The sequence below is a fragment of the Pygocentrus nattereri genome, chromosome 17 (assembly GCF_015220715.1).
Source record: "Pygocentrus nattereri isolate fPygNat1 chromosome 17, fPygNat1.pri, whole genome shotgun sequence".
NCBI classification, from domain to species: domain Eukaryota; kingdom Metazoa; phylum Chordata; class Actinopteri; order Characiformes; family Serrasalmidae; genus Pygocentrus; species Pygocentrus nattereri.
Window position 1 is genome coordinate 20,984,000 of NC_051227.1, and position 72,089 is coordinate 21,056,088.

At 38.8% G+C, this 72,089-nt stretch overlaps 2 protein-coding genes across 2 annotated transcripts; one reads left to right on the forward strand and one right to left on the reverse strand.

Moving 5' to 3' along the window:
- Window positions 1–8,327: 8,327 nt before the first annotated feature.
- nufip2 (nuclear FMR1 interacting protein 2) lies at window positions 8,328–19,935 on the reverse strand. Its single transcript, XM_017707202.2, has 4 exons — window positions 19,730–19,935; window positions 15,520–17,241; window positions 12,920–12,952; window positions 8,328–12,088 (listed from the first exon to the last, which is right to left on the reverse strand). Exons 1-4 carry the CDS (start codon window positions 19,875–19,877, stop codon window positions 12,036–12,038), a joined length of 1,956 nt encoding a protein of 651 aa, XP_017562691.2. The 5' UTR covers window positions 19,878–19,935; the 3' UTR covers window positions 8,328–12,035.
- An 18,428-nt stretch (window positions 19,936–38,363) lies between these two features.
- On the forward strand, window positions 38,364–39,140 carry LOC108432981 (class A basic helix-loop-helix protein 9). The gene has a single exon (XM_017707178.1). The coding sequence runs from the start codon at window positions 38,364–38,366 to the stop codon at window positions 39,138–39,140; it is 777 nt and encodes a 258-aa protein (XP_017562667.1).
- Window positions 39,141–72,089: the final 32,949 nt, after the last annotated feature.

Genomic DNA, 72,089 nt, shown 5'->3' on the forward strand with positions numbered 1-72,089 from the left:
GCTATTTGTTCGCTGGAGTTTTGGCCACTGTTTGATCTGTAATTAGACCACCCACACCCACTGCTTTTGTCCTGCAGGCTTGTTTGTGCTGCAGCTCTAATGCACTATTCAGTACAGATTATTCAAACATAACTTATAGGGACAAAAAGGATCAATCAACACTTGGCTTTGTGAGAAATACAGCAGGAAGGAATCTTTCATTAACATACGAACCTCGAGAGAAAACTCTCAGAGGACTAGAACAAACCATTTGGCTGCACATCTTGGCTTTTAATTAATCTTACTAATTGAAATTGATGACAGATTTGTATTACCGACATATACAGTCATCGCAGTGGGCCTGATGGAAGTTTTTATATGCAAAGAAACCAAAAGCTTGTGTTGAACACTGAAATTAAAGGAGAATTCTACTGATTTTTCAAAATGTCTGCTTAATTTGGTTGTTTGATGTGAAATGGTGGACTGCAGAGAAATATATGGAGTCAGATTTCGTTATAATGGTGGTGATAGGAACCAGGGGTCGCAATGCCTTCACAACACACACACTTTTTTAGCCACTTATCCTCCTGGGTCACGGGGGTGTTGGAGCCCATCCCAGCACTCATTGGTGGTAAAGGCAGGAAACACCCTGGACGGGTTGCCAGTTCGTCACAGGGCAAACACACAGCCATACACTTTCACACTTACACCAACACCTAGAGACAAGTTAGCATCTCCAATTGGCCTGACTGCATGTCTTTGGACTATGAGAGGAAACCCACACAGACACAGGAGAACATGCAAAGGACCCTAGTCGCCTGTCCAGGGCATCGAACCCTTGCTGTGAGGCAACTACCCACTCTTCATCACTTACCATACAATAAAGTCTCAGGCTGCGTACTTGTAACCATTGCATGTGATATCTTCCTGTGAGGGAGCTTATAGAGGCGCTAAACACTTTGGAAGGTTCCTATCACCACCACTGTAAATGATTCTGAATCAGTAGGTTTCTCTAGAGGAGTGCATTTCACATCAAACCACATCAAGCCACTCTCAAATCACCCTTCGAAAGATTCAGTGGTCCACCCTCAGATTTTCCTGGTAACCCTTTCGAGTCCATATTTCAAATATCCGTTAAACTTCTTTAGGTCTACATGTATTCTTGAAGATCAAACTATAAAAAGACCTTTAAAGCAATCTTAGAGACATTTGTCATATCACTCTGATGTGCTTAATGTTTTCTGAAATTATAAGCCACTATCTTACAAAAGGACAGTGTACATTTACTGTCTTCTTTCAGAGAACAGCTTAGTGAAGGACAGCTCCTTCCCAGATGTTCTGTAACCGCTGCCAAGGGAACAGCATGTGTGCTGCTAAAAATGAATGCAAAAGGAAGCATAAATGTATGGACGTATAAAGCTATCATTATTCACTTACGCTAAATGTGTGGTATTTTGTTTGGAAATTGCACCCTTTAACTGGCCTAAGCTGACCTTCGCTGCCATTCTAAAATATAATAAGACATCTGTTAATGCACAAAGAAGCATGGGATGAATAATGAAATATACTTAATAGCACTCAAGATGAAAAGTCTCAATTTTATGTATCCCTCAGTACTTCACTCTTATAAATTATCAGGGCCATTTCTGAATATTTGCAGGCCATAAACAACATCTTTCTTATTTTATTGCATGCCCATATCAAGAAAAACAAAATTCCCTGGCTTATTTAGAGAGTTTTGTAATGTCACGATTGGCCCCTCCCAGTCCTGTCCATGTGCTTGTGTTGTGTTTACTTCCCAGTCCTGTCCATTGCTTTGTTTTGGTTTTCAGTCCTGCCCTCTTGTTTCGTGACTCTACCCCTGATTGTCTCCACCTGTGTTTCCACCTGTCCCTCGTTTACCCTCATGTATTAAGCCCTGTGTTTTCCCCTGTCTGGTTGCTGGTCTTTGTTTGAGATGTGTTTGTTTGATGTTTGATGTGCTGTTTGGATTGTTTGAAGATTCTGTGTTTTGTTTCGTTATGTCTGTCCCTCCTGCTCTTCGTATTGGATATATGAACCTGGACTGTCATGACCATGACCCTGGATTTACCCTCAGTAAAAGTTGCTTATCTCAGCATATTGTTTTTGTGATGTCACAAGATTGAACACGTACAACCCCAATTGAATACACTACAAAGACAAGATATTCAATGTTCAAACGGATAAACTTTATTGTTTTTTGCAAATACTCACTCATTTTATATTTGATGCCTGCAACACGTTCCAAAGAAGTTGGGGTGGGGCAACAAAAGACTGGGAAAGTTGAGGAATGCTCAAAAAACACCTGTTTGGAACATTCCACAGGTGAACAGGTTAATTGGAAACAGGTGAGTGTCATGATTGGGTATAAAGGGAGCATCCCTGAAAGGCTCAGTCGTTCACAAGCGAGGATGGAGCGAGGTTCACCACTTTGTAAACAACTGCGTGAGCAAATAGTCCAACAGTTTAAGAACGTTTCTCAACGTGCAACTGCAAGGAATTTAGGGATTTCAGAAATCTCTGCAAGTAAGCGGCAAGGCAGAAAACCAACATTGAATGCCCGTGACCTTTGATCCCTCAGGCGGCACTGCATTAAAAACCGACATCATTCTGTAATGGATATTAACCACATGAGCTCAGGAACACTTCAGAAAACCATTGTCAGTGAACACAGTTCGTCGCTCCATCTACAAGTGCAAGTTAAAACTCTGGCATGCAAAGCGAAAGCCAGATATCAACAACACCCAGAAACACCGCCGGCTTCTCTGGGCCTGAGATGGACTGACACAAAGTGGAAAAGTGTCCTGTGGTCTGACGAGTCCACATTTCAAATTGTTTCTGGAAATCATGGACGTCGTGTCCTACAGGCCAAAGAGGAAAAGGACTGTCCGGATTGTTATCAGGGTGAAGTTCAAAAGCCAGCATCTCTGATGGTGTGGGGGTGTGTTAGTGGGGGGTGTGTTAGTAAATGGGTAACTTGCACATCTGTGAAGGCACCATTAATGCTGAAAGGTACATACAGGTTTTGGAGCAACATATGCTGCCATCCAAGCAGCGTCTTTTTCAGGGACGTCCTGCTTATTTCAGCAAGACAATGCCAAGCCACATTCTGCACGTGTTACAACAGCATGGCTTCGTAGTAAAAGAGTGCGGGTACTAGACTGGCCTGCCTGCAGTCCAGACCTGTCTCCCATTGAAAATGTGTGGCGCGTTATGAAGCGCAAAAAAACAACAACGGAGACCCTGGACTGCTGAGCAACTGTTGTGCATCAAGCAAGAATGGGAAAGAATTCCACCTACAAAGCTTCAACAATTAGTGTCCTCAGTTCCCAAAAGCTTATTGAGTGTTGTTGAAAGGAAAGCTGAAGTAACACAGTGGTAAACATGCCCCTGTCCCAACTTTGGAACGTGTTGGAACGTTTTGCAAATTTGCAAAAAGCAATAAAGTTTATCCATCTGAACATTAAATATCTTGTCTTTGTAGTGTATTCAATTGAATATAGGTTGAAAAGGATTTATAAATCATCGTATTCTGTTTTTATTTATGTTTTACATAACGTCCCAACTTCATTGGAATTAGGGTTGTACATATATTCAGACTAAAGCAGTTAGCTTATTCATGCTGAACTCATAGGGAGTTTTTTTTAGTCTGGACAGCTTTTTGAATGAGGCACAATACCTAGCAGCCAATCAGAACAGAGGTTGTTTACATATAAGTCTTAAAGGCATAGTACCAAAAATAGCCTGTTTATCTCAAAGGGATATAGAGAGGTAAAATGATAGTTATACAAAAATGTTTGTTGTGTAAAGCCACACAAATATCATGAGTGGGCATCAGGTGGAGCAATGAAACATAGGAAAACTGTAGGATATAGTCCTGAAAGAGTTTGATGGAGCATGTAAACGTGAGCCATTTGCTCTCTAGTCAGTGCAGTCCATACATGAAAGCTAAGCTGCAAAAACAGCTTATTTGGAATTCATTATTTTTGTGATGTCACAAGAATATCCACCTCTATTTGAACTAAAGCAGTTTAGCCACACGCTCTCACAATGAGGTTATATGGAATATAACAGATCACTTACATATATCAGTCTTAAATGCACAGTGATAAAATAGCCTGCATGAAATACAAAAAAAATGTAGGGTATGGGCCCTTTAAGGTGGAACCGTGGCCAAATTAACTACATACAGGGGGAAACGAATCTTTAAACTGCTACACTGTCTAAATAATAACAATATAACCAGTAAATACAATTGCATACGTACATGTTCACCAATGATATCTTCATATTTTTCTACCAATATTATACCTGACACAAATGACACTAAAAAAAAAGACTCACAGGACCCCTCCTTTGCTTGATGGGCCTAAACATCTGTTTATACCATTTACAGCAAGAAGTGGCCCTGTAAACTATTATAATACACTATTACAGGTATTATAGACTATTTCAGATTACTACTATTATTACTTTAAGATTGTATCTACAGACATCTTACAGGCATACATTACATAAATGGCTAATCACAAGTGAAAGGTAGTAGGAGCTAATAGCATTAGAAAGCTCTTACTAGCACATTAGTATTTTATGGTACATATGGGTATGACTGCATATGTGAGTCGCTGAGGCAGGACTGAGTGCAGAGAATAAAGCACTATAGTCTATGTAGTCAGTGCCAGAAAGAGTGAGAGAGAGTGAGAGTGAAGCAGAGGCTCTGTTGTGTTTTTGACACAGCTGCACAGTACAGAGGCTACACAGAGGCCCGCTGGTGCTAACCTCTCACTCGGGGAGTCAGCTCTATTTAAAGAGCAGCGAATATTTCTGCCATCTATTTTTAGACTTGTGCTGTGGCCATATTCCCGCCGGAGGGTGTGGGGAAGGCACTGAAATTGCTAGCATAAATGGCAGTATGATCACCGTTTCATCTTCACATGTTCATCCTAAGCTTTTATCCGTCGTGTCAGTCGCTGGTCGCTTAAAACAGTGTTTCCCAATGCTGGTCCTGGAGGACCACTAACCTGCACAAGTGTTAGTGCTAAGTGCTTTAACTCACCCACTTCCACTCAGAAGGGGCTGTTAATGAGCTTATTAGTTGGATCAGGTGCGGTGGGAGCAGAGAAAACAAAGTGGAGAAGTGAACCACCAGGACCAGTGAAGAGACAAACCGTCCTGAAGGCGGTTTGAGTTGCTGCTCCTTTAAGACTGACACGTATAAAGATGTGCCCTTGTTTAAAAAGTAGTCTGGGCTGAAACACTCTTTATAACTTCAGATTGAATATGAGGGGCTAAACTGCTGTAAGCTGAATAGTAGAAATTGCATCACATTGTTACTTAACTGGGAGAGTTGATCCACAAACTTTGGTGTAAACTTCCGTTCATCGCGTTTACCTATAGAACTTTAGTTTCAGAGTAGTTGGTGAATAATTCATGGTACATACGAAATAATTTATTGTAGTGTCGGAGTCATTTATAATAATAAATAATAATGATTCATTATAATTACTGAATAATTTAGTGCTCATAAAAGAATAGTAGTTATTGAAAAATTCAACATTATTTACTGAATAATCTTACAAATATTACAATTGATACACCTAAGATCCTTAAGAATAATTATTACATACTAAATAAATCATAGTAGATGCTGAATAATTCATATTAGGTGCTGAGCAGTTATTAGCAGTTACTCAATAATCTAAAAGCATTAAGATTGAGGGCCAGCAGTTTAAGAGGTTGAAAGAATAATCCATAAAGTTCATCCTAACCTCTGTACTTGGTCAAAGAACTGAAACCCAGTTGACTCTAAACACACAACAGTAAGTATTAGATGTGTGTTCAGTGAGGTTTTGGTTCTTTTCTACATACAGGAAAAAGCCTTGAAATGATCGTCTACGGTAACTAAACAGTACAGACTCGGCGGATAAAGACTACATTGAAAAAGTCGGGAGTATTCTTTTAATGGTCTGATGTAAACATCTAAGCCAAGAGGTGATGAGTAATACCACAAGATTCGTTTGCTGTTCCACTTTTCAGCATTTGCAGATCTTTAGAGGACATGCTTGAGTCGGCCAGGAGCCCAGGGACCACGGTCCATTCATTATTAATGCCTTTTAGAGTGGATCCTCCCAATAGGCAGAAAAAGCAGGAGCAGACTCTCCTTTGCTTTATGAGCATATATGTGTTTCAGGCTAGAGAAACTGTGCATCATAACCATGGTCAAAAGCCCGGCATCTTCAAAATGAATCCCTGGGCAATCAAATAGAACATTTTCTCTGAAAGAAGTGTACATCAAACCAGAATTAATGGTCTGAGCTGCAGATCACTTAGGAAGGTCCAGGGCACATTTAAAACGCTGTATATATCCAGATATTATGTGCTTACTTGACCCTATTTGTTCATTTTCTGCTGCTGAATGCCTAATAAACCTTGGTCGCTGAAAACCATTGAAGAAAAGATTGCTTTAAACTGAGCTTGACTCTCTTAGGGAAAAATGAATTGCATTCATGTCTGCAAGTAGGCTGTGTTTCTTCCCAAGGGAATTATGTGTTAAAATGCTGACAACTGATTTGGCACAAATTATTTTAGACATTGTATTAGACAATAGCACCCTCCAGTGGTGGCCAAATGCACCAGCGAAGAGAAATTTTCATTTTCAATTTTCTCATTTCTATTATGTGCCCTCATTACTTAAAATTGGAGATAGTGAGTCACATTCCTTATAGCTGATTAATCATTTTCTGCACTGCAGTGCACAAAATGAAGTATGCGTCATGATGCACTGAGCCAAAGGTGGGGATAAAACTACATTGACTTTTTAATAAGACAATAGATTATTATTTAAGTACATATATATATATATATATATATATATATATATATATATATATATATATATATATATATATATATATATATATATATATATTTATTCAAGTACAATGCTGTGCTGAAGTAAGAGACCTCCCTTTTCACCACATTTAATTTCCAGTTAAAACAGCCTGGCGTGTCCACTCTTTGTCTTTGCTATGAATGGAAGCTGTAATAAAGTACTTGCTTTAAGTTTTGCAAAGAATTCTGTAAGGATATTTTTCAAAATCTCCAAAATTCAGTCTTTGAAGCTGCTACAGCTCCTTTAAGACCTACAGTGTTGTCTTCTCACAGTAGAAAGATGGACAGAAAACACCTGTGGATTCTTTCTAAAGAAGCAGTGGAGCTTGATTGTCTCCTTTCTTTCAAAGACGAAAGTTTTAAATACCGTTTATCTGAGGGTGACCCCTTTGGTGGTCTGCCAGGTCTTGCATGGTTATTAGGGGTCCCATTTTTTTCCCATCTTTTAACCAAATTTTGAGCTCTAGTTTTGGAAACTTGTTTTGTTCCCCATTTATTTTGCTTTGCCTTGTCCTTCCTTATGCAAGTGGATTATCTTTTACTTAATCTGCTTGGAATTATTACCTGAAAAATGAATAACTAGTATTTAGCAGCTGTTTTTATTGGAAATCAAATTAACGAAAGGTAGTTTGAACTGCCTGTGCCCATTTTTTTTTAACTGAAATTAGTTTGAAAAGAATCCAAAAAAGTATGTTTTGATTGCCAACACTGCCGTGGTGCACGAGAGCTCCACTCAACTGCCCCATAAAGGTCAAATCAGACTCAACTGTGGTGAAATTTGAGACCTTATCGGTTTCCTAATGAACAGAAGTAGAATGGAATTGTTGTGAAGTCGCACACACACACCCATGTACCTCCTATGTGCTATTTTTCCCCCACACCAATTTGGATCACGTCTGGTGGCCACATCCGCATCCCACTGTCAAATCGTGACCACCTCGAGAACAGTAGCACCTCCTGCATTCCTTTCCCCATGAGTCACCCTTTAGGAGCAGAGCCAGCTGACAGCTGCCAGAGGAGGCTGGGACTTTCCCTGGGGAAACACACAGCCATTCTGTCCTTTTTTAAATAATGTAATTAGCCGAAACGCAATAAAAGCTGAGAAGAAAGCAGAACGGAAAGGAGGAGGGCACAAAGTCTTCCGCAAAAACAAGACACTGTAATACCAATGGGGAAAAAATAAATAAATAAATACATACACACACTATATATATATATATATATATATATATATATATATATATATATATATATATATATATATATATATATATATATATATATATATATATATATAAAAATTGCTTCATTTGCACAATTCAAAACAAATCTTCATAAAGGTTGATGTGTAAAAATAGTAATTACATTTGTTGGGGGCCTGCCGATGTTTAAGTCGCCGTGAAAGACAAGGAGGTACACGCAAGAGTAAACATGACTCATTTTTCAACAAGTTTATTAGCAGTGACAAAGATTCTTGAAACGACTTGTTGCCCCATCTTCATTACCACGAGAGGAAATGTAGACGGCGCAACATACAAATGAAATATTAATTTCAACTTTTAACAGTCAAAACATGGCACAAATTAAAATCATTTCGGGGAGGGCCGGGAGTTGGGAAGCAAGAGAGATTTTCATCCATTTTCTGATGTGATCCATTTAATATTTCTTACAGCACAGGCACCCTGAACTCAGTACTAAAGTTCTCAATATTGACTTTGCATATCATAGAGCGGTTAGATGAAGACACATACACATGCCCAAACGCGCACACAGACAGACAGACAGACAGACAGACAGACAGACAGACAGACAGACAGACAGACAGACAGACAGACAGACAGACAGACAGACACCCACGCACCAGCTGACCTGTCAGAACACCACAATGAACCTAACACATATATTAGGAAATGTATATGCCAACGTAGAAGCATTTTCATAGTACAGAACAGAGAAACAGTCTAGTTTAATTATATCTGTACGACTATCTCTGCCTGCTCTCTTGGCTTTAGGTACTAATTAAGGGAGATTAAAGAAGCGACATTAACGGTTTTAGTTTAGTGTGCATAATTATACATATATTAGCTATAAACTCTAAAATTTGTGGGGAATAAGTGCTTCTTATTGATCAAATAAAGAAATACGCGTTTGATGTGCATCCCCTAAAATATAAACTCGGTTACTGTTGCTTTCTGTGCATCAATATTCCGCATGTGCATCCGCTGACCTTTTGAACTTTAAAATAGGCGCAGGGTACAATTGGTTTAGCTAACAGTGTCTTCATAAAAAGGTCGAAGAGTATGCAGTACCCCTACATGATTAAAGGGATAGTTTGCTGAAAAGTCTAGTTTACACAGTTTCCCTTAGAACAAATACAGTAAACTGGCAAAGGCATGTTTGGTGTCTTTAGTTTTGCACTGGAGCTATGAGGCTAACAATTCATAAGGAACCTTTTCAGCCGACACAGACTTATACTTGCCTTGCAGGTTCACTACAAAACTAAAGAAGCAAACTTCTGATTCCAGCCATGCCTTGACCAAGCAAGTGGGGAAACTGTAAATGAAATATGGAAGTGGGGCAAAATTAATATCCTACATGAGTTGCTTTTAAGTAAACACCATAGGTTTGACTTTTACAATCAGAGTCAACTTACCGAAGCTGATTGCTAAGCCAACTGTTAGCATGTCATGATAAAACTTTTAACATGCATTATATTTAAATAAAAAAAAAAAAAAAGAAAAAGAAAAAAAAAAAGGGTCATCACACAGCTGCTTTGGACTGGCATTGAGACTCAACAGAGGAAAAAATAAGCAGCATAAAAAAAAAATAAAAATGGCCTATATCTCATTGATACAATATTGTTTCACAACATACACATTAATTATCTGGCCAATGCAGCATGATAGGGTGAAGCTTAGAAATGTCTCTCCATAAAGTTAGATCTAGTTCTAGTGATGAGCCCACTTCAGATTCCTCGAGAAGAGAAGGGTCAATAAAGTTGATTAAAAGCTACAGCAACAAACTCCAGGTTAGGTCAACAGAAACTTAACCCACCCGAACATTTAAAGGGCGAGAGGGGGAGATGAATTAAATGGCATTAGAGAGGATAAAAATATTCTTCTCTTCGTCTTTCTTAGTTTTGCATCTCTGGACCTGGCAGTGTTTCATGGCCATGTATAGGAGAAGGGAAAAGAGGATAAGGAGTGCCAAACAGCCCCCTTCAATGTGTCCATTTGGCTTTTTCGCTAAAAACGGAAATCACGTCCCTCAGACGAAGGTTCGTATGAAATGGGGACACCCTTTTTCATTTTTTTGGCAATAACACTGTTGGTATTTTTATTTATTTATTTATTTTTTACACAAACACTGCCCTAATTCTACCTGAGTGACTTTTCAGTGATTATTTTTCCTCTCTTTTCAGTTTTTTTTCCCCCAGTGGACTGCCAGTCCAATGTTAGAAGTTAAAGTTAGTAGCCTATTCATAATTACTATAATTCATTTACGCACTGATATGTCAACCAACGATCAAGATAACACAATTTAAAATAATACATAAAGTGCTACTCATCTTTTTCATATATATATGAATCAATCAACTTGTGACGAGGAAAAAAAACAAAAAAAACAGAAGAAGTTCATTTTTAGTATTTGTTTCCTGGAAAGAAAAAAAAAATCTTCAGGCTACATAAGGGCAGAATGCCTGACAACACCTGTGTCAACTTTAAGAAGTTCAAAACCAACAAGCTGGAAACCAAGGAAATAAAGGAACCAAGCCCCATTACGTATGAATGAGTCAACAGTTACAATAACAAAAAACTAATGTTCTTGTTTATGTGCGTAAAATATAAAGGCCAGATCTTCTTTCAAACAACTGTTCTCACGTCATGCTAAACCGTGGTCTAGCCCTATTAAACGCCTCGGCACCACAACAGCAGATTCTGTTTCCCTGTGCAAAAATACATCAAGAAGGGAGAGAGAGAGAGAAAGCAGAGCTCTAAAGAACAAACGAAGCTGAAGACCGAAACGCTGCACAGAACTAACATATTAGCGGCGTGCCAGTCAGCACAGCAGCTGAAGCGATTATAACGTGAGGTGCGTCTTACTTACTAGTCCTCTGGGATCTAACAGGTAATATAAAATCGCAAACATAAAATGATAAAAGATAAAAGATCAGGCTATAACTTTTGTCTCTCTGCCATGTATGCACGCAGGCCGAGAAAGGGACGCAAACAGTTGTCCGATGGCAGAAGAGTGAAAAAGACAACAGTAAGACTACCGAACAATAGCACTTCGTAATCTTCCAGAGGACGCACGCACACAGCGGTTTGCACACTCAAATGAGCACAGATTCCCAGTTAAGTGTAACCTCTAACCCGTCTTAGGATTTCATTTCTATCTTACGTATTTCACTGAAAAGAAATACAGAACAGGAGAAAAAGAAAAAAAAAAAAAAAAAAAAAAAAAAGGAGTCACTAACATAACTCATTCAAAAATTAAGACAATTAACCCAAGGCTTTAGCTATCTGCCCCCTCAGCGATTTGAGTCCCCTGAAACTTATATTGCCGTTTGTTTCCTCTGGCCACCCAATCGTTTGAGAGCAACACTTTTCCGAGCCCATGCCTTGGTTGTAGAGTCCACATGAATTCAGCACGTACAAACACAAGACCACACTTTGTCCACGTGATCTGTCAAATTCACCATGGAGGCATCGCAAGGCGCTTCCTCTTCTCTGGCAGCCAGCAGGATGAAGTCAGCCATCTCTACGTCCTTGAGCACTTTAAAGGAAGCCGTTGCCCATTTGTGGGACAAGGCTTACTGTGAGTGTTTGACATTGTGAATTGAAGATCCCTATAGTCACTTGAATTGTCTTCAGCAAAACATGTCCACTAGACTTCTTTACAGTAGAGCATTTGGCTCCAGTTCCTCACCTCCCATTCTAATTCAGCTAACCCGTTTTATCAAGTGTGCTCCTTTCCTTGTCCTGCGTTCAGCCTCAGCCGCCGCCCATTTAAGTCCTTTTAAAACTCCATCTTGAGGATCGATTTGTTCTGAGTCAGGATGTTTATCAGAGGCTGCGACCGTGTTCCTTGAAGCACATCTTTCTTAGAGTCCAGCTGAGTGGATAGAGCGTCCAGGCTCAGCCTCACTGATCAGGACCATTGTTAGATTCACTGTAGAGCACTACACGATTTGGATCTGGGGAGAAGGCAGTGAAGGAAAACATTGTAAACATAATATGAATTAAGTCCACGCCAAGATATCTGTCTCTATATAAGGCCACCTTTACATGATGGCTACTAAGGGTGGGCAATGCTACATGAGTGCTACTCGGGGTGGGCAATACGTTTATTTAAAAAATAAAAAGCATCACAATAATCCAAGACATTTTAACAAGACACACCACAATATTTTAGTTTTTCTGTGGTTTAACCGTCTATTGCAAAATGCTGCAACAAACTCATTTTCCTCACTTTACAATAACATTATACACATTTATAGATAACAATTGTTAACAATAAAGAGTTTGAGTTTGAACCGCTTTAAATGCTGAGTATCCATTTTTTTGTTATGAGACTTTGCAGAAATATGTTTGTTGCCTATAAGCAACATTGTGTGACAGAGAAATGGATTTAGCCATTCACCAGCCAGGTCTCACCACTTCAGGGAACACTGCTCTAGATCATTTCTTCCCATTGTTGCACAATGTTGTCATGACAACATACTCCAAAAGAACCGCTGCTCGTATTTTTATAAATGTTTAATATAATAATCGGGTCTGAAAAAAATAAATCAAGGACTAATTTATACAAGAGAAATGAATAGATTTTTTAAATTCCTCTCACACTGCGTGCAGTAGAGGGTTAATAAGTTATCATTTAAAAACGTTGCAACAACAGCATCACATAAAAAATATGATCAAAAACTGATTAACTGTAATCTTGATTTCAACAGAGGAGAGCCTGCCCTGCACACGTGCTGTCTACTGAACATCAGAGAAAAAAAAAGGTAGGCCAAGCTGAAGCTTACCTTGTTTTTGCAAATTCAAAATATATTCCATTTCTGTAAAAGAAGAAAAAGGATATTAATTATAAAAACACACAAGGTATGAAGTAATGTCTGTGTACTGGTCCATTTGACTTGAAAAGTTTGTACTTGTTAAAATAAATACATTTTCAAACATGCAGAACAAACGGTGTCAAAACATTTCATAGGAAAAATGTGTTTCAAAGGGAACTTAACAAGCAAGGCTTGAAGAAACATCCATTTCCAAGCTGAATGGTAGTAGTGAGTGGTATTTATTTTTTTAAGATTAAGTCACCCTTATTAGTCCCACAATGGGGAAATTTCTCACACACACACACACACACACACACACACACACACACACACACACACACACACACACACACAGGGCAGTGAGAACACTTGCCCAGAGCGATGGGCAGCCCTATCTGCAGCACCCTGGGAGCAGTTGGGTATGTAGTAGTGTTGGCTCAGGGGATACATTTTTAAATTTTATTTGACGGGGAAATAATAATAATTAAAAAAAATACAACAACAACAACGACGAGTAAGTTAATCTATTTTTAATCCTTTATATTTCAATCAAACCAATTCTCAAATATTTGTACCGTGTAGAGCTGGGCAATATGGCCAAAAATATGATCACGATAAAATTCATATCACTCGATATCGATACATATCGTGATAAATGTCAAATCATCATTTCTTTCAAGTTTCAGGGTTGATTTTTGTTCCTGATTGGTTAATTGCTGTTTTAAACTATCCTTTAAAGGTCAGAACATGAAAAACACCAAACAGTGGAAAATCTCACAAATCTTTCATGGGACACTGGGAGAAAGCTTCTGGTGAGCTGTTTTTACCAGCTGGAAAAGCACAGTGCTAAACTGTTTAGTTTCTCAACAATGTCAACTTAGTACGAACAGCAAACATTAACTGGCTCAGTACGTCAGTGATGGATCACACAGCCACCTAACCAGACTCACTCCTACCGCATCCATGCCAGAGCATAGTATTCAAACACCAGCTAGAAGGTGAGCGGATTTCTGTTTTATCGTAGTGGTTTGAGGGGTGAACCACAATACATCTGATGCTTGCTGTGTAAAAGCATTAACTCACTGCAATGTGAATCTCTCACACCAGACAAACAGAGTCCTCTTTTTACGCATGTTCAAATTGAATGCAGTGCTTTTGTGTCTTGTTTGATCTACAGTATCATCAACGCGCCGTGTTGTGCGAGTGTCGCAGTGCTGCTTCAAGCTAGCCAGCAGCTAAAAACAACTAGCAGTTACGCAACTTCTCCTCACTCACAGTTGGTCACAGGAGAACAGATCGCTGGTCGCTCCACTCAAACAGGGAATGTATAGCTCCACGTTTCAGATGTTGCTAAAGTATATTTGGTGACATCTTTCACTCGTTGCCCGTCCCTCTCTATTCATGTTGAAAAACTCAGAAGTGCGCCCTCTCCTGGTGACAGCAGAGTAGTGACGCTTTCCTTGCAGTAGAAAACATCATTAGGGCTGTCGCTGAACATGGAAGTGTGAGAGTGGCGTATTATATCGAACATTTATCGAACCTTTATTATCACTCGAGTTAAAGGTATATCGCGATACTTATCGTTTTATCACCCAGCCCTAGTACCGTGCAAAACAGCAAAAACAAAACTGAACGCCGCATAGAGAAATCTGTCAACACTGCTTCCTAACACTAGTACAGCAGGCCTGGGAAAAGCAGTGGTAAACAGTTTTAGGATTTTTTTCATTCTGATTTGTACAAGGTTGAAATTAGCTTCTCATTTAATAGATTTTTGTTTGAATTTTCTGTTCTACCTTAAATTGAGCCACAGTCATATACTGGCATAGGCAGTTGCATACAGACTCCTGAACATAGTCGCTGCACCATTTAAGGTGGAACTGGGAATCTGAATAAAAAGCTAACTTTTAAGCTAACTTGTTTATCTTTTCTGCGCATACAAACCCTTGTGCCTTTGACTGCCAGCCACTGCCGCAATTCAGAAAATATTAGTTATTCAAGTTTCAATTACAGCAGTTCCATGGTTTGCCAAATGGACAAGGCCCTGACTGAAGTAGCGTATGATGTAGTCGACTGTGTAGCAGGCTTCTCAGGCTGTATGAAAGGAAACGGTACCACAGCAAATCACTCTGATGTCTATGTTAGGTTAGGGCTAACCCTAAAAGACTGGATATTCCATTATGTCCACAGTCTTGGAAACAAAGTGGACTACTACAAATGGACCAGACAAAGGGAGGTGATCAAGAGACTGCATCGTTTTCATTTGAAACATGACAAACATCCCCAGCAAAACCACTTAAACAACTTACGTTAGCAAGGTTTGCACCATTTGTATGTCGCATTGTCTGCACTTGTGTATGTCATATCGTTATAACTGTTAAGGCAAAAAAATCCTGACATTTTTCAACCGGTATACCACCCACTACCAGTCAAAATCCTTGTAGGAAAATTGATATTAAAATTATTATTATTTTTAAAGTTATTTAACAGATGAACAGACTGCTTATCAGTCTAAGCTAACTATGAGTCATCAAAAACAAATTTGCCCAATTGATCAAAGTGATGGTGGTCACCTTTAGTGTGATATACTACAGCAGCTTTCAGATCAAATAACCCCCAGCTGGACCTCCTGTCGAAGCCCTTAGTGTGGCCCTGCTCTCTGGCCAAAGACAACTTGGGTGCAGCTGGAGAGGTGCGTGTCAGCTCAGCACCAATGTCCTTAGAGGAAGAGCAAAACACTATTGCACCAGGAACCGCTGCCTCATCCTTTTGTGAATCCAGTCCGAGGCTGGAGGCCTGAGGCAAACCTTCAAGTGCAGACCCACTGGCCGCAGGGAGGACAAGGTTTACACCTTTGCTCAGGGTCTCAGCACTAGTCCGTTTGTCCAGCTCGTAAGCCTTGGGAAAAGGTGGCTGGTCCAGTCTCTGTGATGTGCTGGATGTCTGCGTCACCACAGTGGAAGGGCAGCCTCCCTGAAAGCTCACCTCCACAGGTTTGTCCTTTGCAGCGGAGTGGGAAACCAAGCTCTCAGGGCCAGCACTGGGCTCGTTGATGAAAGACAAACCCCACTGGTTCTGAAAAATGTCCCCCAGAGACTTCTGATTTGTCGTGGTAGCAGGAGGGTCTGCCTGTCGGCCGCTGGGCAAAGACAGTTGCATACTGGTTTGGGTGAGGGGGTAAACAAACAAGTTAGGCTTTCTGGGCTCAGCCGAAGGGGTGGTGGAGGTGGTACTGCTGCCAGAGGGTGATGCTACATTATCAGCACCGGCAGCGGAGGAGGCCAGCACGGGGGCTGAACCGGCCACTGAGCTAAAGTGTGTACCAGGTAGCGGGCAGCCGTTGCCTTCCCCCGCTAGAGGGCCGTTGGTAAAGCTAGCCGAGGTGATGGTCTTCACCGCAGACATGGGGACCTGTGAGAGTCTCCCAGGCACCTGGGGAGCAGAGAGAGCCTCTCCACCAGCTTGGGCTGTCTTATTGAGGTTCTCCTTCACTTTGCTTGCATAACTGATCTTAGGCACTATTTTAGCGCTACTATTGTCCACAGGAAAGACAGGCGGAGGCTTGAACAAAGTCCATGAGTCCTCTTTGGTGGATGCAGCCACCTTTACTTTGCTGGACTTGTCCTCAAATTTTTTACCCGACGTTTTGACGTCCGAGTTTTTACGTGGAACCTCAGACGTGAGTGGGGTAGCGGTGCCAGATGCGGGCACCTCTCTGGCTTTCGTAGAGCCACCAGGATGGATGTCTGCCTTTGAGGCAGCTCGGCCAAGGTCCACCTGTGGTCCTGATGTTCTGTCAGTTGGTTCTTGAGCCGTGGGGCCTGGATCTTGTTTGTTGGCAGGCTGCATGGCCTTCCCATGGGCAGAAGCAGTCACATTTTCCACTGTCTTACCATTCCGCTGGGCCCGGCGCTTTTTTGGCGTGGTGTAACCGCTTTCTGACCCGCTACCATCGTTGTCAGTGCCAGGTTTGCCAGGATAACCGTTGGTAAGCAGACCACAGTTGAGTGTCACCATGCCATTCAGAGACGCCAAGGCCTCCTTTTTGCCCTCATGTGTAATCACCTCTGAGGGCTTGTCATTTTTGTAGTCCATGCTGTTTCTACTAGTGTTATTTCCTTTCCCTTCCCCCTTCAGGGCAGTGTTCAAGGCCTGTCCAGAAGGCTTTCGTTTCAAGTTGGTTCCTAGTAGGACTTTGTCACCATTGTGGCTCACAGAGTGCAGATAGCCGTGTGAGTCAAGGGAAGTGGGAATCTCCTCTCCCTCAACTATAGATCCATTTATTTTTCCATTTTCTGTGAGTAAAAGAGGAGACACAGGCAATTAAAATACAATCAACCAAGTCAAATAATTAACAGAAAGACCAAGCAGCGTCAGAACAAATCTAAATGAGCTTTCAAGCTGCAACAAGGGAGCAGGCCGAGTCTGGTCAATGTTTGTGAGAGGAGCCTGAATATTTGGACTAGATATGTTTGATGGCAGAGGGCCAGGGTCATCTGGATTATTGGGTTACTTCTGTGACACATAGATTGAGAAACACCCCGTCATATAAGACAGTTGGAAAAGGGATCTGTGATCAGCTTGACACTTGAAATTAATAAACATTTACGTGTGAAGATTTCTGCACAAACAAAAAACATTTTGGTAATATGCAGTGTATGAACCAAAATATTGCCATTTAAACATCCAATGGGGGACCTGAGAGAGGCACCTGCATGCTTCATTTTTGACGTGCTATTAGGATTTCCATACAGCGAATATGGAAATTTCAACAAGCTGTAGGTTACATCATTAAAGCTGACAAATGCCCAGCTTATAAAAGCTGAAGACTGTAAATGAAAATCTCACACTACACCAGAGCTACATAGCTTTCTGGAGTCTGTTTACACTGTTTTCTTCAACAACTAGCTATAAGGGACTTTGACTGATGCAACATAACAACTGTCATGAACCAGCACAAGACTCTTCCCTACTTCTGTCATCTGAAACTGAAAACACTGAGGCCAAACGGCAACGTAGCCCTCCTGTGAGTCTCCTTCCACTGCCCCATGATATCCTAACTTCACCCTATTTTTAAACTGGAGGTATGACGTGTCATCATGGAGCTCAGTCATATTTGGGTTGTTCTTTGACCGGAGACTGATCACCACAAGGAACAACACCAGGATACCCAAACTCTCACACAGAACTTAACAACACATCGACCCAGTTGTGATCGTCTCAGTTACAAGCAGCTACACAAAGCAAGAATTTGTAAACCGGCTAACGTTAGATGCTAACCGACTTCGCTAGCTATCAGAATCTGTATGACTTGCACAACTTGTCTGAACTAAAACAAACATCATTGCACTGAAGCCACTTCTGTGCGATTTACTGTTAAACCTGGTCATGGCTGGTAGGATACATCAAAATGAGCATTTATTGTAAGTTAACGACACTGTCCATCACTCGCAAGCAGTGCGTTTTCGACGACGGGCGGCAAATGAGCCAGGTTAGCCAGCTGCCCCGTTTTCGAAACGTTTGTTTCATTGAAAGATAATAGTTTAGTTCGTTTAGTATTGGCATAGCTACTTAGCCAACTAGCTAGCTAGACAAGTGAAGTTTGTCGTCTCTAGCTTTGGGTCAACTCAGCTAGCTAGCTAACGTTATCAGTGTCAAAGACAGCAAAGTTGGCTGCCAGCTAACCTAGTTAGCAGCAGTCTGATTGGACATATTTCTTTGGCTAACTGATACAATTGAAGCAGTAATATGTCATTTTACTGCGGAAATGCGCTGGTTTAGAGCGAATGGCTGCGTGCCTTTCAGTAAAAACAGCTAAGAAACCCATAATTAGTTCGTTTGCATTTGCAGTAACGTTATGACTGTCAGGCCCACTCACATGACTGCTCCAGCAACAGGCCCCGCTGGACGAAGCTGAAGTCAGGTTGTTGTTCGAATTTTCCCGTTCTACCTTAAATGGTGCTGCACTTACATTATGGCTCCGGTGGCTACAGGATGTAACTGTTGCACCATTTAAGGTGGAACGGTAAGATTCGAAGAAGAAGCTGGCGAATGGGAATCCAACTTCAGCCTGGTCCCTGCATGTTCGCTATCATGCTAACGTATTCTAGGTTTGGCCTCAAATGTCCGCCAGTTGTCTGCACTGCCATTTATTCGTGGACACTGCTTACACATTTTGGGCATTTGTGCATCAAGACGAGCAGAATGCGCGAATATGAATAACGTTTTGTGAGCTTGTCCACTCAGCAGGTACCGTTAGCCAGGTGTCTAAAGCTACAGTTAGATTAGTCGGAGCCGGGTTTAGCGTTGCTGTGGAAACGAAGCTAAGAAGCTAAGGCGGCGAGCTCATTCATCTGTCTAAATCAAACTCTCTCCGGGCGAAAAACGCCACCTTTTCATATCGAAGGTCCTCTTTGTCGCATGGCAAACATACAGACGTAGATCTGACGCTGATCGAAAAAGAAATCGCTGTGTTTTGGGCTGAAGCCGGCGCACAAGGTCAATGTCCACACTCCGCTAGCCAGCCAGCTAATAACACAACCGGCTATTATAACTGCAGAAATGTCGACGACAGGCATCAGTCAAAGCCCAAAACACAGCTGATCGGCAAGTCAAGACACGCCATGAGCTTACAGTCCCTAATCGAACTGACTACGCGTCAATTTCTGAAGTTTAGTTAAGGTGAGAGGACTTGGGATCCAGTGAGCCAGCTAAGTTAACCTAGCTTGGTAGGTTAGCTAGATTAGCATTGCCTTGCATTGCATTGCATTGCATTCCACCAACCTGTTTTCTTCGTCTGCGTTTCCTCGTCCTGGAGCTGACAGCAGCTTTGATCATTGTTCACCGATAATTTCGACCGATCTGACCCATTCCCTGCTCCGACACTGAGATATATCGCGATCGTCGCCCCCACGGAGGGCCGCTCCTCCATTTAAGAGCACAGGGAGTGAATAAACGTGCCCGGCCGGAGGGGGGTTGTAGTGCAGCAGGGCAGAAGTGGAGACATTGGTGAAGCCCAATCCAGCGCTGCCTGGGCGGCGTTTAGTGCCTCTTCTGTGTAAAAAAATGCATGCAAATGCAAATTCAAATGTGTAAGCTCGGCTCAGACTGTAATGGGACGCACATTCAGCAAACCCAGGGAGTATATTTACGGCATACTCTCTGAGCTTTTGTTCCGAGTGTTTCCCATTACAGCCTGAAAAAATATAGAGAATGTTTTCTCAGTTAAACTGGGTAAATGAAAGTCATGGGTCATCAAAAAAATCCAGTTTACACAGTCTTTCTCTTGCCACTAATGTAGTCGGTTGACCATGTTTTCATCTTAAGTTCTGCACTGCGAATGAAATGTAGCTTTGCAGTTCTGCACCAAAATTAAAGAATCAAACTTCAGACATCAAACATGTCTTGGCCAAGCGACTACATATGGGCTCAGAGGAAAATTGTGCAAACATGATTTTTCAGTAAACCATTCCTTTAAACCAAATGTGAGGTTTGCCCAATCAGTACGCCCATACATTTTGAATTATGATTTAGCTGAGAAATTCTGCTTTGTGAAGCACTTCCAGCAAGTAAACAAGAAAACATAGTTTGAAGTGACGTCCATCAGATAAATGCGGATACATTTTTGGGAATATGCCTTGATTAGGGGAAAAAAACAGCCTTATGTTTTATACAATGTTCAGCTTCAGTACAGGGAATTCTCACTGCACCTATTCATGTTTTGGATTTTTATGATGAACCTACATATCTGTATGTAACCACGAACCAGAAAGAGTTGTGATTAAGGCCAAGGCCCATAAACAGGCCCAAAGAACTGACAGGCATTAAGCTCTCTGACCTGTGGTTAGCCTGTATATCCTATAATCACTCAGTTGTTAGGTTCCAGTAGAGTGGAAGGGTCACACTCAAAAATACTGGTTCTTCAAGGCTTCTTTAGTAAAGAAAATGGTTCTATATAGAACCATGAACACTCAAAGAGTCATTTGCATGATTCAAGATTTCTTTGCATAGTGAAAGGGTTCTTTATATTGATGGAAAATGTGCTGTATATGATTGTATACAAAACATTTTAGAACCCTTTTGATGCTATTTTGAACCACAGAACCATCCACAGCACAATCTCCATCAATCCGAAGAACCTTTCACAGTGCAACAAGCCCTTTAAATATGCTATTTTCTTTGCTAAAGAACCTTTGAAGAACCATCATTTTTAAGACTGGTTACCTTGATTTCCACCCTTGAATATTTGTGTTAGTACTGCAATAAGCAAATGACCATCATACCAGTTTAGTTTACTTTGCTTCATGCACAAATCCTGCTCCAATTTATATCCAACTTAATGATTTATGTACAAAACCTATGCAAAGCAATTCGGCCCCTTCCTTATATTGTTGCTACACACCAGCATCCTAGTGTTGTGCTGATTCTGATCTGTATTGTTGCTAGTTTGCCAGAGGAGGGCAGTCAATGCTCTTACAGTTACAGATAAGAGAGGTTAGTGCTGTGAATAGTCATGCCAACATGCTGAGAACACTGACATGGATTTATGCACTACTCTAAAGAGTATCACATGTCTGATTTTATAACAGTAATTATAACGACTGTGGTATATCTGACACACTGTGAACCAGTTTATTAGTAAAACCCTCCTACACACATTGTTACAGGGTACAAGAATGTAGTTAATGTAGTTAGAGAAGGTAATGCTTACTCGTTTAATACTCTCTGAAGCTAAAGCAATTATGGATTGTATGAGGCAGTCAGGTGTTTGTTTCCAAGGAAATATTGAGTCTTTTTTCTTAGTCATGGATAAACACCTTGAACTGCAAAAAACCATTGGTGGTTATAGGACTAGTTTCCTTGCTCCTATAACTACATAACTTGCAAATTAGCTTTAACATAGTGAATGAATGATACGCCTAAGCTTAGTCTCCCAGACATGGATTAAATTTGGACTGCATTTTCCTTTCAACAAAGAATCACTGTTCAGAATGCTTCATAGTCTAAGACTAGGCTTAATGCTTGTCTGGGAAATCAACACCTAGAGTTTAAGGGGTTAAGTCTATCCTGGGACTAAAGTGAAAGACTAATCATATCAATCATTTACCACTGTAAATTCCCTTTTAGTCTGATTTTAAACTTGACCTCTACATGTTAAACTGAAATTTAAGGCAAGTTACCATATTTAATATGCATGAAGTTCATATTACGGTAAACGGCCTTATCTTCCTAACACAAAAGTAATACTTCTTTTGACTAACACTGACCAAAAATCGTTTCCTGCTGACCATTTGACATAAGCAAATTCCTTGTAACAGGACAGGAACTTCTCAAACTATCTTTAGGATCCACTGCCAAGTCAGAAGGGTTCAGATTTCTGAGGATATCATGATGGACACTGGCTTCTGTGAACTCCTCTTGGAAGTACACAAGAACTTGCCTCCTGAAACACGAGTAATTTTAGACATTAAGTGTAACAAGACCTTTGAGCAACACTGTTCAAAGCATTTAACTCTGCATCTGTGGGTTAAATATGTTTTTGGCTTTCATTCATTGCAGGTTTTTGCTCTTTTAGGCCTTGGTGAGCATTCTCAATCTGCCATTTCTCTTGCTTCTTGTGGGAAAGGCATCATGAGCTCCTGAACAAGGCTGGTTCATAAACACAGTCAGTATGATTATAGTGTTTGTTGCAATGGAATGTGGACTGACAGTGTAGTGAGAATGTTGTAACATGTTTTTCCTTTTAAATGACCTTTTTACAGTTTTTACTACATTGAGGATTATATGGATTTTTAAAATTATGGGAGCAAATTGTAAACGTGAAGGCTATATTAGCCAGAGAACTTCTGACGGGCATTTCCTGACAAAACCGGGATAAGAAATGGCAGTGAAGGTGGGGTACTTGCACTGGGACCCATAGCACACGTCTTCCATATCATGATGGGCAACCAGACCCTTTAACAAGGTTTTTTGGATGTCTTATATCTTTCTCTCAAAACCCAGGAGGATAAGCGGGTTAGCACGTGTGTGTGTGTGTGTGTTTGTGTGTGTGTCTTCTTTGCTTCTGCAAATTAATGCCAGTGGCTTTGATAACTTAATAATATGCCCGAACGGTTAGCCTACATCAGCATTCCATGAACAATATGTTTATCCTCCCTCAATGATACCTTGTGGTCTCTCTGTTCATGATGTGTCTTATCCACGGTGGCCTTTACAAATTGATCCTTTATCATTGCAAAATCTAGTCATTATTTTTCAAAACTTAAAAGATCAAAATGATTCAATTCAAACAATATATTAGAGTATGTGTATTGCTACTGCTACGCTTCAGGTAAATGAGCAGCACTGATTACAGGTAAGATACCACACTTCATTTCCTGTCAAAACAACCTTTACGTATAAATTATTCATTTTCAGCATCAGGGAAAAAGCAGAAGACATATATTTAACAGAAGATTTTACAGAAGGCTCACCAGCTTAATAGAATATCAATTCATTGTTCAGTATTTGGCATGTCCAGTCTTTGCCTTTATTAAGGCTTCCATTCTTTTTGAGACACTTGCTTTCAGTTTTTTTTAAAGAAATCTGCAGATATTTTTCCAAACTTCCAAAGTGCAGTCTTAGAAGTTGGTTGCATTTTTTTTTACTTCTCACCGTCCTCATAATCACAAACACTTTCTGTGATTCTGTGATGTTGAGGTCTGGATGGGTGTGGTCACTGTATTGTTCAGAGAACACCAGCAGCTTCTTTGTTTCATTTGTTTCTTCTTTTTTGTCTAATTCATTTTCTCAGTGAGGCTTCTAGACAGCCACACATCCTTTCAGACCCATAGCAAAGAATCTTTCCACAGTGGAAAGATGTTGGAGGAGAGAAACACCTGTGAAATTTTTTCAGGTCTGAATCAAGAATGGAGCTTGATTTTCTCCTCTATCTCAAAGACGAAAGTACTGTTTATCTGATGGGTACCGTTTTGATAGTCTACCATATCTGTATTTTGAATGTTTTTTTTCCCTTTAACTTTCCCCTTTCCTTATGGAAGTGTATTATTATTATTATTATTATTATTATTGGTAGTAGTAGTAGTAGTAGTAGTAGTAGTAGTCTCCAGCACCCCCCCGCGACCCTGACGGAGAAGCGGCTTAGTAAATGGATGGATGGATGGATGGATTAGTAGTAGTAGTAGTAGTAGTAGTAGTAGTAGTAGTAGTAGTAGTAGTAGTTTTATCTAATCTCCTCCGAAACAATTCCTGAAAGATGTACTTATTGGCTGTTTTTTCTGAGAACTACACAGTAATGTATGTAACCAAACAAATGACATTTTCATTGTCATCTTGTACGAGGGCTTGTTCCATTTTTTGCTCCATAAAACCCTGGTTTTGTCACTGGGACCAAGATATGCACCAAAAGGATCAGCTTTCTTACAGAAGTGATAGTATTTGTGTCCACATTTCCTGGATAAGAAGCCTCCTTTCTGTTCTTTTTTTGGCTGCATAGACAAAGCCCAGATGTAGCATGTGTACAGAACAGTTTTAACTCATCACATTATTTTTACTGACCTACCTAAGCCTAGTGCACAAGACAGTCATTGTACTGGAAGACGACAAATAGTCTATAACAAGAAGCCACTGTGTGGTATTATACAGCAAGAGATGCTGAAATAAGAAAGATTTTTTAATGTTATATCCAGTGTAAAGATTCTGATGAATTAGGTCCATATATTTATGTCAAATATAATGAAAAAACCTAAACCATAATAGAGAAAAGCCAACAGAGACTACCGCACATTCCTCGGCCACAACAAAGACAAACTGCAAGACATGTCATCACAGCTAAAACTTGTCAAACATAGACTGCTCTCAGATTGTCAGGCTGAGCATAAATCAGGCCATTACTAATGTTATCCATGAGTGAAAGGTTCCTGCGTTTAAGTGGCTCAAGTAATGTTAGGCCTTTCTCTCTCGGCCAACTAGCCTTAAGCAAAACACTCTGCCACAGAAAGGCCAGCGGTGATGTCTTATGGCATACCCTGTCAACAGAGCCAATCAGTATCTTTGACAGATCATATTTCACTCTTCTGGAATGCAACAACACTTTGCAGCAAGGCACTGTTAGTGGAGAAAGTGCACTTCTTTTTTTATTTGACAACCCAATGTGGTATGATTTATGGAATTATACAGTGAGCTCAGTTTGGTAAATGCAAATGGAAATCATCACCAGAGCTTTCTTCTTGTCAGGCGCGTTTTTGTGGCTTTCTTGGTGGCTTTCTCCATGGAGACGATCCCATCACAAAGACAGCAGACTTTCTGATAATAAAACGACTCATCGCAAACCGTTAGCGTGTCGTTACACAGTACTCTTAATCATGCTTTGCTGCATACACACAGTAGATCACAGCAATTGCAGTAAAGACTTGCTGGAGCAGTAAGGATAGGCTGACTTCCCAGCTTCATTTGAAGTGGGAGAGGTGGTGGTGTAGATGGTGTTGGTGGATGTGGTTATTCTAATGGAGAAATGGACAGAAAATCCCAATAGCCTATTGAATCGCACACCTTTTTGTTTTCAAGGAGAAGATAACAGGGGAGACTTCACCTTTCATAATTTCCTAAATGGAATGCACAAGTAACGTGAAGGGGTAAGCACTATGCAGGCTTGTTTTTGGTCTCCATTAGGAAGTGTGGAAAAGCTACCGCACAGGAAGTTAACACATAACATGGTTATGAATATGTTGCCTGGAGCCTGAGACATTGTTTGAGTTTTACAGTTTTGAGATAAGGTTTTGTTCTAAAATGTTTTGTTTTTAATATTTATGTGAAAAAGTGTAGGCACCCCTGGTCAAATTGCATTTGTTGATTTTCTAAGTAAAAATAAATGCTCTCCATAGAACACACTTCTACATGTTTTAATACAAAACTATTGTTTATTTGCTGAGTGGAACATATTGGGGGAAAAATAAAACATCAAATGGGATCTGTTCAAAAGGTTTTTGTTTTACTTTTGCAAGTACATTAAACTATATATATATATATATATTATTTACCACTATTGTACCATCTTCACTGTTTCATATAAAAACTCAATAGACATGTTTAGGTTCACTGATAATTTTGTATAGTAAATGAAATGGCTCAATTTGTATCATAGACAATGCAAGTCTTGGTCCCTGTCACCACCACTGGAAACCATGGAGTTTCTCTTTAATGGGATTTTCAATAATGTTTCTTTCTTTTTTCCTAAATGCTGAAAAGCTCCGAAGAAAGAATGACTTTGTAGGTAGAGCATGGCTTTGAGTTTAATTTGTTGTTACATAGAATTTATCTCTGCATTGGCCAGACCTGTTAAACATACAACCCAAGCAGTGGCTTCAAATGGCATTGAATTCAATACAAGAGTGAATCACTTCAGGTCCTTTCTTACTCCTCCTCCAACTCCCCTCCACAGACAGAGGTCTATCAAGCAGTCAGCTCTACGGACAATGAGTCACTGAATGGAAAAGGGAATCTACTCCTCCTCTCCCGACAAGACAGGACACCCACCCTTATCATAAGCTCGTCCCGCCTCTGCCAGAGGACAGGCTGCTGTGCCAACAAACCAGCTAGAGGAGCGGAGATCAGGGACAGGCGTGTGCTGACAATGTACTGTTGTATTTTTTTTTTTTTTACAAGGCCCTTGAATAGAGGGCTCAGGAGGTCCCAGACATTTCCATTACACCATTACACTCGCCTGCAGCTGTCACTTTTAGGAGTTTGGGAACCCCCTAAATGAATAGCCCTGATTTGATTAAAGAAAACAAGCGGAATCAATTAGGAAGCCCCTGATAAGCAAGTGCTAGTGGCCAGAGAGGTGTTAATTAGATGCTGTGCTCTGTGAGATGTTTTTGTTTAGACATTGTTAACATTGTAGATTAAATGACAAAGGTTTGAGTGTGTTAAATTAAACAAATTACAAGTAATTGGTGTGTGGTCGTGTTGTTCATCACTAATGCAATAGCTGAATTAATTTTAAAAAGGCCTTGCCAGGACCATCAAACAGAAAGTAAGGAAACAAAGTGCTGTGGTGAAGTATGATAAAAAAAACAAACAAAAATAAAACAAACACATTTTACAATTTAAAAAGTTTTACTGTAAAATTACTGTATTAGAAATTTACAGTACTTTACTGTGTTACTAAATAAGGTTGATTACTGCATTACTTACATGCGCTCTTTAAAAACATGACTTTTCAAGGGTTCTTTAATAAAGCTAATTGTTCTATATAGAAACTTGAATACTAAGAACTATTTGCATGCTTGAAGGGTTGTTTGCATGCTGAAATTGTTCCCCAGATTTATTGATAATGGAGAATGTGTTGTACATGGTTCTCTCTTTTTGAAAAGGGTTCTATATGGCACAAAATCTTTTGTTATAAGCTTGACATATGGAACCAGATTAACCATATCTATCTGACAAACCGTTTCATCATGCAAAGAACCATGTAAGCATGTGTTCCTATATAGAACCATTGTCTTGAACCCTTGAACAGCTGTCTTTTTAAAAAATGTACACTCATAAATCATTCTTTACCTGAACTCTGCACAAATGGCTTTCTTTCAAAATGAGGCAATTTTGTTGGTCCAACATAATTTACTAAGATTGATTGAACTTAATCTGCTATTACATTTCCAGTTCAACTCATTAAGGTTCTTTGAGCTTGATTTATTAGTGTTGACTTATGTTAATTTAACTTATCTTACTAGAGTTGGCCATTGAAAATGGTCACTGCAGTGCCCAGTCAGTTCAGAAGCACACTCATTAAAATAAAATATGGTAATGCATCAAAAATAGCAATGCTAGACAATTAACTAATACAGAGATTGCAACCATACACAAAGGAAGATAATACAAGGGGCCCAGTATGCAAATAGATGGAGCCAGGAGCCAATAAGATCTTCTCTCTTGTGCCAATCTCGCCAGTTGCTAAAGGCAAAAGAGTAAACTAAATTTCAAAGTTTCAATGCAAATGTCTGATTTTACATGAAATCCCAATACATGAAATCATCAAAAAAGTTCCCCTAACTTAAAAATAGCTGACTAATTACAGACTTCATCTGTAACAGACTTTTTTGAATTTGTGTCTTGTGACACCAGATGGAAATCCCTTGAAACTTGGAAAAACATGATTCATTCTCTTTTATTTAAGTTAGTACACTTTGGCTGATTTATGGTCTGGGATAATATATACCATACCATAGTTAAGACTATGCTATTACAGCATAGTGAAATGAACATCCCATTACCATGTACTTATCTCATTAATTAAAAGTACAAGGATTGTAGAGACCAATTATCTACAACCCCATTTCCAAAAAAAAAAGTTAGGACGCTGTGCAAAATGTAAATAAAAACCAAATGCAAATCATTTAAACCCTATTTTTCATTGAAAATAGTTTAAAGGCAACGTATCAAAGTTGAAACTGAGAAATTCTATTCTAAATATTGTATATTTTTGGAGAATAATTGACCATTTTGAATTGACCATTCATGCCAGCAACATGTTCCAAAAAAGTTGGAATGGGAGCAACAAAATGCTGGTAAAGTTGTGTAATGCTAAATAAACAGCTGGTGGTTGCTTGACAACAGGTCAGTAACATGATGGGGTATAAAAAGAGCATCCCAGCATCTTTCAGAAGTAAAAATGAGGAGTTCACCACTCTGTGAAAGACTGCACAGGCAAATAGTGCAACAACTCAAGAATAACTTTTTCAATGTAAAATAGCAAAGAACCTTTTTCTTTTCATAATCTACAGTACATTGTAACATTAAAGGTTTCAGAGAATCTGGAGAAATCTCTGTATGGAAGGAGCAAGGCCAAAAAACAGTATTTGTGGGCCATGATATTTGGGCCCTCAGACAGCACTACAATAAAAACAGAAAAGGTTATTTAGTGGAAATCACTGCATGGGCTCATAAACACTTCTGAGAACCACTGTCTGTGAAAACAGCTCATAGTTGCATCCACAAATGCCAGTTAAAACTCTACAATGCAAAGAAGAAACCAAATGCGAACAGGATTCAGTAATGCTGCCACCTTCTCTGGGTCAGAGCTCATTTAAAATGAACTGAGGGGAAGTGTAAAAGTGGCCTGTGGTCTGATGAATCAACATTTAAAATTCTTTTTAGAAGTCATGGACACTGTGTCCTCTGGGCTACTCAGCTTGTTATCAGTGCACAGTTCAAAAGCCAGTATTCATGATGGTAGTGAATTAGTGCACATGGTATGGGTGACATGCACATCTGTGAAGGCACCATTAATGCTGAACAATATATACATGTTTTGGCAACATATGCTGCCATCCAGACAGCGTCTTTTTCAGGGAAGGCCGTGCTTATTTCTGCAAGACAATGATAAACCACATTCTGCATGTATTACAACAGCATAGCTTCATATTAAAAGAGTATGAGTGCTAAATTGGCCTGCCTCCAGTCCAAACTGTCACCCACTGAAAACATTTGGCACATTATGAAATTAAAATTCAACAAAGGAGACCCTGAACTGTTGAGCAGCTGAAGTCCTATATCAAACAAGAATGGAAAACATTTCACTTCCAAAACTACAGCAATTGGTCTCCTCAGTTCCCAAACGCTTACAGAGTTGTTAAATGAAGAGGCAATGAAACACATCGGTAAACATGCCGCTGTACCAACTCTTTTGGAATGTGTTGTTAGCATCAAAGTGAAAATGGGCATATAGTTTTCAAAAATCAATAACATTTCTCAGTTTCAATATGTGATTTGTTGTTTTTGTACTATTTTCAGTTAAATATGTGGTTTAAATGATTTACATATCATTACATTTTGTTTTCATTTACATTTTACACAGTGTCCCAACTTATTTGGAAATGGGTTTTTATTAAGTATAACATTATGGCTGAATTTGTTTACAGAAACAAAAAACATCATTATGGTTGAAATAACCAATAACCATTTAAATGTGTCTTCTGTTCCCAATATACTCTGAAAATAACAATTAATTACTAAAAATCCAACATTTTATCTCCTACTTTTACTGCAATCTGCTGTATATGAGGAACACGGTGGATTATTGCAGTGTTTCTTCTGTAAAACTAGAGCAATTCTTTACAGATACAATATGTTCTGACAAATGAACTGTTTTAAATGTTAGTCAGATGCTACCCAGTCTTATGGGTCCACACTTGTGTTCCTATTAGTGGATAGCACATTTGACCTGACCAAAAATGGACCTACAGTGATTTTTGGGAATCTATCACTGTAAAAACTTCTCTTACATGTGATATTTATGTGAATGTAAGATGAATGTTGTTTAGAGTTTACATTTACATTTATAGCATTTGGCTGACGCTCTTATCCAGAGCAACTTAAAATTAGATTATTTTTACATAGGTAGGCTAAGGCAATGTTAGGAGTCTTGCCCAAGGACTCTTATTGGTATAGTGTAGTGTGTTTGCCCAGGTGGGGATTGAACCCTTGTCTACAGTGTAGAAGGCAGAGGTGTTAACCACTACACCATCCCAACCAGTTGGGGATATTTTGGCTTTTTAATAGGTATAGGCAGGTTGACAGTGCCATTGACATCATCACAGCTCATTTAGATAAGCTTTATTTTTTTTAATAAAGAGAAGAAAAAGCAAGAGAAATGATAGTTGTTTGATAGAATGACAGAAATGAAAGGTGCCTCATTGTATGCTTACAAAATGTGTTAAATCAACTGTATGACTGTGGTAGCCAGTACATCCAAAATATACACAATACACATAATTATCTACATGATTTGGATAAGAACCAACTTGTGTACTGTATGTTTGTGGCTTTGACTGCATAACAACAGCTGAGTGAAAACAAAATGAAGAGTGCCAGCTCGTTTGCAATTGTACATTATTATTGCAGATATATCACATAATATTTTAGCCAGGGAACATTCTGTACTGAAATAGGCATCAGTAGTGAAGTGTGGAGAGTTTATAGGCCATATAGACATGCATCACCACAGAAATTGTCTTCCTGACAGTAAATATCGTCCTCCTGCTCTACATGGCAAACCCTATCAGCCAGCTATTTACATCCTACAGTGTCTGTCATTCACTGGATATCACGCCTCCTCAAACAACTGTTTGGACCTCACACCAACCACATAAGATGTGAACCATATGTTCTGCACTATGCTATATCTCATGCTAATACATGCTTAAGAAGATGCCATCTGGCATGAAGAGCATATTACTATATTACTGAATAGATGAGAACTGTAAGTTCCAATCAAGTGTCTATGAAACTTGTGTTCCAGTGAGGAATCCTCAAGGTCTTCTAGACAAGCTTTATTTAATATAATCATCATGTTTGTTGTACTTAAACTCTGCAAGCATTGTATTTGTTACGTTTTGGTTGCAAACAAAAGGATTAAATAACCAATGGAAAATGATCTAATCGGGATTCTTTTCTCTGTGATATTTAGATAGATACAGTCAAGCGAGTTCTCCCATTGGATGGGACTTGATGGGCTGAACTGAAGACTTACTATGTCAGATTAACAACTAACAGTGACAGTGGAATCAACCAATCAGGCTTTGATGTGGTTGGCCATTCTAGGCCTCAAGTTCTATATATACCCTTGATTGCAAGAATTACCACAGCACTTCAGTCAGTTATAAGAAATTGAAAACAGTTGCAGCTCTATGTCAGTACTCTTAACTCTTGCACTGCTGCAAGGTGAAATACATATTAATATGTATGTTACATTCTTCAGATAAAACATGGTATGTCTTTTACAAGCTTTTAAATGTCTATATCTGATTTATCCATCCATCCATTTTCCAAGCCGCTTCTCCCTCAGGGTCATGTGGGGGGAGGGGGGGTGCTAGGGGGTTGCTGGAGCCTGTCCCAGCATATATTTGATCTAGAAAAGTCAAAAAATCATTGCTGTTATCTTTGTGCTAACATACTACTAAAATCCCATAGGGCTGCTAGCAGAAATGAGCATCATCATTTTTTCCCCCTTGTTTTTGACAGAGTTTAGACATGTATGATGTGAACTGAAGGCCTTGCTTGAACAGTCATGGTTCGCCACTGCTATTTAAGAACATAAATAAAGAGACAAACATTTAAACCACATCCTTCAAGTTGACCTCTAATTTTCCTGCATAGTTCTCATGCTGCACCACCTCTTTAAAAGTAGGTCATCTATAAAATTGTGTCACAGTCTTCTAATAACTGCCAACAAAAAACCTCTCATTACTAAGGCTTCACTAAAGATTTACAAATGTTAGCACAATTTACAGCCATATTTCTCCATCTTTAAAGAAATAGTTTTCTATGTGTACCTTAAAGAGGCATTGATTTATATGTGGTGACTCATGATCACTGGTATGTACCTGCCTGTCAAAATAACATAATAATAGCACTAGGGTCATTTTTAAGTGCATGCGTGACTACACTGACAATGTAAAGAAGACACTTTCTGTTTTTATGCACTAATAGATTAAAATATCTTTATTATATAATATTTGAGCTTCTACAGGACATATTTCAGCAATATTAATAATAAGAATTAGTTTTCTGGCATGGAAACACAGTGGTGATGTTTTTCTATGTGAAGTCATTCAGTTGAAGTGGCTAGCCAAAGGCTACTTTTGACCTTTCATGTGGTCATCACCAAGCCAATCTAAACTCATGGGCTTTAAAAATATTATAGGTCAACTAGAACAAAAACAAATTCAAACAAATCTTATTTGTTGATAAGCGTCATATTATTGACTTGAATCATGTTGAATTTTCCAAAATGGGTTTTGTTGATATAAATGATATGAAAGATTTGAATACTTTATTTTTTTATCAGATTTTCTGTCTTGTCCTTACAAAGAAGAAAATTCATTGTTTAATTGTTTTTAATTAAGTGTAATTAAATGGCTGTACCATGTCAGCGCTGTTCAACTTCAGGGAAAGCAGTTGTGCTCCCACGGCCCAGGAGTGTAAACAAGCCCTCAATTACAGCTTTTCTGGCCCTGAGACGGTTCCCTGTACATGTTCAGAACCTCAGCTCTTTCTTCTTCACATAATCATAAAAAGGTGCTTTAAGCACAGGCAATTACACGGGCATTCTCACGGTCGTCCCTGACTGCCTGACCTTCTCTGTTTCTTCAGTCTACCAAAAACACAACACTCCAGATCTTCATGAAAGATGACATAAAGCTGATTGTTTTTAATTTTCCAGATGTGCGGGTGCATAATATACACATCTGACAGATACCCAAACATGTGCATTTACATATTCTTGAGAAACGTGAACCATTGGGCCTATATCAGTAAAACTGGACTTTGTTTACAGGTTCTTGTGGGTTAGGCACTTATTAATAAATATACAGAACTGTGAAGGTCTGCACAGTAATTATTAATTTGTTGTATCAGTGTGTTTGCTTAACCATTTCCATCACATACAACAGTATGTCACTGGGCACTGCATCACTTAATGGCCTTAATGCAGGCCAGTATAAGAGTTACTGCCCAATAGTTGCCTCAGCTAATCAATCCTTCATTAAATGAAATCAAGTAAGTGATTGAACAAATCCATGCCATTGCTGGAGTGCAGTGGGAAATCAGTACCAAACCTGTGCTGTTCTAACTGTATTCTACTAACCAAGAAAATAACTTTAATTTTAAAAACTAAAATATACTTGTTATGTTTTACTCTATTTATGTTCATTTCTGTTTATTTTAATGTTGGATAGTGTTTTACTGGCAGAAGCACACTAACTGCTGAAATACAGTGCTGTATGAATGGCAGTAGTGTGTGAATGGCAGTTTTGACTAGTGATTAAATGAATGTCTCTGCCTTTTGCACAGTACTATCAATGTTTAATACTTTTGCACAGTATTGTACTTCTATTCATACATTTCCTCACAAGCAATCTATGACAAGTACACAAAAGTGTGGGCATTTTTTATGTAATTTCAAATTACAGAGTAAGTGCAGGGCAACAGCATCCACAGGCCTGTATTTAGGCAACCTGCACATTACATTATAATTGCAGAACAAGTAAAGGAAGGGCCATGTTGTAATTCCCACTTAAGGAACTTTATTTTCCGCTAACAAAAACCAATTTACCTTTTATTGCTGTGGTGGAAAACACCTTACACGCCCAGCAGGATATCATGTCAACACATCTGACTGTCAAAACAAACTGGAGTGAGATGGCTTGTATCTGATTTAGATATAGACAACTGGCTTGGTTCTTTTCTCATATATAAAGCATGCATTCTTATATAGAGCTAAGCATGCTGCTAAATATATGCATGTGTCCATTTACCACATTTATCACTTGCTCTTTGGCAGAGGTGACTGAAGATGGTCAACTCATAATCAGACTCTTAGTGGCCAGCACTAAAAGGAGGGCAGGAAGGAAGCAATGTCTGAAATGACCTCTCATCCAGTGTCTAAGTGTTATAACCCCACCACCCACTTAGCTGATATGATCTTTGGGGTGGCCTCTTTTGCCACTGCTATGGCTTCAGGCTTGACTGCAGTGCTGCATCTCATAAAGTAGGCCGCACTGTCACTAGAACAAGGAGAACCACTCTCATTACGAATGGATGCCTGGCTTGACCAGTGCCCTTCTCACCTTTAACACCACCTCGGTTGTGAATTGTGGGTTATTTCAAATAGCTCAGAGCCATGCTCTTTGAGAGAAAGGTTGTAAAATTGGGTTTAAAGGGACTTGAAAGCAATGATTGTTAGTTTAATGGAGGTTGAAGTTTGCTTATCATCGTGAAAAGATAAGTCTAGGTTTGGCTCTGGCAGAAATGTATACCCCAGTTGTTGTTGTCTTTAATATAGTATAGTTAATATAGTATAGTTCACATCTGGTTCCTATTATAATAGCTTCACCTTATTCTAAAGCGTAGGGCCCATCTCTCTCCCTTGGGATCCTAGAGCCCCAAGCTCGGGCTCCGTCGACGCACACAGAGCCTTCTCTTTTCAGCCAGGGCTCCGTTGAAACATATGGAGCCTTCTGATAGTACTTTCAGACAGCAAACAGCTACATGTATATTAGAGCCCAATATCATATCAATATCATATATAACATTTTATCAAGCCTGATACACTTCAGTATCCACCTCCACCACTTGTGTGTTCCATGTACCAAAAACAACAATTATTCATTTTTACTTGTCCATTTTCCAACCTCTTTTTGTCCCTTAGAAGTAAACAGGCTGTTTTTGTTACTGTGCCTTTGTGACTGACATAGATAAATGATCTCTGCATTTATTGGCTGCCATGCTAAACTGAATAAGCAGATATTAGTAAATGTGTTGGTTTTTGTGTCATTTTGTAGCTTAGTTTCCACATATGGCCTGTGTGCACTGGGAAGTGAATGCTATGTTTTGAAACTTTAACAGCATTTATATATTACATCAAACACTTATAAAGTAAGGACAATTTGGATGTATATGGTGTGGACATTTTAGAAGACTGAAAGTACTGGAGTCATATTGGAATCACTGTGAAGTGTTTGGTTATATTTGGGACCGTCTTGGCTGGAGATAGGCCGCTTTTGCTTTTTTTCTCTGGTGTGATTTGAAAGGTCAGATGTTTATTTCAACATATTGACTGGTTCAGGTGATCCATTTTGCTATTAGCTAGCATTGTTGACAACGTACTGGGTCATTTAGCACAATAAATATTTTTTTAATAATGAATTAAAAAGTCAAAGAATAAAAGAGAGAAATGCAGTCATACGTATAGAACCCTCTTATTAGAGCTTCAACATATTGCCATCCATTCATTTGAACAAGGATTTCAGTTTGTCTTGGGAACAGTCTGACAGCTGATGGAAGGTATGCAGAAGAAGAAGAGGAGGATGAAGAAAGATACAGGAAGTAACTCTGAAATGTTTAGGCTTTTTTTACCAACTTGGAAGCTGCAAAGCTACTGTGTGATTATATCAGCTAAAGCTACATCACTGTGCAGAAGTTACACCTGTCATTTATTTCATTTCCAGTCAAAACAAGAATTCAGATTAAATATAAGGAAATCTACTTGCATGAGGACGAGGAAAGTCAGAGAAAAATATGTGAAAAACTAATGTTCAAAAAAGATAAACAAAAAATGAGATTTCAAACTATTATAAAAGACCAGGTAGACCCCCAGACTTGTCATAATATAAACAGCACTCAAAGCTTTTGTTTTTGAGAGAGAGCAGAAAATCAGGCTCCACTCTTGATTCAGATCTGAAAAAATCCACAGGAGTTTCTGCCCATCCTTCCATCCATCCAACACTATGAGTCTGAAAGACTGAATGTGTAGCTGCTATAGAAGATGTTACTGGAGGGGAAATAGTCAAAAAAAGGAAAGTTGTAAGTCAAACAAAGAAGCTGCTGTTGTGCTCAGAATTACAGACTGACCAATCAAGTGCAGACCTCAACATCACTGGATGTGTTTGGGATAAGCTGGATCATGAGAAAAAAGCAGAAAATGCAACGAACTTCTAAGACTGAACTTTGGAGGTATCTCCATTTGTTTGATAAACTGAAAGCACATCTCCTGAAAGAATGGAAGCAGTAATAAAGGCAAAAAGTGGACACACTCAGTGTAATATTATATTTAGCTGTTGAGGCTTCTGTGCAGTCTGTTTGTAAAACGTTCTTCTTTTTTCATAATGTTAAAATGAATAGCTTCAACTTAATGGTGATTTTTATTGGAAATGAAATGCATGAAGGGTGGTCAGTGACTTTTATACAATACTGTGCTTTACAGCAATGCATACAACCAAATGTCATTGTACACTGCTACAGCCCAACAAGACCAGTGAACACGTAACATTTCAATACTCATTGTGATCCTACATAGATGTAGAAGTGATATGACACACAAGACGTAGAGAATATCAGAGAGTATGTTCTGTTTTCTCTCTAAAGGCAACAGTTTCATCTCATTCAGAATGAAATAGAACGCTACCCCTTGCACAGAAGCAATTTATGAATTATAGATTATCTACTGGCTCATGCTGAGTCATTTTATCATTATGTGGTCAGTTTTTCTCAACACTTACATAAATTATTATAAAACGTTAAGCTTTAATAGCATTACCATTACATAATACTTAATTTAGATAAAGTACTATTAAAGTGCAGCAGTTTAATTAAAGTAGAAATGAATGTCATTTTCTACTTTATCCATAATTCCTCACAAATGTGAATGAACATGAAGGATGATGACCTTTTTTCGGGTAAAAGAGTTTTCCTTGCATCAGTTGTTATATAATATGTTATGTTCAAGAAGACAGGCTTGAGGAATAAAGGACAATTGCTGCTGTGACATGTTAACTAAAGTGGAGAAATAGAACAATATTTGTAATAATTTGATTGAGTTACCACTTTGGTTCTCTTCTAGGCTCTTAGGTGTTTTTTGCATAATGTCATCAAAGAACCCTAAGGAATCTGTCCATGGACTGTTCTCTAGGAACCATTTTTCAAACGAGATGTGTTTAAAGAACCTCCACAGGTCTAGGATGAACCTTTGAGTCAGTATTGAACGTTTACAGTATGTGAAGGTTCTTTGAACCTTTTAAAGGTTCTTCATGGTCACAAATCTCTTTTTCAAAAATGGTACTTTGGGGAATCTGAGGAGGTTCTTCTATGGTATAGCTTTGTAGTAACACTTCTGAAAAACTTTATGTTGTGTGAACGGTCTTTAAACTTCACGTAGGTTATTCAGACTCATACATCTCATTTGCAAAAATGGTTCCTCAAAGTACCATCCATTGTTCTTCTATAACATCATACAAAGAGCCCTCTTTACACCTTTAAATTGTAAATATTTTGATGGAAATAAACATAGGTCTAAAAAAGACATGCACTTTTTAATTTTTTGACAAAATCTAGTTGAACATAGTGCGCCTGAATGTTTCTTTGATGGCATTGCTTCAAGAATATGCTTTGGGAACCTTTATTTTAAGAGTATAGACTATATCAGTGAGTGTTGTATTAGTCAGCTTTTGTTTTAATAGACTAAAAAAAATGAAAAACAAGTTTTGCAAAAAATGTCCCTTCTTCGATTTTGCACTCAGCCCTTTCAGCAGAGTCCTCTGCAGAGTGTGAGAGTGGAGGAGGAGGTGTGTCAGGGGCTGTTGACTGATGCCTGCTTTTGCCTGGAGGCCACCTCTAAACACAGAGTACACCTTTGCTTGGAGGTAAGTGGCCCACGTGATGCATCCACTGACTCTTTAAAAGCGCCTTTCTCCCCAAGAGAGCCAAAGTGAACCGAGCAGCTGGCGAAGCAGGATTCTGACATGAGAAGCCAAAGCTTAGCCTTGTGTTGCATTGAGTCGATGGCAGCTTACTCGTAGGGTTACCTGATCTTCTACACACAAAAGGCACAGCACTGCGAGCCCTTTCAGCTATCCTCCTAACCATGAGCTTGACCACCACCAGCACAGAGTCTGAATTTTCTGAGGATGATCAGGAGAGTTGTCCACTGGACCTGGGAGAGGACAATAGCAGTGAAGAACCTTTGAAGAGATCTTCTACCATGTCTGAAAGCAATGCTGGACCTTGCCCCAGCAAGCAAGCTAAGAAGCGAAGCCGGCCGCCTCGTTCCAAAGCCCGCAGGGTTGCAGCCAATGTTCGGGAGCGCAAGCGGATCCTGGATTACAACCAGGCTTTCAATGCCCTACGCACTGCCCTCAAGCATGACCTAAGCGGCAAACGTCTGTCCAAAATCGCCACTCTCCGCAGGGCCATACATCGCATCTCAGCACTGTCCACGCTGTTAGGAGCGGACACTCCAGCCTGCGGCCATCCTGAGTGCCACAACAGACTAGAGGAAGAGGAACCTAATTCTAGGACTACCAAAGGGTTCCAGGAGCAACCAGAGAAATATGGCCAGAACCCCCACCAACGTACGGTATCTTCCGAGATGCACATGTTCCAGGACAGTTCTGCAAACCCTGCAAGTTCCCCTCGTGACAGCAGTTCTCAGGCATACATGACCTACCGGCACTATAACCACCCTCAAGAGGATCTGACCTATCCCTATTATGGAGGAGCTGCTGGATATCATTATGGTTTTAAGGCAACTTGTCATCAGAACCACATGGACTGCTTTGTGGACACTTCTGCCATGCCTTTGCCTTGGCAGCAGGGTTACCTGCAGGGCTCAGGGTTTCAGCAGTCCCTAAGCATGCACTGATAAACTCTAGTAGAACAAATAATACCTAAGCTGACTGTGCACTTACTACAGTTACAGACTACATTCTACAAAAAAAGTTTGTTGCCTGGCATGTTTGGTTCTAGGAGAAAAATGAACCAGAACCTTTATCTTTGAACTATAAACCATTCTGTGAAAGGTTTGTTAGGGAACCAGCTTTATTATGGAACCTTTATAAACCTTTTCATCCCTTTATGTTTAAGAATGAATGCACTCTTTATTAGTCACCTTGTATTAGTCACCTCTTGATGAGTTGGGGTATGTTTGCTGATGAAATACATGTAGTGTGTGTAGCTTTAAGAAATGATGAATGCCAGGTTAAATGTACTGCATATGTGTGAGTCTGAGTAACTTTTAGCATGCATGAAATATTTTCTTCAAATATTTATTCTCTAAACATCTCATCTCATTCAAAGAAAAAAAATGCTTTTGTTATCCATAAACTCCCAACAAAGCTGCTTATCCCATTAATGTCACATGTGAAAACTGTAGTTGTGAGTATAATGTAAATAGAATGGAATCAATCAATAAAGAACAGTTTGTGTTGATAAGATACAAGACATTAAGACAAGACATTAAGCTCTACCAAAACATGATTTTTCCTAATCATAGGTGAAATGGATATAATGGTGAAGGACACATTTATGCAAGGTCAGCACAGACAAATCCAAAATCTAAACAGACAGGGTGAGATCATGCAAAGGGAGAGAAATACTATGACTGGAAACAAGGGAAATCCCAGAAAACTAGGAGAATGCATGTAAGACTTCAATGTAATCTTATAAAATCAGGTATCAATGTATCATATATATATATATATATATATATATATATATATATATATATATATATATATATATATATATATATATATATATATAAATATGTATATATTTATATATATATACACATTTATATATATACATTTATATATATACATTGATACCCGATATATATATATATATATATATATATACACTGAAAAATGACAAAAATGGTAGATACAAGGTTTTCTTCTGATACCAGTGACACACACACACACACACACACACACACACACACACACACACACACACACACACACACACACACACACACGCCTAACAGTTTCCAGCCACAAAGGAGAAAAAGGATACATAAAAAGTATAATTGGATAATTACTTGGATGATTATTCATTAAACATTGTCTTAAAACAATGTGACAGGCCTCAGACAGCATATTTACAACCATTTGATGGAATAACTGTCTGTCAGGGAGCTTTTAGAGACATTAAATTCTGGTGTGGTTCCCATCACCACCACTGTGAATCAGTAAGCTTCTCTGGAATAGGATCATTTCACATCAAACCACTCTGAGTTTGTTTACATTATGCTGATTTAATTATGTAGCAGTTTTGAAAATTAGGTGGAATTCCCCTTTAAATGTGTGACATCACGGTCAAATTACAAAGAATCAGTTCATGAATTATTTTATTATGTCCTGTAAGAGCTGAATAGATGGATTTGATTTATTTTAGTCAATATAATTATCTAGTTCTTTGGATATATCTCATACCCAAATAATACCTAGAGCTTAGGAGACTGTAAAACTAAAAAGGCCTTCATAGTCAAATGACATGAACTTACTCTTAATGCACATAAGACAGAGAGTGATGTTACATGTTACAGCATGACACCTTTGCCACATTTCTCTCCTATTATAACCATTAAACCTCATGAATTCCTCCACTGAACAGGTTTTGATTTACCAGCCTGTTATGAGTGACATAGACATGATATATCATTAGGGTAATTTTCTCCTAAAGCAGAGGAGGACTTTTCAAGCAAAATGACAAACGTGATCAGACATGTCCCCTACATTTGCGTTTAAAATGGAAGGGGAATTTTTAATTGGACACACAGTATTTAATAGTCGGCTGTGTTCTTTTGCCTTACCTTCTGTCACAAAGTCGTTTTCTTAAGATTAACAAGAAGACGATCCCAGTCATTCAAGTTTATGTGAGGATGTTTAGATATATTACTGTGGAAGTGAGTAGAATGAATCAGACTAGTTTCTGCAGGAAGTCTGTGACACACAGTAGTAAATTCTGCCTCGTCATGTCTGTGTAGCTGTTTCATGCGTGAAAATAACATGGCTGATTAGATGCTGCCGCTGCCTCAAAACCATAGGGCTCTTCTCACTGCAGAGAGGTGACACAGGAAGTGAAGCTATCAGCGGTCAGATAGCACCTCATGAAGCTGACCTATCAGTGCTCTGTGCACTCGCAGCTTCTATTGTGATGTTAAACAAACTTCAGGATGTTCAGTTGCTGGAAATCTACATGAAACTAAACTGCATTTGCATTATGTACAGTTTCCCGCAGCTCACATGAAACTCAGCTGCAACATTGCAGATTTTTTGAAGCAGCCAGTCAAAATGGCAATGACAGATCACACGATTGCATTTTGAATTGATTACAAACAGCATCAGCTCCAAGGAGAAGAAAATGAAAGAGAAGATAGTCTGCAACCGGGATGCAATAAAAAACTAAACAAAAAAAAAATACAGAATAGGAAACAGAGATGAGCCTCTCAGTGAACTTCTGCTTCTACACTCTTAAAGAAAGATGGTTCTTCAAAGGTCCATTGGTTTTATTTAGAACGGTGAGTTCTATACAGAACCATTTCATGCTTAAATGGTTCCTTGCATGGTGAAACACTTCTTCATTTGGATGTATGTGTTGTATGTGGTTCATTAAAGAGCCTTGTTTGAAAATGGCACCAAAAAGAGTTCTGGTATTGTTACAATGTCAAGCTTTTAACAAAAGAAGCACCCTTTGTGGTGCAATATGAGACCATTTACAAAACGGTTCTACATAGAACGATATTCAACACATTCTACATCAGCCTGAAGAACCATTTCAACGTGCAAAGAACCATTCAAGCAAATAGTTTGCTGAGTGTCTGTGGGTCTATAACAAAGACAATTATTGTTTTTACTAAAGAACCTTTTAAAAAATCATCTTTTTTGAGATTGTAGGACGAGACATCAAGTAGGCTATAAATAGATGCTACTTAAACATTCATTTCAATGGTATGACACACACTATGAACAGGAAAATCACCAAACTGTGCTGGAATCTGACCCTCTAGGACTAAAAGCTAACTCACAGGAGGTCGTTGTATGAAAATGTCATGCTCTGGATGCTTGAGGCATAGTTTAATAGTAATTTTGAGATAAAGTTTTTTTTTTATTTTATATTTTAAAAAGTTAAAATGTATTTTTTTTGCCCTGTGATGGACTGGCGACCTGTCCAGGGTGTATCCTGCCTTCCGCCTGAAGACTGCTGGGATAGGCTCCAGCACCCCCCCGCGACCCTGACGGAGAAGCGGCTTAGAAAATGGATGGATGGATGGATGGATAAAATGTATTTTAAAAATGCATTTAAGGTGAAGAGGTGAAGATGTACAGAGTGTTGTAAAGCCAAAGGAGAAAACTTACATTGCCCCACGATTATACATATATATATACACGCACACACTTTCTAAGCCGCTTCTCCCTCAGGGTCGTGGGGTGGGGTGCTGGAGCCTATCCCAGCTGTCATCGGGCAGAAGGCAGGATACACCCTGGACAGGTCACCAGTCCATTGCAGGGCAGTATATATATAGGGCAATTTATATTGCCCTGAGACCTGGGTGTCCCGGGTGTATCCTCCCTTCCTTCCAATCTGCTCCAGCTCCCAAAAGGATAAGCAGTGTAGAACATGTGTGTTGTTTAGATATCATTGATTGATTTATGCAGAAATGTAGAAAATCAGTTGAATTGCCTTTTAATATGTTACTGGCTACAACAGCATCCATTCTGAGACTCTAACAAAAACTATTGCATGTTCTGCACATTTAGGTTCTTGAAGTTTTCTAAATCCTCAGAAATGCCTGCATGTTCCCCTCAAAGAAAAGTGCTGCTCTGCTGTTATGAATTACTGTAGTACATTTTCCAAAAACAAACGTTGTCGCTTTCCAGATGCGTCTTACAGTAAACACAGCTTAACAGAAAACAGATTTTGGTCAGTGAACAAGTTGCTTGAAACAATATAATGCTGTGCTAATGGCTTGTGATAACATTAATATACAAGTATGAAATTTACCGTGAAGGCTTCCTTCTCTGGTAGTGCGTCTGTCTCAAAAAGCAGATATAAATAGAAGCCTTTCGCGGAAAGGAAGAAAAACTAGCTAAAACGACAGAAGACAGTTCCTTAGTCTGATGAAGACAGTCAACTCAGCTGTCATTTCAACTTTTCACCGCTCTCTACAAGTTCTATTTTCAGAAGGTAAAAAATAACAACAGAAACGGTGCTAAAAATGACAGTGAGAGAGAGAGAGAGAATGAGGGAGAGAGTGAGAGAGGAAGAGGGAGAGAGAGAGAGTTTAACATTCGTGTGGTGTGTTCGCTAGTTCCACTTGACAAGATCAAACTGAGATATACTCCCCCAGAAAGCCACGGTGCGTTTGATTTATTCTTGGAAAGAGACGCACGGAGGGAAACGGCAGACTGGCAGGTTGAGGTTGGCTGTCAAGGACCTGTGGTGGCCTGAGAGAAAGACAAAGAGAGAGAGAGAGAAAGAGAGAGAGAGAAAGAGAGAGAGAGAGAGAGAGAGAGAAAGAGAGGTGGGAAGAGAGATAGAAAGACAGAGAGAGAGAGAAAAGCAAAAGAAAGAGAGAGGGAAACTCTCGTGGGAGGCCACCCTCCTCAGGGCCTGCAGAAGGAGGAGATTCCAGTAAAAGAGAACGAAAAGAACTGCCTGGAGAAAATGGATGCCTCCCTGTTGGAGGATGTGATTCAGGGCCTTCTCTTAATCCCAGTTCAGACAGGCCGACCGCGGCCAGGGAACAGAGCCAAGTCCTGCCACTCTCTCCCTGCATCTCTCTCTGCATGACAACATGTCTGTTACTATTCATAGTGCTCTGAGCCAACTGTCTGACTTTGTGGGAGAGTTACTAAATGACTCAAAACATCATACTGTGAATGACAAGGATGTTTATCTGCTGTGGTCAGGGGGTCACAGCAGTGTTTGCAATACTGTCAGACTCAGAGCACACAGTCTAAATTAGGATTGTAAAGTTTGTGCCATTTATGCTCTTAGAAACTCCAAATGTTTAAGGAGCTCTATCCTGTTGTGACATGTAGCTGAGAAAGTCAGTGTAAGTCAGTGGTATCTAACATTCACCCCATCTGTTTCACTGTTCAGTAAAGCATATTAGCTGTAAATTTTTAAAAAGAAACAACAGAAAAACATTTCAATAAATAATCAGTGATTGAGCAATGTAAATCACATCTAGAAACCACCTGGCATATCACAGCAATCACTTAGCAACACCCTAGCAACCAACTGAGACGTTCTAGCAGCCACCGGAGATACTATAGCAACTGGTTACCAACTCCCTAGCAACCTTCAGAGAAACCAAAGCAGCTGGTTACCAACCCCCTAGCAACCACCTGGGATACCACAGTAACTATATATTAACAAAACATCAGAATGGGTTCTGATTGACCTAAAATAATGATATTTTGTATGTTAGAGTTCTTATTCGATGTTTTTGTTACTGTATACTGTATGTAATGTAAACTGTATACTTTTATTCATAATCACATTTGTTTTATTTTATTGTTGAGAAAATTGGTAGTCCTCAAAAGATTGAATTTGATTTGAATTAAGTGGAAAAAAACTCAACTTTTCAGGCATACAATTAACATAATCTTCAGATTTCTTGTTGAATTATAAAGAAATGATTACTGATGCAAGTAAAGGGTCAACATTAAGGCCTCATACAAGCACGAAATGGCTATACTCAGTGGTACCAACACAGTTAAACACCATGAATGAATAAATAGATAAATACATAAAATTTAATTACATTGACAGCCATAGCTAGGGGATTTTAAAAGCCACAGTTCTTCTTAGGGAGAAGGACAACTGACTGCTTACAAAATAATGGATACATCTTAAAGGTGGGAAAATTTTGAAGAAATCTCATATATTTACAATTGTGAATAAAATATTTTCCAAAAATAATAGCAACATTAATAAACAAATGCAAATTACTTCCAGTAAGTGTTTTGAACACTAGGAGTTTATCCTTCTACCAGCAATGTCAATCCAAAAGAGTCTAAAATTTATTGTCCATAGTTTCAGCATCATTATTACAGAAGATGATATTCAAATTCAAAGAACATGTGGACTAAAGCAAATTAAAAATGATATGGATGTTGATATATAGATATTAATATTAAAGGGTCAGTACTGATCATAAAAAATGGTCATTTTACAGTGGGCATATTTGGCAAGCAAAACAAAGGTCACAGTTGTTTCAATGTGTAGCAAAATGATTCAGAATTCAGTCGATGAATGTGGTCAAAAATTTTTCGTCTACTCATTTTGCACAATATAATGTGCCAGATTGGCCACTGGAGGGCAGTCTGCTACTGATTTACTGCAAAGCTCCGTCAACACCCCCGTTATACTCTTTACAAATCAGTAAGGTTGAACTGTGAGCACACTAGAGCTGTGAGTAAACTGCAGATGGAGAGGGATATGCGTTTAGACACTCACAGTTTATTCAGTCTTTTTATGTTTCAGTGACTCACGCTTCTCATCAAATCTGATGAAATATTTACAAGCCAGTCAGGCTTCTTTCAAACATGTCTTAAGTCATCGAATGCTGGAGTGAGTTAAGAGATATCTCAGTCATAAGGCTCAGGCCTTAACCTGAGTCACCTATAGCTAGAAAAAACTCAGAGTTAGAGGATGCAGCCTCTCAACACCTGCTTTCAACAGCCCGCTGAACCGACTTTTTACTGAACCGGTCCAAAGTAGGAGCTGAAAACACATGCTGGGCATTGGATTGCTTTACTTTGAATGACCCGATACCTTAATTATGTTTGTTTTATTAAAAATAGATGATTTGTTTAATTTTGTCATGACCAAAACAATCATGACACAATCAAACTATCTTAAAACCGAAATGATTTCAGTGGTGACTGTTTGGTAGTGACTATCTTAGCAGAATTTGAGCTCAAATTAAAAACAAAAACACTAGCCAGGGCATGACTACCAAACAGCTGTACACACATAACACTATAGTATTTTTCATTAAGATACAAAAAAATGACTTAATTGCAGAAGAAATGTGGGTTTCAGTGATGAATATTCTTAATGTTCTACACTGATTTTCAGATTTTAGGACACATTTACTTCAAAACAAGGGGCTCTAGCTACTCACCATGTGGCCATGCAGTCTCACTTCATGCTCTAAAATACAGGGGTGTGGCTAAAAGAAGGCTCCACCCACTGACTCAAACTTTCTGTTTCTGTACTTGAAAACAAAGGACAGTATTTTTGGAATAAAGTTTTTTTATGTATTAATTACACTCATGCTCAATGTACATCTTTCATTTTAATTATTTAAAAATAAATCACAAGTATCTTTTTAAAAACAACACTGAAAAAAATGCAAAAACTTTATTTACAAGTGGAATTTTAGGGGTTAGGCTTTGGGATGGCCATTTCCCTAAACAAAGTACCCTATAAATGATGATAAACTATTGCATTGAATTGAAATAGATCAGAACATGATCCTTGTATATCTAAGGTCTGAATACGTGAGAGTCCAGTTTGAACTAATTTGGTAGAACGGTCCATGTACGTAGCCATTAATCCAAAATAAAGCATGAAAATCTCAAGTATTGAAGGGATCAAGTATTAAAAATAATTATATTTGAAGTATTAAAGTTCAAATATTTTTCATAGATTTTTACAAATGTTTGCATAATTAAATCATGAAGATGTAAATAAAGTAATTCATAGTGGTTTAATGTGAACACCTCTGAATCAGAACAATTCACAATGGTGGTGAATGGAACCAGATGTCCGAAAACAATTACTACCTCACAGAAACCTATTACAAGAAACTTTAATGAATATGCTGCCTGATGCCTGAACATTATTTAGCAATGCATTCAAGATAAGATGTTGGATTAAAACCTATTAATGACAGAGAGGTACATGTAGGGTGAAACATCCAATATCCAAAATATCCAAATAAAACATATTTTTCAGATTTATCACTGTTGTATCATTGTTATTGTTCAGTACTTATCACAACATTACCCTTATTAACATTATATAAAAAATGAGAACATTATGTAGGCTCACTGGTCGTTATGGATAGCAAATAAAATGGACAAATTTGTGTTGTAGCTATTGCAACCTCTGGTTCCTATCAACACCACAGTGAAGAAATCTGAGTCAGCCTTTTTTCTTCTATGCACTTTCACATCAAAACAACTTAAATGACTTTCTTCAAATTAACAATTGAATTAGAAATTGAAGAAATTTTGAAAAATTAGCAGAATCCTCCTTTAAGAGGAGCCATTAACCTGCATTTGTTCTAAAAAGGCCATTGATGCATTGTATTCAAAGAGGCTTCCTTAATGAATCTGAATGTAGGTGACTTCACTTATTTACCTCCCAGAGCACCAAATGCAAAAATCTTCCATCTGATCCAGAACAAATAAGAAACAACAGGGGGGGATCCAATAAACAGATGAGAGGGTAGCTATAAATCTGAGAGTTGTGGCATTTCAATTGAATGGCATTGAGGGCAAAACTTAATTTGCGATTCTCTCCAAAAATAATCCAGGGATGAATAGAGAGAGATAACAAAAACAAGACTGCTGTGCTTCCACAGAGAAATATAAATTTAATTCTGTCTCTCTCTCTCTCTTTTTTCCCCCACCCAACCTCTTCTCATTTGCGGAAGCCAGAGTAAGTAGATTGGTGAGAAAAGCAGATAGTGGAGCAGCGGCAAAGACTCTGCCCTTTCTCTGCCTCACACAAAGTCACTCCTGCCATTTAGCTCCTATGACAGATCAGCTACACACCTTTCTCACACCTACACAGACAAACACACAGAGCCAACCTTTGATATATAGCCTTGGGTGGAAAGAAGCAGGGAAAAAGACCCAAAAACTAAGCAGGTTTTCTGGTTTTCTCAGCCTTGCTGGCTAGATCTGTGCAGCAAGAGCTGGAAGTGGATCTTTCTCTCTTTGCCCTCAAGCCTGCTGGCCTGGACTGCAAAGCCCATCTGCCAGTTTATTAGAATTGTCTGCCTTGTACCTACACCTATTGGCCATTTTATCAGAAACACCTAACATACAGAACTGTACAAAGGACTTGTGCCATTGGTGTCCAGGTAGTGCAATACAGTACAGTATGGTTATAAATCTGTGATCACACATGTTGTTGTTGTACTTTCCACTGCCAAATAAACTGTGCAGTACCTGAGTACTAGAACTTGGTTACTCTTCTTTAATGAAAATAGTTTGTGCTGTCAAAAGTTCATGCATTCAACCAAAATATATAATAGCACAGCTGTGAATACGTAGCTGGGAACTGACAACAAGCAACTACAGCTCTGTGCTGTTTGCTCAGGGGTCTTTTCAAATGAAGCTTTGAAACCCAACAGCTTACATTATGACTTGGAGACTAAACACAGTCAAACAGAGCTTTCCTCTCTTCAGCCTGAAATCCAGCATTTGGTAACTGCCAAATCAGCCTGCTCATTAAGTTAAGTGATACTTTTTTAATCCCACAAATAGGGAAATTCCACCACCGCATTTAACCCATCCATGAAGTGAAACACCACATTCACACTAGTGAATACACACACACTAGGGGGCAGTAAGCACACTTGTCTGGAGCGGTGGGCAACCCTATCCACGGTGCCCAGGGAGCAATTGGGAGTTAGGTATCTTGCTCAAGGACACCTCAGTCATGGGACATTGGGGATCAAACCAGCAACCTTCTGGTCACAGGGCCAGTTCCCTAACCTCCAGCCCACAACTGCCCTGGTGAGCGAGTCAGAAAAAATCAATCTGATCATTTAAATCCACCAGACCTTTGTGATCATTTGTGTGGGCTCCAAGTTGCGAATGTTTGGGAACCCCTGATGTAGAGAAAGACTTTTATTCTATTTATTCTGGTGTTGTTGATATACAATAATAATTCAGCTTCCGTTTACCTCAGACAGAGGCATCGCAATCGGCTGATTTTAACAACAGTTTGTCCGCCTTGATGTCCACGTTACCCTGAGACAGAGAAAAGACAAGATCAAGTCCATATAAGGTCAAGACTGATTTGAGACAAAGACTGGGCTTGAGTACTTCAACACTAGCAGTAATGACACCTACTCTGTACCTCTTACTGGCCATTTTACTTCATATATCTACTTAATGATCTACTAAAAGTTTGCTACTTAGAGTTAATTGAACTTCTCATAGCAAGCTATCAGAACAGGAATCTATACACTCACTGACCACTTTATTAGATGCACCTTGCTAGTAAAAGGTCAGACCCCCTTTTGCCCTCAGAACTGCCTTAATTCTTCATTTCATACTTTCAACAAGGTGTGGGAAATGTTCCTCAGAGATTTTGGTTGGTTATTTGAGATACAGTTGCCTTTCTATCATCTCAAACCAGTCTGCCCATTCTCCTCTGACCTCTCACATCAACAAGGCATTTTCGTCCACACAACTGCCGCTCACTGGATATTTTCTCTTTTTTGGACCATTCTCTGTGAACTCTAGAGATGGTTGTGCATGAAAATCCCAGTAGATCAGCAGTTTCTGAAATACTCAGACCAGCCCGTCTGGCACCAACAACCACGCCACATTCAAAGTCACTTAAATCACCTTTCTTCCCCCCATTCTGATGCTCGGTCTGCACTTCAGCAAGTTGTCTTGACCACCTCTACATGCCTAAATGCATTGAGTTGCGGCCATTTGATTGGCTGATCAGCTATTTGTGTTAACAAACAACTGTACCTAATAAAGTGGCCGGTGAGTGTATATTTACTGTTATTATTTGAAGTTCAAGTGACTCCACAATTTAAGGTAGCCTTGTGACCAACGTTGTAAAGCTAAAACATCAAATTTATATAACAGTATGAAAATGATTATTCCATGTCAACTTTTTCAGCAGTTCTACATGTATAAACTTGAACCTGTGTGTAACTTTTAACACCATCAACTAATTTTTATTGTCAACTATGTTTTGTACTACCAAGCACGCCAAACCGGAACAAAGGGGAGGAGCTAGAGTTAGTGCAGACCACTGACTGGTCAAATGCACTCCTCACAGAAACATCAGGCAGAAGGCCGTGATTACAAATGAAAAGCCACAATTGCTGGCTGTGACTAGCATGTGGCTACATAAAATTGTTGCTGTATTAATGATATTTGTATTTATTATCATAATAAATATTAATATTAAATAAATGTTCACTGCTCAGACAGGTGCCACGTATCATTATTCGAGATTTACAGATACTGACTGTAGGCCATCTTTTTAGTCAATTTAGCAGGCTGGACTGTAACACACTATCACTTCAGCGGGAATGGGCAGAGCTAAATTGACTGGCTGTGAGAGTGGACACATGGAAACGTGTTGGTTTTTGTGACATATTGAAAATATTTAACTCAAGACAGGCTCAGTTTCCATATGTATTGTATTCACTGTGGGAATGAGCAATGTTTTACAACTTCAATAATGTTTATAACCCACATCACACTTGTTTATTTAATTGAAGTGAGGAAAACTTGGTTTTCCATGAAATGGGCCCTTTATTTTGATCAATGGACAAAGGTGAGGTATTAAGCAAAGGCAATAAAGCAGAAGAGTATAATAAAAATATCATGCTGCCCCTTCTTCCAAATGCTGAATATTACTAATTCATGCTCTTGCCAGTCTAGATTTTAAACTGTCTGGTCTATCTATTTATGCTGCTGTTATTTAAAGTTTAACGGAGCCTGTCTTTACTGTAATGGAAGAGGAGCTGCCCAGGCTGGACTGACAGGCTCACTAATCTTCCTCTGAGGCTGAAGTGGGGCGATTGGAGATGGGCACAGAAGAATGAGAGAACCAACATTGTTGATAAGTGGCTGCTGATCAGTGTAAAAGAAACTTTGAGCTTGAGCTTGACAGGTTACTAGTTATACCTATGTATATGAACATTAATTTTATTAGAAATATTTCCTATGTAACTGCACTTTGTAGATATGGAATTGTAGCTGCACAATTTATCAGTCGCCCTCTACCCTGTCCATTCGAAAGGGGCCACTATAAGACCTCCACATAACAGATATTATCGGCTGTAACAGAATTGCTGGGTTATTTGTACACGTACATGTCACCTCTAGGTTGCAAATAGCCCATCAACCAAAAATATCCACCCAAGAGCTGTCATGGGGTGAGAAATTGACCACAGATGAGGGACTAGAGGATGATTAGCCTATTGTGCATGGAAACAAAATGAGCTATTGTTTCTGACTGTACAGCTACAAGGGGGACCAACAAGGTAGGTGTATGCAATAAAGTGACCACTAAGTGTAAACAGCTTGAAGAGCCTCTATAATGGAAAATAAACCCAGATAAAGTTTCAAAATGTACTCCACCACAGAAACTAAGCTGCAACAACAGGCATTGTTGTGATGTCACAAAAAGCAATACATGTGCACATATCCACCTATTCAACCTGCAACAGATTACCCCACTTATTCACTCACCCACAAGTCATAAGAAGCATTGCAGCCTGAATGAGTTTATGAATAAGGCATAATACAAGGCAGCCAATCAGAACAGAGCTCATTCACATATATCTGTCTTAATGTCACGGTAACTAAAACAGCAAGTTTTATCAAATAAAGATAAAGAGAGGTTGGAAAATGGTCATGTAAAATACTTTCAAACCCACACAAGTGTCCTAAGTGGATATCAAGTAAAGTAAAATACACAAATTAAATAATTTATAGTGAAAGGGTGCTTTAATTATGTTATATTTCTTTTTCAGTCTCATAGAGAAGTTATTACAACAGAAGCCCATTCTCAGCAGGAAGATCAGAAACAATTACCTGTTTCTTATTTTTATTTTCCCAAAATACTGACTTAGTGTGTCACAGTAATGACCTACTATGTCAAAATAACAACTCAGTATTTTGTAAAAATGACTTCTCATTCCAAATGATATAATGACTTACCTTCTCAAAATGACTTAGTATGATGTAATATGATGTAATAATGATGTATTTCTCAAAAATAATGACTTAACATGTCAAAATAGTGCCTTATGTTCTCAAAGGATTGACACTATACTGAAATAATGACATATGATGTCCAAATAATGACTTCGCATTTATTTTCCCAAAATAAGTACTCAGTAACTCATTATTTTGACAGGAAAAAAGTATTTGTAAGTCAGTGTTTGAAGAAAATAAGTCATTCTTTTGAGATATTAAGTCAATAATTCAAGAGCATAACTCATTATTTTAAAATACTGCATCAATTTTTGAAGGAAATAAACAATTATGTCGATCGTAAGCAATTATTTCAGAGAACATTTTGATGTACTGCTGCTAGAAACAGAGGATGTGAAATGAGCTTCCACACAGAAAAGATGGGAATATCAGAATGGCACAGATATGGCTGTACAGGCTTAGTCTGACATTGATTTGACTGGAGGAACAGCAGTGGACCTCTGTCCATGTTATTGTTTCGGCTCCTACATGTTTTATTTATTTATATGGCAAAATGTCACACAGAAACACCACTTAAACACACACACACACCTGATCTGATGTCTACCTGCGTCAGCTACCGCCTGATATCATCTGGCCTTTTTTTCATATGGCCTCAATCCTGGAGTCCAATCTCTTCTCTTTCCATCCCTCACTCTCCCTCGCTCTCCTCTTTTTTCTCATTCATTCCTTCACCCTTCTCCTTCTCTTTCTCTCTCTTGATATTGTTCCAGCTCTCTCTCACAGTCACTCCTTCTCTCTCACCAATCTCATTCTCCTTTTCTCCTTTCTTCTCTTTCTATATCTGTCTCTCTTTATTTTTCCTCTCTCACTTTCCATTTCTCATCTCTGTTCCTCCCAACTTTCTCCCACCTCTCTCTTTTGCTCTCATTCTTCCCCACCTTTCCCATCTCTCTAGTCCCCCTCTCTCTTCCCTCTCTCTCATCTCTCTACTTCCCCCTCCTTTCTCTCCCTCTCCCCAACCTCACTCTCTTTCTCTGTCTTAATATTATATTGCCCCTCCTCTCTTGCTCTCCCTCCCCCTTTCTTATCTCTTTCTATCATTCTTTCACCCCTTCTCCTTTTCTTGCTCTCTCCTTGTCTCCCCTCTCACTCATTCCCCCATCTGCTTCATCCTCTTCCTCCCTTACTCTCTCTTTGCCTCATTCTGACTCTTTGCCTTTTTTTGTCATCTCTCTGTTTCCCTCTTTATGTCTCTTACGTCCTTACCCTCTTTCTCATCTCTCTATTTCCCTCTCTCTCTCTCTCTCTCTCTCTCTCTCTCTCTCTGTCCTGGTTTCTGGTGTGTCAGGTTGTGTAATCGTGTGGACAGTCTGTCAGGCTGGGCTGTATTGTGCTCTGCAGTGTCGTGGGGCAGTCTGATGAGGCAGCTTGCTGTGTGACACATCCAAGATTTCTTGCTGCCTCTGACTGGACTCAGACCCCTGCCTCTCTCTGGGGTTTTCTTACATATAATGATGAGGGTCAGTCTGACCTCACTCTTACTTCCACTCATACTTGTGACTACAAAGAACCAAGAGCTTGGCTTTAATTCTTAGAAGTTCACAGTTATTATTGTGGTTTGCTATATATTTGAGTTTAATGCATAATTATTCATATTATTGATGTTGAAACAAAACTTTATATCTCTGTGTTTTTTTTAGGTAATTTGACAATGCCAGTTGCTCCTCACAGTGTGTCAGCTTTTCATAAAGAATGAGCCAGTAGAAAAACTTCAAAATGACTTATATTAACTATTACATTTACATCCTCTTGTAAAGTACTTTTGAGACAGAAGGCTTTGTTCTAACAGCAGCAATAGGTACTTAAAAAATTATATATGTAATTAATCACATATATAATTATGTAATAAATTACATTCACATTCAATTTACATTCTGGATCAATGCCTATATTTCAGACCTGTTGTGTTTGTTTCAATGTCAAGAAATGACAGAATTGTTAGACAATCTGAAACTATAAAAACAAGACCATATACACAAATTACACACAATTTAATGAAGTAAAACGGCACCATGTGCAGACTACACATGTGTTTTGCTTTATGGCTGAACTTTCTGGTGCTATAGAGAGTAACATAGAATTACAACATGTGTATATGAACATAGATACACACACACACATACACACACACACACACACACATAGGTGATGTAGTGGGTAAACATTAATCACTGTTAAAGCTGTGTGCATATACAGTATGTAGACTGTATATGTAGATATGTGGAGTAATAATATCCTACAGCAATGCTGCATTCAAAGCTGGTTTAAACATTCAAGAATTAAGAAAAAAGGTGTGAGGAACTGTCACACCTCCCTCCAGCCCAGCTGGAACTACAGCCAACTTGGCCGCCTCAGACGACATTTCCCAGAACCCCTCGCTCCCTCACATTACTCAGGACTCGACTAGATCCACCTGTCGCTGTTCAGCTTCTCCTGACTTCTAATCACATGCACCTGTTCTCTTGTGTATACAACCTGTCTATGTCTGCTGATTGTGAAGGATCATCACCTTTAGCTGTATGAACCAAGCCTCCATGTCTGTTAGCAGGTTTCCATGTATGACCTGTTTCCTGTTTATGTCCTTGATTTTTGTCTTGCCCTTTTACTCTGTTTTTGGATCTCTGTTTTTAAAATATTTTTCTGACTGACTGTGATTTTGGATCGCCCTTTCGTTAATAAAGCTCTTAACACTAGCCTCGCCTCGTTCCATCTGCCTCTGTTACAGGAACCTTTGAAAAGCTTCAACTGCTTTGGGGTGAATTCTTTGGACAAGCTATTTCATTAGGTGCTGAATGCAGAAAGAAGGCAGAAAGACAGTTTTACTGCTAGAACGACATAAATAGAATTGCACCTGTAAAACTGCACTAACTGTCTTTTGTAACTCATCACTACATTGGAGTGAATGGATTACTCAAATGACAGAAATGTCTAATGAGGTATGAGGTAGACAAAACAAAGGCATTGTAGCTGCCTATCTACAATCACAATTCCAATGAAGTTGGGATGTTATGTAAAACATAAATAAAACGATGATTTGCAAATCCTTTTCAACCTGTATTCAATTGAATACACTACAAAGACAAGATATTTAATGTTCAAACAGATAAACTTTATTGTTTTTTGCAAATATTTACTCATTTTGAATTTGATGCCTGCAACACGTTCCAAAGAAGTTGGGACAGGGGCAACAAAAGACTGGGAAAGTTGAGGAATACTCAAAAAACACCTGTTTGGAACATTCCACAGGTGAACAGGTTAATTGGAAACATGTGACAGGTGAATGTCATGATTGGGTATAAAGGGAGCATCCCTGAAAGGCTCAATCATTCACAAGGAAGGTTGGGGTTCACCACTTGTGAACAACTGTGTGAGCAAATAGTCCAACAGTTTAAGAACAACATTTCTCAATGTGCAACTGCAAGGAATTTAGGGAGTTAGTTGTATGACATTTTCATAATGAATACTGGGTATTGTACTGTAATTTGTACATATATAATATAATACTACTATAATACTAAAATACTTTATACTAACAATGCTTGCTATCCGGTGTTGACCAGAGGAGGATGGGTTCCCCTTCTGAGTCTTGGTCCCTTTCAAACTTTCTTCCTTCTAGGGAGTTTTTCCTTACCACTGTCACCACTGGCGATGCTCATGGGGGCTTGGACCCGGATTTTCTTTTCTTTTCTTTTTGTAATACTGATTGGGCTGATTTGCTTGATTTGATTGTAGTAAGAGAACATTCATGAACGGAAACATGATATAATGATATAATTATATAAATGATAAAAAAAAAAGTAGGCCCCAATAAAATAAAAAAATAAAAGTGCTAAAAATATCTCTTTAGGCTTGACAGAAGTAGGAGCCATATTATGTCACATAAGGTCTACCTTTTGTGAAATGAGATTGATGAGATTGATGGGTAAACATTGTCAGAGTTTTAACCTACATACCATTCACTCCCCAATTCCACACTGTACATTTATAGAGACTATGCTGCATAATGTCACTGTCCAAAGAAACAAGTATCTCCAAAATAGTAATTTTACAGGAGGAGGCAAAAACTCTCTTACCTTACAATGTAAGATAATGTAGAGAGATTTTATTCCAAGTGATTTTAGAGCATTTCTATGAGCCCATTCGACATAAAAGTTTCACACAACATGTAGCTGGTGAGTTGAACTGACATAGAAAAATAAAAATAGCCAAAAATGGAGATACATGGCTTTTTTGGACAGCAATGAAAAATAACCTGTTTTGAATTCACAGTTTTTATGATGTTACAAAAAAACAATACATTTATATACAGTCTAGGCCTATTCAACCTACAGTAGTTTAGCTCCACCCACTGACTCTGAAATTATAAGAGGTGTTTCAGCCTGGACTAACTTTTTGCAGAGGCAAAACAAAGGGAGGCCAATGAGAACTGAACCAATTTACATATATCAGTTTTAAAGGCACAGAAACAAAAACAGCCTTTTGAAGTTTAAGGTGAAAAGAGAGGTTGGAAAATGGTCAAATGAAATGAATTACAACTGCTTTTGTTACAGAGACTTACTCAAACATTGGAGACTGACCTAAGGGATAAAAAAGAAACAAGGCAAATGTAGGATATGGGCGCTTTAAAGAATCTCCACATTTTTTTCCCTAGAAGCCAAAAACCATTGACAAACCTTTATTTTTGAGAGTTCTCGCTGGCTGCCCAGAACAGGCTTAGCACTGAAATGTTCACTTCCCTACATTGTGTAAGAAGCATATAATTTTTTATATATATTTCCACATTTGAGGCCAGCAAGCTTTCTGAATTTTCACATTATGTACTTTAGTGAAATGAACTGACTGCCATTCTTCATACAAAATGCATTCCTGATGTTCACCCTTTCAGCTGTGAATAGAAAAGAGAACCTTGAGCCTTGAGCACTGGGCCACTTCAGTAAGAGGACAAATTACTTTTGCTTGATTTAATCCACATTTTTTTGGTACAGCCTCACTCTCCTTGCTTGTAGACTAATTAAAAGCTGTATTTTCTAAAAAGAGACTGCTGTGTTGGTTCAGAAGAGTCCTCATATCTTCTCTCTAAGCATATTTACCACTGAGCTGCCAGCAGCCAGACATGCAGTGATAACCTTCAGAGCACTGCAATCCCATTTTCTAGAGCCCCTCATTTGCATCAGCTGTACACGGGTGCTTATGTCAGAGCGCATGCCTGCTACATATATCTCTCTGACTTTTACAGGCTCTCCGCAGAGACAGGATGGAGCTTGGGAAAGAGACGCTCTTCCACTATATCTGACCGATGGATGGTCCTGCTCTCTAGAGCCCCTCACCACAGCACAGTAGAGTGTCTGTGGTAATTAACAGCAGGAAATTAAGCTGCTTCTTAAGCACCCAGAGGCACAAAGGAAGGCGTTATTCGAGTGCTCCCCTTTCACCCTTTTTACTTCACGGACGTCCACATCATACAGCATGTATTGAATAGATACATAGATACATAGATTACAATGGAGGTGTTATTAAAGGGCCTGTATCATGAAAAATAAAGTTTTAATCCCTTTTCTGAAATAAAGGAGTATGTAAATTATTTAATTTTCTAAATTTAGCAGTCCAAAAGGTCCATGTAAGAAACCTGAGACTCAAAAATTTGTGCTTTTTAGATGTCATAAAATCTATAAATTCATATAATAGAATGCAAAATTAAATATTACCAGAGAGCCTATATCATGAAAAACAACATTTTCCCTTCAGTTTTCTTAAATAAAAGAGTAAATGTTGTTAAATTTACCACATATACCAGTCTCTATGGTCCATATAAGGAAACGAAGCCTCAGAAACAATTAACTTTGAAATTGTTTTTGTGATGTCACAAAAACACTGTGTTTATATATGCCCATTCAGTTTTCAGCAGTTTAGTGCCACCCATTTACATCAATGTTAAGGAGTGTTTCAGCTCACACTGCTTTTAGACTGAGTTACACTACAGTGCAGCCAATCAGAACAGAGGATCCATTTACATGCATCAGTCTTAAAGGGGAATTCAAATTTTATTTTATTTGGGTAATAATTTGCCTTACAACACCCTGTGTATACCTCTTCACTATTAATGCATTTTAGGCCAAAAGGTGTCATATATCTATCATAAAACATGAAAAAACATTGTCTCATGCATCAGGCAGCTTATTCATAACCACGTCATGTAATAGCTTTGAATGATATTGCTGCAGAGACATTAAATTTCCCTCATGATCTGGTTTCAATCACTGCCACTGTGAATAATTCTGATTCAGCGAGGAGTGTTAGATTGGAGCATTTCATATCAAACCACTGTCAGATGCAGAATTCTGAAAAATGGGTGGAATTCCCCTTTAAAGGTATAATAACAAAAGGAATTCTGAGCAGGAAAATTGTCATGTAAAATGTTTATAATGTATATAAATTTTTTTATAATGTATATAAAATGTTTATAATGTATATAAAAATTTATATGCATCAATTATGTACATAGACCCACATAAACTTTGAAGGCCTTTGAACATTTAAATACAAGCAAAAGTGAACACCAAATATGTGATGATTCCCAGTCGCCATGTCCTCAGCAGTCCATTCACACAGGCGTGTACATCCTTGCCTTTTCTTGAGCCTCTGCTGGTGGCTGCCTTTCAGTTCTGATATGAGGAGACATCAAATGTCCTCAAGGAAGATAAAGCTGAACAAGGACGCTGCTTTGATTGCGCATTTGTTTTGAAGAACAAATGTGCTCTAATGAATAAATGTGGAGGACGACATAGGATGTTGAGTGATGAAAGGAGCTAATGAACTTAAAAGAAATCGAACTTAAAGGGCAGCTGGCACTCATTCTCTCACAAAAAGCCAGCGCTCACTTCCTAAGCAGCTTCTCCATACTTTCACCCATGCCATGAAAGGCAAGAATTCCACTGACTTTTCATAATTTCTGCATAATTAAATGGTTAAGATGTAAACAAATTTATTTATAGTTGTTTGACGTGAAATGCTCTAGAGTGAGAATTGTTGACAGTGGTGATAGGAACCCGGATGTCTGAAGAGCTTAATGCCTCTTTAATGACAATGAAGTGATTATGAATATGTTGCCTGATGCTTGAGACATTGTTTCAGTTTTGAGGCAAACAAAGCAAAATGGTCCCCCCAAAAAACTTTAAATTTGCTGTTTTATCATCATTAGCATTACATGTAAAGCTCTTATATACTTATGTAGGTTTACTGGTAGTAAATAAAAGTGGCATATTTGTGTCATAGATCCCATGATCCTCAGTGCGCTCCTCTATAAACAACCATCTCACTTCAACACACTCTGAACGACTCTCTTTTACATCCCAATGGCTGAATTATGGGGTGCTTTTGAAAAATATGGGGAACTCCACTTTGAGACTCATATATGTATGTAAATGATCTCTGATCTGATTGGCTCTCATTTAAAAAGCAACTGGAGCTGAAACACTGCTTATAACTTCAGGGAGGAAGTTTTTTTCTTCATGTTGCATGTTAATTCTGCTTCCCCATTCACTCGTGAAAGGAATCTATTCAGTGTAGGCCATTTGTCTGAAAGCCCTTTAGTTACTTTGGACATTTAGCATGTTTAGATGCTCAAGGCTATGCACAGAAAGCACAGATCATGTGTGGAAAGGCATATAGCTACGTAGTGCGTGTCTGTGATGGATTCAATTTTATTTAAATACTTGACCGAGTGTTCCATGCTGGTGCAAAAACTCATTTCCCCCCAGGCTGGCTTCTCATTAGGAAAAGCAATCAGGCCGTTCATTACCTCACCCCCCGCAAAAGATGGAGAGCTTCAATCTAGAACTATATTCTTACTCTGTCTGTGACCGGTGCAGTTCACTCAATCTGCAGAGCTGTATCCATTTATAATTGCACTCGCTCTTCTTTCGCCTTTGCCCCTCTAGTCTCTGTCTGCTGTAAACCAGGCCTGAGGCGCAGCTATTGATTAGAAAGCAGAAGTCTGCGGGAGCTCCACGACGATCCAATTAAACACTAGTATTGTATGCGAGAAGCAAAACGCGTCCCATGCAATTAAATTATTCTCCTGACATCTTTGTCAAGGCTTTCATTTAGTCATCTCTCCCTCTGTGATGGAAGAAACCTCACCGTGCCATGAGGAACCATGACCAATCCGACTAATCATATTCCCATCCATTTGCTCCCGTGCCCTTCTGCTGATGGACTGAGAGCCGAAAGGGAAAGGAGGGCTTTGTTTCATAGTTTGTCAGCTCTTGCTGTAGTTAACACTAGTTTCTCTGCAGTATTGATCTGCTATTAAAGGTTAGCGCCCTCAGACATGTCAAGCACTAAGAGAGTAAAAAGGAAAACAAATAAGCTCTTACTGTGTTGCTGACCGATGAGTAGGTGAGTAAGATGGGAAGGGAATGTAAACCAGGCCTGAGACGATGTTTTTAAGACTCACTGCTGGTGAAAGAAATCAAATTCCTGTAGTTGTAGCTTTCATTTTGCTAAAATTAAAGGTTCCATGTCTAACATTTATCTTTTTTTACAATTCTTCCCGCCTGAAGCCCACTTTTTGTGTGGTTTTGTATACCAAAAGCAATGGTAAATCATCATCACTTTCCAGCTTCTCTTTATACTTAGCATTAAACAGCCTGCATTAAATACAATTTATTCATTGTTAAGCTTCAGGAAATCGAACAGAAACACATTCTTAACATTAAACAACATTTAACAGAGAAGCCTCAACAACTAAATATAATATTACATTTTCAGTTTTTTATAGTGTCCATTCATTACCTTTATTACAGCATACATTCTTTTTAGGAGACTTGCTTTCAGTTTTTCAAAGAAATCTGCAGGGAGATTTTTCCACAAAGTTCAGCCATAGAAGTATCGTGATTGGCCCCTCCCAGTCCTACATGTACTTTTGTTTTGTTTTGGTCTTGTTCATGCGATTCCTTGTTTTGTTTCTTCCCAGTCCTGCCCCCTTGTTTCCTGACCCTGCCCCTGATTGTAACTACCTGTGTTCACCACCTGTGTCTTGTTAACCCTCATTATTAACCCTCCTTGTATTTAAGCCCTGTGTTTTCCCCTGTTAGGCTGCTGGACTTTGTTTGGTCTTTGTATTATATTGTTGAATGTCGTTCTTCCGGCCTATGTTGCGTGTTTATCCTGTGTTAATTTTCGTCATGTCTGTCCCTTGTTCTCTCTGTGCTGCCTCATTGACCCTGGACTGTCTAGACCCTGATTAAGGATTTGCCCCAAATAAATCTCACTTCTCTCAGTGTATATGTCCACCTCATCATCGCTCACTGGCGTTACAAGAAGTTACATTTTCTGCCTCAAAGGTTATTAGCGCAGTATTGGCGTTATGTATGAAGCGCCACGGATTTACATTAGTATGAGCTGCTGTGGGCGTGTTCTTCAGAGTTATGATAAAAGCAGAAACACAAATGCAGGTGAATTACATTTTCCCTACTATCCTGTGTGGAAAAGACTGAAAGCACTATGGCAAGCCAGAGGACGTACACCGCTAAAGAAGTTTTGGCTATCCTTACCAACGTGGACAGCTGTGAGTCCGATGGGGGGGAGGAACTCTCCCGTACTTATGAGATTACTAGCGATTCTGTCGAAAAAGCATCATGAACACTAACTTCTTATAACTGACACAAAAATTATTTTTACAGTGCTATGTTATGGAAAGTAAATTGCACATTCTGACACTGGAATGTTTACACACTCCATGAAACAACTTTAAAAATAAAAATAATGTTTCTGTGATTTGGTCACTTTAAGCTGAACATTTTGCATTCATAGTGAAAAAGTGAGCCAAAAATAAGTTTTCGCAGTGGAGTTGCACCATTGTCAGCTCACCCACTTTCCACCACCTGACATGCCTTTGTCCCTAATTGGTCTCTGATATGAGTCCTTTGTGGCTGATTGTGCCACCATCATCTCTCAGCAGAGGCAATCCCAGCGGATCTCATTGTGGGTTGGCCACGGCCCAGCCTGCATGCGGTCTGGGCTCTTCCCTCCACAGGGAGGCCTGAGACTCCTCATTACTAAAGGAAACAACATCTCTGATCAATTTGGTTCATTTACTCCCTCAGCCCCAACAGAACTATAAATTGGCCTTTATTGCAGCCCCAGAGTTTTAATTCTACACTGCTGCATTATGTATTGAAAGAGAGGTCCTGGACACTCACTGTGTCCCCAGAGGAGTTAGCATCATGAATGGCTGTTGTTAACCGAGACAGAGTCTTTGCTAAAAATAAAATGAAAAGAAAAGAAACTTTAAGGCAACTTTGGAGGAAACAAACAAATGTTGGAAGCATTTTTCTTACTTACTTAAGTAAGACTTCAGCACTGCGGACAGCTCCACAATCACAGAGTGCAACTGGAGCAACAGCTACTGCTGCTAGAACTGCAGTGAGCTCCCTTAATACTGATGGCTATTCCCGCTGACTTTGTGACCCTTTGTGGTAATTTGAGATGACGACAAGTTTGCACCAACACATCTTTGTTTGTTTAAAGGATAAGTCCACCAATGTCTGAAATTTCAGCATGGTTAAGAAATGAACGGTGCCATTTTCAGTCGTAAGCGTGAAATGTTCCATTCCAGAGTTAGAATTGTTCTCAGGAACCAGACATCCTTTAAATCATATCATAAGAAGTCATAACATAAAATGGTTGTGGATGCACTACATGATGCCTGAGACTGTGTTAATAATAACTTCGAGAAGAGGTTTGGGCCTTAAAATACACACAAGTTGAAAATGTAAGGTAAAATAGTAAACCTACCTCAAGATTTTTTTTTCCATTTTCAACATTACATTAACTCAGAAGATATGCACTTTCACTTGTCAAACAGCACATAAAATGGCTCTATTTGTGTTCTAGACCTTGTGAACTTTCTAGCACTACCATTCTAGCCCACTCTTCCACTAACTAGGTGCACATTTCATTTGCATTTGATAAGAAATGTATCTGTTTGTGCCTGTTTCAGCATTTCACCAGCTGTTCCAAACTGAGAATTTTGTGGTTTTGCTGACTGGTCAACCCATCCCAGTGTTCCATCATGACTGCTGAACTAGTCAGACACCCTACAGTTGCCATTCTGGAATGTTGGAATGTCAATGTTGTGTGCTGCTCAGAAGCACAAAGTTATTAGAAGAGTGAGCTAAAGCAGTCAGGATTGGTGCTGTCAGTAAAAGGGAATTCCACTCATTTTTCAATATTTCTGCATCATTTTGTCATTGGGATATAAATAAGGTCATTCAGAGGGGTTTGATGTGAAATGCTTCACTGTAGAGAAACTGACCAACCCAAATGTCTTTATAATGATGGTAATAGGAACCAGAAGTCACAAATTCTACAGCTCAAGTTTCATTTTACTTTGCTATCCAAAAAACGACCAGTGTCTTCTGAGCTTTTATATGTAATATTCTTTATGGTAAATCTCTTTGGTAAATTTCTTTGGGGACTATTTTGTTTTACAACACCCTGCATATGCTGGTTCAGCATGAATGGCTTTTAAATACTTATAGACCAAACTCTTATCTCAAACTTATCATAAAACAATGCCTTAGGCTTCAGGCAGCACTTTCATAACAATTTCATGCATTCATTTTCTAAATCGCATTTAGGGGCATTAAAAACTTCACATGTCTGGCTCCTTTTAACACCACTGTGAACAGCAAGTTCCTCTAGAACTGAGCATTTCATAACACAACACTCTAAATCACTTTGTTTACATCTTAACAGTTTAATTATGCAGACACAATTGGTGGACTTTGGATGCTTAATCAAGTATTAGAGAGGAAATTATGCATGTGGCTAATTTTTTGGTCAGAGGAGCTTATAATCATTATTAAGTCAGTATCCTCTTAAAAATGAAAATGCCAAGATGGGTTCTTTGTCAAGATACCAAAGATGAAGCTTGAGTGGATCGTTCCTTAGAACCATATTTCTAAAGGAAAAATGCAAATAAGAAAGGACTCTTTAAAGCTTAACGAACCTCCATATCATGGAAAGGTTCAATACCACTCGTCAAGAACTTGTCAAGAACAATCAAAATATTTTTAATAGTGTATTTGTAGTGATGCTGCATACCTAAGGCTTATCGGTGTAAGTGGTAATGATCAGGAGAACCTGGTAAAGCAGTGAGTGATATTCTGAGCTCATTTAGTATTAGATGAAGGAATGACACCACGGAAGATAAAGATGAGAGAGAAACTGCCACCCTATTCTTTGTCATGGCACAGTTAGATGACAAAAGGTTCTTTAATATAAGAACAGACACTTGACTATCTGCTTTCTCAAAGTGATTCTATTTTCAGCACAACTTTGAAGTTATTAAAGAATGACCTCTTTTTGACCACCAGGACTAAAAGCCTCATTCTAAATCTCGGGGATTAGAGACATACTGGATCCTCAGATGCCCTGCTGAGGCTTGTCTGCTGCCTGACAATACACGTAATCAGACTGGCAAAGCTTGAAGGAGATGATAATGCGCAGAGGTGTGTGGGTAGATACATTCGCTCAGGTAAATGTAGTGAAATAACATTTTGATGGGTTTGATGTCATTTTTAAATTAGAATACTTATTCTAACTTCTATCTTCTTCTCAAAGACATTTATTAGGAGAGTTTACATGCACAATTTTAGCAATTTACATTGTATTCATAATCCTGTTGACATTTCAGTAGAAAAGTCATTATAATGACCGTGTAAAGTTCTTAATATAAAGCATTAACAATGGGTTGTTCAAAAAACTTGTGGTGTAAAATATGCAAATGAAAGTGTTGTGGAAAATGCTGAAGTAACTGTTGTTTTTGCTTTATAAAGTAATAAATAGTAGCCAGTAAATTACGAGTTTTGGGCTTGATAAGTTAGTTGCCAGCTAGGGGCTTGAAAAGGATGTTATAAAGGGACCCAAAGCAGTTGTGCAGAAGTTACAATGTATTATACACAAATAGGATGTGAAATTGCACAGTTCACTTCAATTACTACTAATAAGCACAATAAAGTGTTAATTAGCTTCAAATTAATTACCACTAACTGGCTTTGATAAGTTAGTTACCAGCTATTGGCCTGATAAAGCTTAACAAGGGCTTGTTATGAGATACTAAGCTGCTGTGCAAAAAATATGATCTATAATACAGAAATGAACCTGCTCTGGAAAATGCTTAATTCACCATAATTATTGCTCGATGAAATAGTGCTGCACAGTCAGTTAAGTCCCAGCTACTATCTTGATAAGGCTTAATAGGGGGTAATGTAACAGTCATCCAAGCTGCTATGCAAAAAAATGACATAATTCCCAGATGGAAGCATTCTAGAAAATGCTGTCTTCACCACACTTATCATTTAATAAAGAAATAATAAACAGCCAGTTGATTCCAAGCTACTTGCTTGCTATGCTATGTTATTTGCCAGCTATTGGCTTGATAAGGCCTAATTGAGACATTATACACAATCATCTCATGAGTCATTGTGATGTATAATATGCAGATGAAATCATTCTGAAAAATGCTTTCATCTCATTTAATAAAGAAGTAATAAACAGCCAGTTAGTTCTCAGCTACTTACTTGCTAAGTTAGTTGACAGCTGTTTGCTTGATAAGGCATAATAATGGGCATTTAAGCTGTTGTGCAGAAGATTATGTTGTATAATCCACAAGTAAACCAGAAAATGCTTAATTCACTCACGAAGAAATGAAGTACTGGTTATAAGCAAATTTGTTGCCAGCTATTGGCTTGATAAGGATTAAGGGCATTACAAAGGCATTATAAAGCCCCCATATACTGAAGTTTTGGCATCATTCCTTTTTTGTATAATTTCATTCTGTTCTGTTGATTTTAGAACTTGAAACTGTTTTTGCATTTTGCTCACATCTTTCTTTATTCAGTTGTAGAATTTAATTTAAATTAAAAGGATCTCAAGATGTACCAAACTACAGCTCCTATGCAAACAGCACAATATCCCATTGCAGTGCTATAGAGAACATGCAAAAGAATATATTTTTCATCATTTTTACTCTTTTTGCTCAAGTTGGCTTCTCTTACTGTTTTCTAGAATCATGATTTCACTGAAGATACACTTTTATGTCACTGTTGCTTTTTGCAGCTTTAGCCACCTCTGCAAAGGCATCTCTGATTGGAGTTCTGCTCTCGCTCTTGCCCTCGACAATCTTACAGAGAGGCCCTTCTGACAGAGAGTGGCAGGTCAAGGTAGCTGATGGCCAGGTTTGGCAGTAGAGTGTGAGGGGGAGTGAGAGAGCGAAACAGGCTTATGGATCACTACTAGCTCCTGTTGGCCTGCCTCGCCAGCTTGAGTGATGAAGTCTCTGATTGCAGCCGACAAAGATGGATGAGAAACTTAAAGCGAGTTTTCGGGGAGCAAATTGATGACTTGTGTACCAATCCATCTGAGAGCAGGTTAATAAGGCTGTTACTCACAGCTGATTAGAGTTTACGGCCTCGCTCAAAGGAGAAACTGAATTAGAACAGGAGAATCGGATAATATACATCTAGTGCTGTCAGTTTAACATGGATAATGCAGAAGATATCTGAATACACCTTATAGCGGCTGGTGTAGTTCAGAGGAAAACATCCATAATGGAGATAATCCAGAGTAACCGCCTTCCCATGCTTTTTACTGACTCCGGCACAGTTCTACTCATCAGTGCATGGTGCTTTAGGCTAATCAGAGTGCTAATGCATTATGCACTGGGCTCAAGGCTTTTCAGCCAGTTATGAAGAGCAGACTGGCTAAGAGGCAGTTCATCTGACATGAATCAGCATATGATAAATAGGGAAGGAAAGTGCAATCAAGGTTTTTTAAACTGGCCCTAATGCAGTAATGCTAGCATGCTTTGTGACATTCAGAATGGCATCAGTGCTCATCTAAGCTCTTTAAAAGCCAATATCCTACATTTTACTTTACTTATTTTACTACTTTTTTGTGCCCTCAGGTCAAACTATCATTTTTGCCAGGTCTATTTGTCAAAAATGGCCATAACTCACTTTAGATGACCAATTTTAAACCTTGCTTCATCTCTTAAAATTGTTACAGTGCCTTTAAAACTGATATATGTAAATGAGCTCCATTCTCCTTGGCTAATCTGCATTGTCTTACCTTTTACATAATCTTAGGCATAATCTTGGGTGGTTCTTTAAAAAGTCAACTGAAATGATTCATGCAAGACCCCCAGAATCTTTAGGCAGCCAGTAGTGGTTCCACTACAGTGTCATTAAAAACCCTTTAGGCACCTTTATTGTTTATTTTCACTCAACCTCTGACTGAGATTGAGGACAATTTTAGCTGTGACATGACTCCATCTTTACTAACACAGTTTGGAAATGTGAAAGGAGTTTAAGCGGCAGCAGTAAAAGCCACCATCATAGGTGGAGAAAGCTACTCTCCTGGGATTGTTAATTCATGCATGCTCAGCGCTCTGGCAGTGGAAAAGTAGTCAGGCTCATAAAAGTTGATGACCTCTTACGCTGTAAAAAATATGTGCACTTAAAGTGACAGCCATGAAACTTCAGCCCAAACAGCAGAATCCTAATGTACCGGGATGGGATTAGACCGAGGACATTTGTGGCTCCAACGGCAGTATGGCTTAAACCATAGAAGCAGCTGTCCAAGCGTATCTACTTCCAATTTACAGTCTGTTTCAGGTTCATTCTCTTTATTTCAGTGTTAATGGATGGTTTCTTTTTCATAATGAAAGCACTGGTCCTGTTAAGCAGCCAATAGCACAGCAAACTGAATTTGCCCGAACTTGTTCAAATAAAGAGTTTGATGTGGTATTTGAACTTTCAAATATTAAAAATTTCAAAATGTATCATTTGCTCCTCAATCTGTTCACTCTGTATAAGTGTACAAAAAAAATAGGATGTGTGTTTTTAACAGTTGAGCTATAGAGCCAAATATATACTTGAGTAAAAGTAAAAAAAAAGTATTTAAGCTCAATAATGTAAAAAGTAAATGTTTTTCAAATAAATGAAATGTTTTCTTTGTTTGATGGTGTGTGGTGTGGTGACTACTGGGCGGTACCTGTACATACACAAAGACAAATCAGTTTCATTTTGCTTTGATATGAATGTGGTTTGATGTAAAAAACATACTTTAATAACTGATTGACAAGAGAGTTGAGATTTTAAGGAGTGCTGTAAAGGAGTGGAAATGTGCTTTCTCTCATGCAAGTGAAATGAAGTAAAAGTACAAAAATTCAGTTTCAATAACACTTGAGTGAAGATCTTCCAAAGTAACTTTTGTCCAATACTGTGTGTATATTAACATTTTAACATGTACATTGCGTATATGTGTCTGTATTTGAAGTGTAATGTGTATATACATATTTTTTTTTTTTTTTTTCTTACATATCTTTTGTATATTTAAGTTCTATTAGGGGGTTACAAACCTAGAATTTTCACTCACCTTCGCACCTGGGTAAATGTGATGTGACAATAAACATGATTTGATTTGATTTAAAGGTGCAATCATTTTAGTAAGTGATCACCAACTCTGCTCCTACAGATCTACATTCCTGCGGAGATTAGTTCCAACCTGCATCTAACATACTACCACCTCCCTTACTAAAGTTAATAAGCTGGACCTCCAGGGTTGATGAGCACTGAATTTATTTTCAATCCCTATGCTATGCCTTTGTTATTGCTGCAGATAATTGAGTTGTCTGAGGGTTACATTGCCATTGATTGCCTACATAAGGTTAATATTTAAAGTAAAACTGTGCGTCAGCAAAGAGATAAAGCAAAATGTCCTCCTTCCTCTGCCCTTTCATGGCAGTGACACCAGTGCCAAAAATAGACATGACATACGAGCAGTCGGTGTATTCGTATCTGTGAAATGGAGGGGAAGACCTCCATTGGCGGCCCCCATTACAGAGACATGAAAGTGTGTCTTTATCACTGTCCCAGCTTGTTTTGCCCAGTGGACATGACCAGGTTGTTTGTCATTCTGATTAAATGTCTGAGTAATGTCCTGATTAGAAGCAATGTAAAGGCATTGTGAGTTTCCATATCAGTCTTCCTTCTGGTTTCCAATGTTTGGCCACCTACAGAGCAGGTCTTAAACAGCAGAAGCTGAGTCTGAGTGATGAGTCTGAAGGCTCACTCTGTGTTTGTGATAACTCAACCTTGTTATTTAGCATGTAAAAAGGAATTACAGAGACAGAGTAAACAAATAAAGGCTTTCGCCAGCTTGCTGCGTTAACCGATAGAAGACTTAGATTTTTTTCTAGACCTATGATGTGAGAAAGTCCATAAAGAAATAGGTGTATGCACAATGCATTATTACAAACTGTGGCATCAAAAGATCCTCAATTTATATTTTCATTGCAAAAAAATGAAAAATAAATACAATACAATAATAACAAATACAAGAATAGACCAGCACATGATTGCTGAAACCACAGGGGTGAGCTGGCATTTGACCACACACTTCCACTTTTTCAAGTCCTGGACAGGACACCTACAGAAAATCTCTCTACTGTCCTGCACAAGCTAAAAGAGTGTAAAATTCAGCAGCAGAACCAATCAAAATCTCCATTTCCCACAAAATAATAAGTACATTTTGTGTACAGTAACAGGAGCTTCAGCTCACTAATCTGTTAAAATAGCCTTTACTGTAATGCATAAACCAATGCACTTGGTAATGGTTATGTGACCACACTATGCAAATTTACTAAATGTCATTTTCCATATTTCTTAATGTTACCTTGCTAAATTAAGATGTGAAGTTCTTCAGAGATATTAATTAGCAAAGTTTACTATCTGGGCAAAACCAGATACATTCTAGAGCAGAGATCTTACTTCCATGTCCCTTTAAATGGGGTGGTGTGCTTGTGATTACCTCTTTATATTTTTATTTATTAAATGTTCTCTGTAAACAAAAGGCAAGTTAAGCATTATGAACTATCTTCTCAAATTTTTCAACTGGTGAATTGTCTCCTGCACCTTTATAATGTAGGGACTTTTGCAGAACCCACAGGCAGAAAGCGTGCACTGACACTGTTAATGAATAGCTTTGTTGGGATACATATTATATGTAGTGCTGAAAGTCAGTGACTTTGCTCAGTCAGAGAAAATGAAGAGTCAGTCAGCTGTGGTTCCATTTTTTTTAAAATTTTGCCTGACCACTTTTGAAAGTGTGGCACCATCTCTGAATCAGCATGACCTCAGGGGATTTCCAGAAGATAGCCTCCAATAATAAGCACAAGAAAAAAAATGACCAGGTCATAGTTTACTAAAGAGTATGCAAGAATCATGAGGCGCTCTTATGGACAGATGAGATGGAGATGAACTAATACCACAGTAATTGAAATGGTAGCAGAAATGGAGAAAAAACTAGCTAACTGCTGATGAAACATGTTGAAGTGGCTGCCAATGCTTGACATATTTAAGTGACAACTCCCACGTCTCTTAATTACTGTTTCTATGTGTCAAACTTTCAGCTCAGGCTTATGTTTATATTTATGGCATTTGGCAGATGCTGTCATCCAGAGCGACTTACAATTTGATCATTTTGCACAGTAGGCAAAGGTAATGTTGGAGTCTTTGCCAAAGGCCTCTTGCTGGTATAGTGCTGATCTTGCCCACGTGGAGGATTGAAACCCAGTCTTGAGTGTAGAAGGCAGAGGTGTCACCCACTACACTATACTATATAGTTGTGCTAACAGACAAAAATTTCAACAGCCCAAATGCTCTCTCATGTATCTAAATATTCAGATCAGGGAACTCTTTTAAGCACTGGACATTAAAGTGGTCAGTTTTCATGTCTGATTAGGAGGAGCTTAGAGCTAAAATGGCTGCACCTTTAGATGAGCTAATGATAAAGCTAAGTAGAGAAATGCTAACTTTGCATGTTAACTGACCTTAACCTTGGTCTGCAGTGTTCGTTATCAATAGAAATCATATTAAAATGAATGTTAACAAATACACTGACCCAGACAAAGTTTAGCTTACCTTATAGCCAGCTAATTATTATTAGCTTGTAATAGTTTTGACACTGAGCTGTGATTGTGGTTCTCCATATAGGTTAATCCAAAACTTTTATAACTTCAGGAATATAATAAAAAACGACCACCACACTCCAAATGATCAGAACACCCTGGGTCTGAATTACAAACTCCCCATAACACATTTTTGTATCTCTCTCAGCTTAACCATTCTGACTAATTTACTGCCACATCTGTTCTCACTGCTGGTTTGCTCCCAAGGTTTCTTTCTCCAGTCTGAGGCAGTTTTTCCTTGCCACCGTCGCCTCTGTCTTGCTCACTGTGGGATATATGTTGTAACGGTGTGTTTTCAAAATTCTGTAAAGCTGATTTGTGAAAAGCGCTATACAAACAAACTTGAATTAAAGTTTGTTCTGAGGAGTTTTGTAAGAGTTTTACCAGTTGAAGTAGCACTGTTATTGGTCAACAATTACTTTGCAGGGGTGAAATGGTGGTCTATAATATAAGTGAACTGAAGAAAAGAAGCAAGATGAATTGTGAGGTATACAGAAAAAATCTTAACTGCCCATACCCACCCGAATACCTGAAATCTTCCTGTATTTCACCATAGGACAACAACCTGAAACAAACTGCTGTAATATTTTTCAGAGCCAAAACGTGAAATGTCTTGGGCAAGTCACTAGCTTCATCTAAACCCCACTGGGTATGTATTTCACCCTCTGAAGAAAGGACTAAAGGTAAAAGCTTCCAAAAAAAAAAAACTAGCAGGAAGTGAAAATGGCTGTATTACACACCTGGCAGGGCATTATTAAAGTAG

Coding starts and splice junctions, on each gene's coding strand:
- nufip2 (XM_017707202.2), bottom strand. CDS start 19,877: ATGGAGGAGCGGCCCTCCGTGGGGGCGACGATCGCGATATATCTCAGT. Junction 17,242..19,729: donor AACGCAGACGAAGAAAACAG/GTTGGTGGAATG, acceptor TTTTACTCACAG/AAAATGGAAAAATAAATGGA. Junction 12,089..12,919: donor TTTGAATTTGCAAAAACAAG/GTAAGCTTCAGC, acceptor CCTTCTCCCCAG/ATCCAAATCGTGTAGTGCTC.
- LOC108432981 (XM_017707178.1), top strand. CDS start 38,364: ATGAGCTTGACCACCACCAGCACAGAGTCTGAATTTTCTGAGGATGAT.